Here is a 59,513-nt window from a genome sequence, read left to right as displayed (position 1 = left end):
CTGGTGCTGTGCTTGGCAATTACCAGGTAAGGAGAATTATATAATTTGGCACTTTAAAATGCTACACAAATCAATAAACCAAATATTATAATACAGAGAACACAAAGTTCTTGTGTTTCATTACAGTTGTGAAATTCTGCCACACAATAAAAGAACACAGTCACATCCAGACTTTCATAATTTTAAAACTGTGCAATTCAGAAACTTGAAGTTAAAAAAACCTTTACATAAACTCAAATAATTTACTGTTGTCCTGCCAAAACAATTATTTTCTATTAAAACAATACTGTTAAAACAAGAAAAAAAAATGTCTGCACACTTAGATCCTTTTATTCATTAAATTGCCAAGCTTTTGGTCAGAGACCTTCCTCAGGGCACCTTTTTTCTTGTTTTAACAGTCTTTTGGTTTTGTTTTGCACCTTTTCATCGTGAGTGCGGTGTGATTCGTTTAAATGCAGTGTATTAAAACAATACTAAAAACATAGTATACTATTTTATACAGATACTCATTCACAATTACTGTCAGATTCTTGAATAATCCAGTAAAACCTCACTGGGTGTTATTGTATATAGGCATGAAAGTCAGCTTGCTTTACAGTTTATTCCAAAGGATAATTTTTTTGAGTCTCAAGTCCATCAGATGCTCCAAATATACAGGAGATCCAAGACTTTCCAAAAGACACAATAAGCTAAGGATTAAACTGGTGTCTGGATAATGGAAAAAAAAAAAAAAGAACAATCCATTGACATTTATGGCCATTATAGCATTTTATTATAATGTCCACTATAGAAGGCATAGCACAAATCACATATTTTTAACAGATGTACAGAAATACATTGTCAGGAAGATACGTTTTTCAAGATGTGTACAACGAAAAACTTGATTAAGAAAGAAAGAGAAAGAAAAAGAGAGACAGACAGAAAAAGAAACTAAGTACACTTACAGACATCATGAGTGAAGTAGTCTTTTATTTCCCCCCCCTTTCACATTGTTCAAAAATCAATAAAAAACTAAATCTACATATTACAGAAATGAGCATCTGTATTAATAAACAATTCTTAGCAAATAGTTTTTAAACTCATTTCATAAAACATGCAGTTGCATTTAAATGATAAGCAAAAGGTTGGTATTCAACCTTAACATTAAAAGAGATACAAGAATGAATTCCCAGTCGAGTTTCACAGTACAAGAGAGATGCTGAAAGCAACACCGTATTTAACTGTTAATAGCCTGAAAAATAACTTTAGCTTTCAGAAGTCTCCATCTCACTTATCTCACTTTCCCACTTCTCAAGGAAGTCTTGCATGTTCAAATTAAAAGTATCGATCCCTTTACCAGAGAGGTGAACCCCATCTGGTCTGTAGAGGCCAGAGTCCAGTCTAGGCATTATGTTGTCATGAGTCAATGAAGAACCGCCAAGCTCCGCTATGATACCACGTATTGTTTTGTTGATCGCCTGTCGCATGTTGTTCACTTCTGTGCTGTCACTTGAGTGCCTCCAGGACTTGCGGGGCAGGATGTCTGACCAAACTAGGTGGCACTGAGGAAAAATGCTCTTCAGTGAAATCAGGTCTTTCTTCACTGATAACACAAAGTTCTCTGGGGTCATCTTGCCAATATCATTTCCGCCCAGATGGATAAGAATCACGTCAGGTTTGGGCCAGTTGTCCTTTAGTTGGAGCAGCTGGGGCAGAAGCTGTTGCCATGTCATGCCCTGCACACCCTTCCACCATATGCGTACACTATTGGGGTCCATACCAAGCTGCATACCTACTTCAGGAGATGTGGCCCTCTTCTCAGCCCAGAACACAAGGGAGTGGCCACATATCCACACATTCTTTACTTCTGCTCGCATAACTCTTCCTGTAAAAATGTAAAAAAGTATAGGTGGTGCATTAACATCAATGTATTTATACAAGTAGGGTGAGTTCTCTGTCTAAAACAGTGGTAAATAGTTAACATTTCTTTCATTTTCAAGTCAAGTGAACAATAAATTCTTTCATTGTTCACAGAAATGACAAAACGTATGTACTCCTCATAGTTTTTCAACTATACATCTCCTTTCAAAGGTTTCGACAATAAGATATTTGCAAAGGAGAACTAGTGCTCGTCACTTTAAAAAAGGACCGCACGTTTAATAAACATGACGACTGCGGGCAGTTTTATTCCAACATCGGTTGGATTTTTTTTTTTTTTAAGAATCAAATCCAGCTTGGACTGACCTACTGCCAAAACACAGATCGAGTTGGTCAAACTTGTGGCAGCTAACCAAATAGAGATTTTCCAACTGACGAACAGTGGGTTTTGTTTAAACATCTTGCCCACAATGTTGTATTATTAGCAGCATTTCAAATTCTCATCTCATTATCTCTAGCCGCTTTATCCTTCTACAGGGTTGCAGGCAAGCTGGAGCCTATCCCAGCTGACTATGGGCGAAAGGCGGGGTACACCCTGGACAAGTCGCCAGGTCATCACAGGGCTGACACATAGACACAGACAACCATTCACATTCACACCTACGGTCAATTTAGAGTCACCAGTTAACCTAACCTGCATGTCTTTGGACTGTGGGGGAAACCGGAGCACCCGGAGGAAACCCACGCGGACACGGGGAGAACATGCAAACTCCACACAGAAAGGCCCTCGCCGGCCCCGGGGCTCGAACCCAGGACCTTCTTGCTGTGAGGCGACAGCGCTAACCACTACACCACCGTGCCGCCCCCATTTCAAATTCTAACACTCAATATCTAATCGTACTTAACAATTTGGCCTGACAGTTGATAGCTGGTAGGTCAGACCAAGATGGATTTTTCAGGAAAAAGTATTAATCTGTAAATTAATATAACAAAAAAACCACGATCACTTGTGCTCTGAATATTGCAAAAGTTGCTGTCCAGTCAGAATCTCACACAGGCTTTAAAAAGCCTGCAGTATTTGCACCCATGACAAAACTTCAAACTTAAAAAAAAAAGTCTCTCGTATTTAACTGTGTTGTTTGGCTAGCTTCTTCATTTTTGCTCATTATTTTTGTTTCAACGCAAGGTCATGTCCTGCCTCACTGGTAAGACAGATGCTGAACTGAAAGCCATCTGAAGTCAGCTACTTTTGCAATACTGTACAGGTTGGCACAGTGACAAAGGCGGAGGGCAAGTGGGTTCGACCCCAAGAAACCATTGCAAGCTTGCCTGAGACAAACACACACTTGCCCATATCAGAGTAGAAAAGTTCAAAATGACGCAAATATTGCCATACAGGGTTTTGCTCTCACCCTATCTAAGCGCCCCCTCCTCTCTGAAGGCATGTCGGGTGCCTTCCGGTGGTCTATCAGACCAATGTCCCTGATCTTTTCTTGTTATGGTACACCAAGTGTGGCTATGAATGCTTTTCTAGATCAACTCAATGGATGTATGGCACTTGCTTTAAAGGAACAGTCCACCGTACTTCCATAATGAAATATGCTCTTATCTGAATTGAGACGAGCTGCTCCGTACCTCTCCGAGCTTTGCACGACCTCTCAGTCAGTCAGACGCGCTGTCACTCCTGTTAGCAATGTAGCTAGGCTCAGCGTGGCCAATGGTATTTTTTGGGGCTGTAGTTAGATGCGACCAAACTCTTCCGCGTTTTTCCTGTTTACATAGGTTTATATGACCAGTGATATGAAACAAGTTCAGTTACACAAATTGAAACGTAGCGATTTTCTATGCTATGGAAAGTCCGCACTATAATGACAGCCGTACTAACACCTTCTGCGCGCTTCAGCAGCGCATTGATATCTGAGCTCCGTATCAATGCGCTGCCGAAGCGCACAGAAGGTGTTAGTGCGCCTGTCATTATAGTGCGGACTTTCCATAGCATAGAAAATCGCTACGTTTCAATTTGTGCAACTGAACTTGTTTCACATCACTGGTCATATAAACCTATGTAAACAGGAAAAACGCGGAAGAGTTTGGTCGCATCTAACTACAGCCCCAAAAAATACCATTGGCCATGCTGAGCCTAGCTACATTGCTAACAGGAGTGACAGCGCGTCTGACTGACTGGGAGGTCGTGCAAAGCTCGGAGAGGTACGGATCAGCTCGTCTCAATTCAGATAAGAGCATATTTCATTATGGAAGTACGGTGGACTGTTCTTTTAAGAGCTGATACGATATTGCAAGTCAGATCTGAACCACCTTAAATCTCACCTACTAAATGGGGGGGGGGGGGGGGGGCACAGTACTTAAAATGGGATTCTCAACTCATATACCCAGGATGCACTTACTTCACCATTTTCCCCTACTCCCAACATACCTGAGGTCTCACACACTTCACCACACAAAATTCCACTTCCTAGTTCGAAGCAGTTACACTACAGGGGTGTTGGCGACGTGGCAAATCGATACCTTTCAGGAATACAACTTTAAAAATACGAAAGCACACCAGATTAAAAAGAAACAGAAAAAGGGATGCCAATTTTACCAGCGGTACCTTTAACGGGAACGTAATATAAATCAAACATGAGCTAGCTAGCCAACAGGCTATAAAGTGAGTGTGGCTTCTTCAGGGTCTACTTCTACTAGTGAAGCAACGTTTGGCCATATTGTGTCTCAAATGTAACTTACTCTATGTAGATTTCTTGTTTATAGAGCAGTTATTTGAAAGTAATATTGCACTCGATGTCATGCTGTTATACTGATTCTTTGCACAGCTGTGATTCAATCATCGGCACAGAGCCACAGGCCGAGTGCTGAAGATAATCAGATATTCATTATAACAGCACTCCCTCACATGTGATACTGCTTAGACCCTGGGCACACTACAGCTCACGATGGGTCTGCCAATACTTGGCAACGAAAAATCGGTAGCATCGCCATCAATTGTGGGACGCACGGCCAAACGTTCTCCGAGTCGTTTTTTTGGTGCGTCTCCGCCTCATGAGTAGCCAAAAACATTGCGAAAAATTTCAATGTATGCATTGAAATTTGGTGGCCATGTTTTCATCGCCAAACTAAAACTACGGTCACACTACAGCTCATGACGCTTTGCAGTGGGTTACGGATGAAAATGAGGCGTTTTGGTGACGATGCACCATGCAAAACGCAGGTGAACTAAAAAGTTGTGGTCCCACAGCAGGCGAACACTGACTGTCACACCTTCGTGCACTCGAGCGACCACGCTCGCTCACAGGACCCAGTCGTTACGGAAAACATTGGATGCTGATTTCAGCGCAATCAGTATGCACATATAAGAACGCTTAGCCCAGAGGCTTTGCGAATAGTGTCACATTTGTTTCTACCCATGACTAGTTAAATACTCTGCTTTATGACACTGCTTTCTGTTTTGCTTCTGGTTTCATTTGTGTTTTTGTAAATATCATGCCTGCTAATCAACACTCTTCCTCGGCTTACATCCATCTACCGTTGCATACCTGACAGAATACTTGCAAAGCCTCTGTGAAAACATGATGTGCACGTTGACTGCGCTCAAATCAGCATCAGGCGTTTCCCATAACAACTGGGTCCCAAGCGCACGCACAACGCGCTCTGAAGAATCCCCAAACGTAAATGCGCTTTTCAAGTCACAGTGAAGGTTAGGCCACGCTGAGCCACTGTGTTGGTGAGGCTCCCGCGAGCATCGGGGACACGGATTCGAGACAAATACATCAAGAGGCTCAACGAAGCTTCTGTGAGCTTCAGGAAATATTCCCAAACCCACCTGCGAGTATTCGCTGCTTAGGCTACATTCACACTGCAGGCAAAATAAAACTTGTTTTATAAAAAAAAAAAAGCAGCCACAGTGTGAACAGCACAAGTCACATGGAATCTGGCCTTTTCAATTCTGCTTTGGGCCACTTTCCTAAGTGGTCCTAAATCAGATACAGGTCTGATTTTTTTTTTTGGAATGCGAACGCAGTCTGAGCAGTCAAATCGGAATTCATGCGACGTCACAAGATCGGCATTCATCTCATTTCTGTGCTGACCGGAGTCACTCGGTGCTGCAGGAAAGAAACAAAGTAGTTGCTGTCACTTGAAGAATACAAAAATGGAAGACAGCTGTGATGGAGGTCGTCAGTGGGGGGGGCCCCGCAAGATGTTAGACCTCTTAAGTATTTGGCACGGTCAGATGTAGTCAAAAGAAGCCCTCGACATTCTGAAATTTTCTACGAATTCTGCTTCATTGAAGTTATTAACGTCACAATCCCACCACTCCTGGCTCCGTCTCCATACACACCTCGCAGCCATCTCTCCACAAAATGTCAGAAATAAGTGTCCCTCTCCCTCACTTCTCATCCTTGTTCTCAATCATTTGCTCACAAAATAATTTTTGACCTGCACATCAATTCACATGAAAGAGTAAATGCAGACTTCAGTGGCCTCCATGTTTACTTCCGCAGGATGGCGTGCTGCATATGACGTCTTTGGTAATGTTGTTCTGGTCAATGTTGTACAGGTCAGTTCAGTCCACACTGGAATCTGATATTGGCCACATTTTAAAAAAATAAACAGGGGAGGGGAGGAAAAAAAGTTCAGCTCGCGCAATAATTCCAAATTCAGCATTAAGGCTTGCCATGTGAACATAGCCCCGACTGATCAGCAGAGAGAAGGCTGGAGGGAGGGAGAGAGAGAGAGAGAGAGAGAGAGCAGAACAATAGACAGAGCAAGATAGATACATGGAGACAGAGTGAGCAGAACAATAGACAGAGAGAGAAGGCACAATAAGAGAGAGAGAGAGAGAGAGAGAGAGAGAGAGAGAGAGAGAGAGAGAGACGGTGTATTTCGATCCCTTCACAGTTTTAGCACACTTGTTCTAGATTTCATTTAAAATTGATTAAATTGACATTTTGTCCATTAATCTACACACAATAATCCACACTGACCAAGCAAATACAGGCTTTTAGAAATTCATGGCAAAATATTCAAAATCAAAAACTAAAATGTTTTCATTCAAATACTGATAAGTATTCAGATCATCGGTTAAGACACTCCAAGTGGAGCTACAGAATATCCTGTTTGCCATGATTATCTTGAGATTCTGATAGAACTTGTGTCGAACTTTAGTCCACCTGTGGTAAATTCAACTGACTGGATATGATTTAGAAACATACACATACCCATGTGTATAAGGATCCACTATTAGCAGGTCAGGCCAAAATTCAAGCTATCAGTCAAAAAAAAAAATGTCCGCTGACCTCCATGATCAAATCGTGTAGAGATGGATCTGGACGAGGGCATAAAACCATTTTTGAACCTTTGAACATTCCCATGAGCACAGTGAGCTCATTCATTTTAAGATGCAAGTAGCTTGGAACCTTGCCTCAATAATTAGCCTAGAAGGTCATTGACCATGGAGGTGAACCCAATGACCACACTAAAAGAGCTTCAGAATTCCTCTGCAGAGATGGAACTTGCCAGAACAAGCGGCACGGTGGTGTAGTGGTTAGCACTGTTGCCTCACAGCAAGAAGATTCTGGGTTCGAGCCCAGTGGCCAATGGGACCCTTTCTTTGTGGAGTTTGCATGTTCTCCCCGTGTCTGCATGGGTTTCCTCTGGGTGCTCCGGTTTCCCCCACAGTCCAAAGACATGCGGTTAGGTCAACATGGGGCGGCCTTGAGCTGAAGTGCCCTTGAGCAAGGTACCTAAAGGAGTCTGCATGCTCTTGCGACAAGGCTTTCGCAGACAGTTGTAATTTATCGTTGAGCGGGGAGTAATAGGCGTGCGCGATGTTATTCACCGCCACAACGCAAGGGGGCACGAAGTCGCAAAATCGCTAGGAGTAGTTGGTGGGTGTGGTTAGGGGAGTGTTTATCCTCCGGTTACTTATAATGACTAGAACTGGAGTCGTATAGATGTACGTACTTCCTCACTTCCTCGATCAACCGCTCTTCGTGCTGCTCCATCTTCGATCGTGTTTTTAAAAATGGTGGTCGTGAAAACAAACCAAACTGGGAAAGTAGGGAAGCGGAAGTGCGTGTACAGCAGATGTAGAGTGGACCAATCAGAGCCCTCTTGTCTGCGAGGCTTCTGCGGTGGTCACAATTTTTGGGAGGTGCGCGCAGAGCGTCTGCGAAGGTGGGGGGGCTACGCAGAAACTATCTGTGAGGACTGGGTTGTCAGCATAAATTGGCCTTAACTCCCAACTGATTTCTGGGCGCTGTAGCATAGCTGCCCACTGCTCTGGGTATGTGTGTGCATGCATGTGTTCATCACTTCAGATGGGTTAAATGCAGAGGACGAATTTCACTGTGCTTGAATGTGCATGTGACAAATAAAGGCTTCTTTTTCTTCTTCAAATCTCAAATACTCCAATCACTCGAGAGTAAAGTGGCTAGACAGAAGCCACTCCTGAGTAAAAGGCACATCTAAACTCAGTGCTGTCCATTAACTAGCTAAAAACCATCTAGGAACAGACTGTGGGGTGCTTCTCAGCAGCAGGGACTGGGAGATCTTTCAGGCTTGAGGAACAGATGAATGGACTGAAATATTGAGATATTATTGTCTGGAGTGGCTTCAGGACAAGTCTCCGAATGTCCTTTGAGGGCAGAGCCAAAGCCTAGTTTGGACCCACTAACATATCTGTGGAGAGACCCGATCTTGAAGACCAGACTGGTGGCAGTTCAAATGCTCCCAATCCAATATGAAAGGATCTGCTCGGAAGACATTGCCCAAATCCAGGTATGCAAAGCTTATAGAGACTTACTCGAGAAGAACTGAAGCTGTAATTGCTGCCAAAGGTGGTGCTAATTCATCAAGTGTCTGAATATTTATCTAAATGAGTTTTATAGATTTGATTTTTAATTCAAAAATATATTTTAAAAAATATGTTTTCACATTGTCATTATGAGTCGTTGTATATAGACTGATGGGCAAAAGTATATTAACCCAATTTTAATGAAATCTCTAGCACAAAAAAAAAAGTGTGCAAAAACTGAAAAGGTCTGAAGAGCCACAAAATTAGGCAGAATCCCAATTAACGAAAGCAGGCTCAACAGTGCATTGTTTGTAGACAAGTATCAATTCAACAATGCACATGCTGGCCACAAGCACCATTAGGTACAAGCTCTGTCAGCCAGTTCATTAAAAGTACTCAATTCCCTCAGAGTTAAACATCCGCTGAGAGATAAATGCAGAACAGTAACACGTACAAAGGATTAAAAAAAAAAAAGCCTAGAAGCTACTACATAAAACAGACCTACAGCCAATAGGCAGCCAGAGCCACCATGTAGTAACCAAGTTCATAAACAGTAGAACAGCAGATCTCAGTAGTGGAAAAAAAAAAGGCATCAACCAAGATGCCTCTGCTGCCAAGTCTATACCTTGTTACTACTTCAAAAACCCTTAAAGGAACAGTCCACCGTACTTCCATAATGAAATATGTTCTTCTCTGAATTGAGACGAGCTGCTCCGTACCTCTCCGAGCTTTGTGCGACCTCCCAGTCAGTCAGACGCGCTGTCACTCCTGTTAGCAATGTAGCTAGGCTCAGCATGGCCAATGGTATTTTTTGGGGCTGTAGTTAGATGCGACCAAACGCTTCCGCGTTTTTCCTGTTTACATAGGTTTATATGACCAGTGACATGAAACAAGTTCAGTTACACAAATTGAAACGTGGCGATTTTCTATGCTATGGAAAGTCCGCACTATAATGACAGGCGTACTAACACCTTCTGCGCGCTTCGACAGCGCATTGATACCTTCACTCGGAGTTGTACCATTTTTTTTTTTTTTTTAGACAGGGCGGACGGACCAGGGCACTCGCCCGCCTGGCCGTGCCCGACGAGGAGCGCTCTCGGCCGGCTTGGGAGGCAGACGGCAGCCCCTCCTGGAAGTGTGGTTTTACCATGGGCCTCATGCGGAAAAATGACAAAGTCCTAGTTTTACCATGGGGCTCGAGTTGTACCATTCTTTTTAGACAGGGCGGACGGACCAGGGCATTCGCCCGCCTGGCCGTGCCCGACGAGGAGCGCTCTCGGCCGGCTCGGGAGGCAGACGGCAGCCCCTCCTGGAAGTGCAGTTTTACCATGGGCCTGTGAAGGTATCAATGCGCTGTCGAAGCGCGCAGAAGGAGTTAGTACGCCTGTCATTATAGTGCGGACTTTCCATAGCATAGAAAATCGCCACGTTTCAATTTAGGTAACTGAACTTTGTTTCATGTCACTGGTCATATAAACCTATGTAAACAGGAAAAACGTGGAAGAGTTTGGTCGCATCTAACTACAGCCCCAAAAAATACCATTGGCCATGCTGAGCCTAGCTACATTGCTAACAGGAGTAACAGCACGTCTGACTGACTGGGAGGTCGCACAAAGCTCGGAGAGGTACGGATCAGCTCGTCTCAATTCAGAGAAGAACATTTCATTATGGAAATACGGTGGACTGTTCCTTTAAATTATACTCTCAAGAGGAAGGAAGCTGTTGAAGAAAAAAAAAACAAAAAACAATTTGACATTTGACCTTGATATGATCTTGACAGTTCGAGTCAATAGGGGTGTTCACACGGCACATATTTGCATCGATGCTGCACCGATGTATTTTGTTGCGATATATCTTACACCGGTGTAAATTTTGTGGCGCGTTCACATGTCACAAACCTGCTTGCTAGAGAGAAGCGTGTTAGCACCGGTGCAGCCCCACTTGCGTTCACACAGCAATTTTGCGACTGTGCTATACGATAGTAATAATGCGGAAATGAAATATGCGCATGCGTGAAAATGTACTTCCTTTTCCCGGTTGTCATGGCATCACCAAGCGCCAGGAAAACAACGTGGATGAAGACACCAGTGTTGCCAGATACTGCTGACGTTTTCCAGCCCAAAATATGTTCAAATCCGCCAAAATGGACTTAAAACCGCTCAATCTGGCAACACTGGAAGACACGCAGTTCTGTTGTTGATATTCGACATTTTGGAAGCGCAAAATACCAGGATGCAAATCATGCAATGCCCGTATGTAATCAACTCTCCTCACGCATAGCGAGTCTACCCCTGTAGCGTTCAGACGTCCCATTTTATATCGGTGCTGCCCCGCAAACTAGCATTTACTCCGGAGTAAATTTCTTAAACCAGCTCCCGAGCAGGGTTAGATTTGCACCGGTTTAAGCAGCTTTCAGGGGCTACACCGGTATAACTTTGTACCGTGTGAATGCTCTACACCGTGCTACACCGGAGTAAAAAAGTGTGAACACCCCTAATTCCAAAATCTGAGTTCATCTGCTAGTTACAATGAAAATAACCACATAAACCTTAAACATTTAACCACTTGTTCTTGAGACAGCTCAGTAACAAAAAAAAAAATAATAATAAATAAATAAATCTTAGATGGACGACGGATTGATTTTCCCCAAACTACTTGCACATTCTGTAGCTTCTTGCTTAGACCATCATTGGTTTGTCTCCCTTTAACCATTCTGCTGATTACTCATCAACTCCAGCCTGATGACAAGTAATACTGACTGCTTTAGTCGAATCCTCATGGTCATTCTTTCAAAATTCAATGCCTCAAACTAAAGAATCACAGATATCTATTCTCAGGTGTCGCAGAATTAGCCAAGTGGAGGCAAAATTCTGGCCGAGATTTAACAGTGGCGTTATTGCTGAATATGCCTCAGAACTAAAAATGTCAGAAATGCTACTCCGATACCTGGTTCTGATTTCTGGCTTTGTCCTCGTGTTCGCTGGGCTTCCATTTGCTGTTCCTTCTTCAGTCTCATTCTCTGATTAAACTGCTCCAGCTGCTCCAAACAGAAGTGTTAGAAAAAGGATCTCAAGAGTCCGACACTGAATGTAAGCACTACATTAAATAAGCATGAAACAGAACACATCTTTCCCGAACTAAGATGTTCCCAGAGCTGCTCAAATCAACAGCATTACAATGCAAATCATTTATAGTCAGAAATCATGTTTTGTTTTTTCTCTCCATGTGGGTGTGAGTAGTAGTCCAACATACCCTTTTTTTTTGTTTAGCTTTGATGTCATCTTCCATCATGGGGGTCATTAGGGAGTCAATTTTGCCTTCAAACTCTTTTTCTCTATGTATGCTAACGACAGTATGCACTTCTTTTGCTGCAGAAAGTTTTACACGAACAGACTGAGTTTTTATTGTTTTGAGACACCGGTTTTGTGCAGTGAGCTTTCCCTTAGCCTGCTGGGTGGCATAACCAGAGCTGTCAGGTTGCATGGCAAAGCCAAACTGACCTGAAGTGGGTGGATCAAAAGATCCTGGTGTGCTAAAAGTAGATAGAACTGGATAGAACTGACCAGGACTCTGTGGCATTATGGAAGAAGGCCTGGAAGATGCTGTATAATCCTCATAGCCAGATGGGACATGAGAGAGTGGGTTTGGATAACCAGGACCATAATGCAGAGGATTTAGAGCAATTGACCCACAGGGATTTTGTTCTCCACCTGTAGTATAACTAGACTCCCAGGAACCTTGCTCGTTTTTAAGGTGGTGTACAGCTGAGGAGTATTCACTGGACATCCGAGGATACTGCAAACCAACAGACTGAGTGAAAGAGAACGAGGTTTCTGCTCTTGTTTTGGAGGAGTCACGTGTGACTTCTGCCGATGGTGCAGTTTCGTATGGGTCCGATGTATGGACCGGTGTCTGTTTTGCTTCAGGACTGTTCCTAATAGTCCTTTTAAGGCCTAGAAGGTCCAGCTCCTTGACTGCGACTTCATCTTGGCGATACTTAATGGAATCCAAGTAGCTCATGTAAACCTCACGATTAGAGGTTTTAGCAGGGGATACAGAACCGACACCCTCAGAATCAGTGGAATGACTCCTAACATACCTACTTCCTGACTGTTCATCTTTTGGATCCAAAGAGTGAGAACTCTGGGGTTTGACTTTCTTGCCATACAGGCGTTCCTTTGTCCTATCAGATAGCTTGCTAACTTCTGTTGTGTCTAAATTAAGACCAATGGTTTGCAGTAGATCCTGAAGTTTTTTATACTGGTTTGCTTTTTGGTCCTCATCTTGATTAGCATTCTCCGATTTCTGATGCACTGGGCTAAGGCTGCCTACTACTCTGTAACTTTCAGATGGTTTTTGTTTTTTGTACCTCTCTCTGTCCTCTGCATACGGCTCATCACTGGAACGACCTTGCGACCGTTTAAATTCATCACACTCTTTCAAAAATTTCTCATGCTCTTCTAAAAGTTTGCTTCGACTACTCGAAGCCATTTCCTCTCCATAAAGGAACCGATTCTCAGGTTTCCCTTCAAAGCCATATTTCATTCCGACAATTTTGGAAAAGCCACTGCCATCTACCACAGCTCTTTCATGTGGTAATAAATCATCTTGGGTGTTCTCAATTCGTCCCAACATAGGATTCAAATTCTGTTTGCTCCCCATTAAGGGATAGTTGTCTTCACTGCAGTCTGTTTCTTTGAAGGGATCATACAATTCATCACCACAAGATGCTTTTCTATCTGCTTGCTCTTGTGGGATCCTCCGATTCTCCAGTGAACCAGAATCTTTTCTAGCATCTCTCATCAATGAGGACAATAAATTCGAATCGGCTTTATTTAAAGCACCAAGAAACCTTTCCATTTGTGTTGCAAGGTTACTCTTTTGCTTTGAAGCTGAAGACTGGTTTGGAGAGCCTTCACTTGTGGATGCCTGGTCACTATCCTGGTGAGAAAACTGGGATATTTGGGAAGGCGATGTAGAGTAACTTTTGTCTTTGGTCTCTCTGGTACTTTTTTGGTCATACAATAATCCAGGCTGAAATGACATTTGACCTGTTGGCTTGTTACTGACAGTACATGAACTGGTAGAGGCTTCATTTATCAGCTTCTTGAACAGATCAACGGTATTAGAGAGGACTGATGGTGGATTGCAGGGTTTTTTAAATGCAGTATCTGAAGGCCCAGAAGGACTGAGGAAAGCCGAGCGACCTTTAGGTTGTTTAGACACTGGAAAATGAACATATTGGCCAGCTGAAGTCAAATCCTTCTGCAAAACAAAGAAAATTAATTCATAATTTGACATTTTCCCATAGCATTCCCCAGTGAACATTTTAAAAAAATTACTTTGGTGATGCACTGCAGTGAAATTTTCCTTCATCAGTGGGGGGGGAGGGATTTGCATCCCTTTCAAGTGAAAGCGCATCTGCTTACATAGGGTACAGCAAAAGCACCTCTGCTACTTTCATGGATGCAAACGGCGCGCCTTTTGGCGGATGCCGCCTTTTTCACCGCTGTCTGGGGGACTTGTGTGAATCGTGCAGATCCGATGATTTTTTTTGGGGGGGGGGGGCGTTGGAATGTCTGATTACAATTTCATCAAAGTAAATTCTGTATTAAAATTACTAAATAAGCAAATGCCGTTACAGTCCATGAAACATAGGAAGTATGAGAAGAAAACAGTAAATCAGAAAGCTGCGCACGTACAGCCAATTGGCTGCGCGCCATTATCTGCTGCTGGCTGCACTTCACGCGCAAGGATTTCCATCAGTCCAACGCAAGTTATGTAACTGGCTTTACGTGCGCAGCTTTCTGATTTACTGTTTTCTTTGCATACTTATACTTCCCATGTTTCATGGACTGTAACGACATTTGCTTATTTAGTAATTTTAATACAGAATTTACTTTGATGAAATTATAATCAGACACTCCAACGCTCCCCCCCCCCCCCCCCCAAAAAAAAAAAAAAAAAAAAAAAAACACAAAACCTCATCGGATCTGCGCGATTCAAACAAGTCCCCCAGACAGCCGTGAAAAAGGCGGCATCCGCCAAAAGCCGCGCCGTTTGCATCCATGTACTTTACTGTGGTGGTATAACATGCATTTATCTGTCTTTGCTATATTGGGGAGGGGGGAATCTCAGCAAAAAATGTTAAAGTAGCTTTAAAAAAAAAAAAAAAAAAAAAATGCACTATACATAAGCATTATAGCATAACCTTCCAGAATAGTTAGACCGCGACAGTGTGGCAAACGAGGCCGGACCGGCGGACATTTACCGGTAATTTTCGCATTTGTCCGTCTGTATTTCAAAAGCCTCAAACCGGATGGCCCATGAAAAGCTAAAGATATGGCTCTAAACCTACTTCTAATTTTCTTCCAAAGGTTACACTGGGCAAATACATTATGTTGTAACACAACCTATGAAACGAGGACCTCTGCAGGCACGGCTTCAAAGAAAAAATAAAAAATCATAACTCCGCCACCCAAAGTCCCAACCCTGCCAAACTTTACAGGCACCTCCCTCTCCCCATGACCTTTCGAACAAGCCCAGGCCCGGCCCAATCCGACATCAGGAGCGAGCGCAGATCGCAAAAAATTTTAGCACGAGCCTTCGCTCCAGCCGCTCATGCACGCCGGGATCGAAAAATTCATAACTTGGCCACCGAAGATCCTAGTCCCACCAAAACTTACAGGCACCGCCCTCTCCCTAAATGGCACACTAAATAAGATAAATAATACACACTCAGTATTCACTGAGCTCGGTTGAGCTAGTGTTTTAGGGTTGACAGTATCTGATGGATCCAGTCAGTTGATTAAGGGTTCAGTTTACATGAAACTTTGTCGTACAGTATTATGGTGCCAAACTGGCAATCAATGGCTACGTTATGTGCATTTTTTCCCCATTCATAATTAGAATGACCGTCGTAGTCATACGCCTTGTAGGATGCAGATTTATATTTTAATAGAGTTTTTATTCTCTTCCATTTTCTCAGTTCTAGACCAGCAGATTTTAGTCTGAATGCCAAATGATGACCTTGTCTAGTTGAGTCATTTTGTTACAAAGTTACTTGGAATCTTGTACTCAAAATTTTAACTCGATTATGTAAGAATAGTTGTATTGTTAATTACTCCAGTCCTTATACACTTATTATAAACATAGTATAAAAAAAAAGTTATTGTTGACAATGTTTCATGAGTGTTATTATCGTACCTATAGACCCCCTTCACATGACGTCACCGCGCCGCGAGATTTTGTTAGGCGCCATATTGGAAGACCAAGTACATGCACTCAATATAAAACAAAGTACGAGCGAGAGTAAAGTGACACGATGGATGATAATTCTGGTTATGTGAGTACATTACCAGTTGCAGAAAGGGCACAGTATGTGGAGAAACTGGCTGTGATTGATGGGTTTGACCCGTATGATAAGACTCAGAAAAAATTATGTGAATCCAAGCACACAGTTTAACGCAAAAGTTTGTTTATATCCCGACCTTGTCAGCTGTCAGATTTATGTTAATGGACCCGGTAAGCTGGTAAATAATATTTTTTTTTTTTCTTTACCAAAATCTAACAGAAAACGAGAGCGTCCAAAAGGGAAAACCGAGCCGAGCCGCCTCACGGCTGTAATGCAAATTGCTTTCCTCCTCAGTATACAAGTGCGCTTCCATGGCAGGGAAAAAGAAACTACATTTTGCCGCCTATGTAGTCCCCTATTTAAACAAATAGGAGTCATTCAGGATTCAGCCATGTTTTTGCTCCGTGCTTTTACTCGACCAAAGTTATACAGTATTATGAGCTTTAAATTGCATAAATAAAACCATTTGGTGAAACTTTGAAGAAGAGATTGTACTGCTTTAAAGTTTTTACCTAACGTTTTCATGTCAACTCCAATTAATACACTAGTAGAATCGATGACTAGTTTAGTAGGCCAAAACTTTTTTCAATTTTTGACTGTACCAGCCTGAAAAAACTTGCGACAGTCAAATGGAAAAAAAAGCAAGCTGGTCATGTTGTACTAGACTAATCTATGACTGATGAGTATAGTAAGTGATACTAGTACTGATACAATAAAACAGACCACTGTAATCTGGTAGGCAGCACGATTTATATTATTTCTCCGTGTCAGATACATAAGGAGGACCGGACACCAATTCTGCCATCTGTTTGCTACCCAGACACTGTAAACTATTTGTTGTTTACACCCAGTGCCTACACTGCTGATGACTTGAAAGCCTACAAAGGGCTACAGGCTTACAATTATGTTGTTAGTGGCTTGGTTCGTGATATTACAGCTGTTATTAAGAATAACCTACACATAGTTATGGCCAAGGTAATCTTGTTGATATTTATCTTTTAATAATATATCTTTTCAGTTGAAAAATTAATACTTTTTGTTACTATTAAGGTATCCATAATTTAGGTTAATTTATCCAAATTATACATATGTATTTATGATATATGCCTACACAACTATGTTTTATTTATATAATAGGAGGGAGAGCAAGCCCCAAACCATCCTAAATTATTATTATTATTAAATTGTACAAGTCTGGGAGGCTTGCTCCTCATACAGTTATCAACTTGGGGCCAATTTAGCATGTTTTAAATCTGAATTTCTTGCATTTGCTTACCTCAAAGTGTCCACAGATCATGCACAGACTTATCCATTATATCCACAGTTTTTTGCCAAGTCTCTCACAGGTTTCTTTCAAGTCTACTGTTGGGCCAATAAATCATAAATAAAACAGCTCAGATTTGTTTGTTTAAGTCGTTTGCCACTCCACTTTATTCTCGTGGGTTCACATACCGCTGCCGTTATCACGAGTTTGTTGGTCTTCCAAAATGGCGCAGGGTCTGTTTACTTCCGGTTTCGGGTGACGTCAGTGAAAGGGGTCTATATATGAGTACCAGTAAGTTTTAACCAACTGGAACATCCTTGCCCCCCATGCTTTTTTTCTAGACATGGAACTGACCTGTGTGCACTACTGTTTTCTACGGCAGAGCAATAGGGCCAGGGTTTTAAATTTTATTTGGAAACTTCTGAGAAAAAAAAAAAACTCAGAATTTGAGATTAAAGTCAAAATTTGAGGAAAAAAGTCAAAAGTTTTGAGAAAAAAGTTGAAATTTGAGATCACAAAAACGTGCCTGGAAATAGCTAAGAAGCCATCTCCGAGCATCTAAAGCCCTTTAGCTTCCGGAACCCAAAGGCAGACCCCGGAACCCCAGCCGCATTGTTTCAGGTCTGTGAGCAGTCATTCGGACAGGCTGAAATTTAGATGGACAAACAACATTTCAGACTTGTCTGTCTTGTGACAGTCTGCTTAAAATTCCTTTTTTCCACCCCCCACACTGCTGTGATAATCACTTTGGTCAACTAGCAAGTAACAACTGAGAACGTTGCCGCCACCACCACGTCACATTGCTCGCCGACAGCTCAAGGCTAAAAATATATACAATAATTATAAAAATGTATAATACCTTGAATGCTTCTCAACCGTACTCTACACAGATCAACATGAGTAGAATGAGACAGACCTGTGGCTGGTCAGTAACAGATTCTGAGCGGTTCTTCAGAATGGACTTCTTCGGCTGAAGATCAGGTTTGAGGTCGAGCTGCCAGGGGTTCTTGTTTGTCACCGTTATGTCCAGGTCATCTGAGCATGAAGCAAAATCATATTTCTTTTTGATTTCAGACTCATTGCCAAAGGTTTTAGTCTTGTGTTCCATGGCCATAATTGCTCTTTTACGTGCAATACATTCACTTAGTTCTTCTAACTGTCTCTTTTTCCTTGCCAATTCCTGATCTTCAATCTCAAGTGTAGAACTTTGTTTCATCCATACAGGGACTGAGGCAGCAGATGCGTATATGCTGGAAGTGTTGGTTTTGGGGCATCCCGCTGGTTCTTCTGGACCCTCACTTTTGTCAGTTTTCTTTAGAGAAAGTAAATAAAAAAAGAAAGCACCAATAAGATATTGAAAGGTACCATTTTAAAAAGGCTTTAAAACGCAGGGGGGGGAAAAAAAAAAAAAAAAAAAAAAAACCACAAAAAAACCCAGACCTGATGTTGGGGACTGGTGAGAGATTCAGAGTGCTTCTTTAAAATGGATCTAGCTGGCTTCATGTCAGGGGTCCACGAGGTCTCTGAACAGGTTTTGTGCTGATAATCATATGTAGCAATCCCATCTTGTTTATCCATTTCACGTGCATCTTTAAACTGACTTGGTGTTTTGCTGTTTTGTTCCATTGCAATTATTGCTTTTGTGCGTGCTATTAACTCGTTGAGCTCCAATAACTCCTTCCTCTTTCGTGCCAACTCATTATTTACAGCCTCAGCAGACGCCAAGTTCATAAAATTGAAGGAGTTTGCTGCATATTTTAGTGCATCATTTTGGCCATTAGGGCTTCTGCTTCGTCTATTGCTGCTGCTCTGTCCTCTGCAACGCTCATCCATGTATTCTGGGCTGTGACTTCTCCTTCTGCCACTCCGACTACTCCTTTCCCTGCTTCTACTGCGGCTACGGCTATAACTACGCCTGTATCTGTGTGAACGATCTCTACTGCGACTACGGCTCCGTCTGTGACTTCGGTAACCCCGGTCACGACTGGAGCTCCTGCGCCTGCGATAGTAACTGCTACTCCTATCCCGGCTGCGGCTGCGGCTCCGGCTCCATCTACGTCGGCTGCTTTCTTGGCTTCTGCTACGCTCTCTACTACTCTTTCTAAGGTTTTCCTGTTTGCCTTTATCTTGCTTTGGAGCTTTTGAGGCCGTCTCCTTTTCCCTGCCTGGCTTCCTAAAGAAAAACAATGGAAGGCAGTCAGTTAGTTTCTCAGAGAAGCCGTTTTTAATACAAATTTAAGCCCATATTTAGCATGAAAAAGAAATAAAGTGAATGTACAGTTGAGGTCAAAGGTTTTACATACACCTAGCATAAAGATATTCAAATTCAATTTTTCCCCAGCTACACAAATTTTATGTTGTTACCCTACATGTCCTGTGTTAAGTCAGTTAGGTTATCTACTTTATTTCCATTAAACTTAATTTCAGAATAACAGTATAATAAAAGATTTATTTCAGCTATTATTGACTACATCCGATTCTCAGTGGGTCAAATGTTTATCTATTAGTGCATCTCAAAATACTGGAATATCGTGAAAAATTTATTTTTCCATAATTGAATTCAAAAAGGTAAACTTTCATCTATATTCATTCTACTCAAAGTGAAATATTTCAAGGCTTTTTTAATTTCGATAATTATGGCTTATAGTTCATGAAAATCAGAAATCCAGTATCTCAAAATATTCAGGGATGCAAACGGCGCGCCTTTTGGCGGATGCCGCCTTTTTCACGTCTGAATCGCGCAGATCCGATTTTTTTTGGGGGGGGGGGGGGGGGGGGGGGTTTGGAGTGTCTGATTATAATTTCAAAGTAAATTCTGTATTAAAATTACTAAATAAGCAAATGCTGGTACAGTCCATGAAACATAGGAAGTATGAGAAGAAAACAGTAAATCAGAAAGCTGAGCAAAAGTGCGCAGCTTTCTGATTTAATGTTTTCTTCTCATACTTCCTATGTTTTATGGACTGTAACGGCATTTGCTTATATACAGAATTTACTTTGATGAAATTATAAAATCAGACACTCCAACACGCCCCCCCCCCCCAAAAAAAAATTGGATCTGCGCGATTCAGCCGTGAAAAAAGTGGCATCCGCCAAAAGGCGCGCCGTTTGCATCCCTGAATATTAGATTTTATTTAGAGTTTGAGGAAAACGGTATAAAAATACCTTATATCTCTCAGACTAGTTCACTACACACATCCACAATCATGGGGAAGACTGGTGACTTGACAGCTGTCCAGAGGCTGGCTGGAAAAGGTGCACAAGCAACAGGGATGACCGCAGCCTTGTCAAGAAAAGGTCAATTCAAGAACTTGGGAGAGCTTCACAAGGAGTGGACTGAGGCCGGTGTCAGTGCATCAAGAGCCACCACGCACAGACGTCTCCAGGAAAGGGGCTACAACTGTGGCATTCCTAATATCAAGCCACTCCTGAACCAGAGACAACGTCAGAAGCGTCTTACCTGGGATCAGGAGAGAAAGAACTGGACAGCTGCTCAGTGGTCCAAAGTCCGCTTTTCAGATTAAATTAAATTTTTCATTTCATTTAGAAATCAATCAAGGTCTTAGAGTCTGGAGGAAGAGTGGAGAGGCACAGAATCCAAGGTGTTTGAAGTCCAGTGCGAAGTTTCCACAGTCTGTGATAATTTGGGGTGCCATGTCATCTGCTGGTGTTGGTCCACTGTGTTTTATCAAGTCCACTGAGCAATGGTCCAGTTCTTTCCTTATCCCAAGACAGATGCTTCTGACGTTGTCTCTGATTCAGGAATGACTTGATATTAGGAATGCGACAGTTGTAGCCCCTTTCCTGAAGACATCTGGGCGTGGTGGCTCTTGATACACTGACACCAGCCTCAGTCCACTCCTTGTGAAGCTCTCCCAAGTTCCTGAATTGACTTTTCTTGACAATCCTCTCAAGACTGCAGCCATCCCTGTTGCTTGTGCACCTTTTCCAGCCAGCCTTTTCAGCAGTGACCTTCTGTGGCTTACCTTCCTTGTGGAGGGGGTCAATGATCGTCTTCTGGACAACTGTCAAGTCAGCAGTCTTCCCCATGATCGTGGTTGTGTGTACTGAACTAGACCGAGACATGCATAGTATTGATACTGTTTTACTCGAAATATTCTCATATTTTTAGATACCGGATTTCTGATTTTCATGAGCTATAAGCTATAATCAAAATTAAAACAAACAGCCATTAAATATTTAACTTTACATGTAATGACAGAATATCTGAAAAGTTTACCTTTTTGAATTAAATTATGAAAAAAAATGAACTTTTTCACAATATTTTGAGATGCATGAGTACATTTTGTTAGTACTTCAAGGAAGGCTTGTAGTACTCGAGTCCAGGACTCTAACCTGAGTTTGACTCATACCCTAATTTTAAAGGACTCGTGACCTGACTTGAGCGCTGATGACTCGGACTCATGCATTACGACTCGTAAACTAGAGACAAGGACTCTGATTTTTTTTCTTTTTTGTAACCTGCCATAATAATTTGGCATATTTATATCTACATTAATTTTTGTACTAATTTCATACAAGTGTGTCACATCTGCACGCCTTGGCACATGCATCAGACAGACTCTCCGGCGTGCTCCGGACAGTGTGCACGCACGCCAAGCGGACTCTCGCGCGTGCACTGTAAATGACTCGCACCTGCACAGAATTAAGGCGCAATCAGCGCGCCTATATAAAAAAAAAATAAAAATAAATAAATAAAAATCCCACACTTACTTTGCAAAGTATCGAGTTGCGTTGTGGACACATTACCGAGCCTTATTTCCTTGTTTGGTTTCCTGACCCCGATTTCCTTTTTCTCGTCCTTTGATTCTGCCGAGTCTACGATAGCCTGTTTGTGTCTCGCTTGACCTACTGCCCGTTTTACGATTTTGCATGCCGTTCTGGATTGTTTACCTGTCTTTACTTGTATTAATAAACACACCTTCTGCACTTACATCCGTCTCTCAACCATCTCTGACAGAATACTTCGCACTCCCTGACAAAGAGAAGCACATTCACCTGTTCATACGTCATGTTCAGGAACAAACTAATGTTAATGGCGCTAAAACAGCCACCGTCAAATGGTGCAGTTGGAGTCTTGTTCTCGGACTCGACTTGAAATTTTTTTAAATGACTTGGACTTGACTTGAACACTGGGGACTTGAGACTGGACTCAAGGTTTAGTGACTCGACTACAACACTGCTTCATGGCACGGTCATTTAATTGCTTGAACTTGAATCAAATGCTTGGTCTATCCTTCAACAAGCTTCTTTCAATGCTTTGCCAGAATTTTTGCTCAATCCTCTAGTTTAACTTGGTCAGGTTTGTGGGCCTCCTTGCTCAGACAACTTTTCAGTTCAGTCCACAAATTCAGACCAACTCCTCCATAGACATCAAGACCAGACGTTTGAGATGGCTTGGTCACGTGTTCAGAATGCCTCAGGGACGGGTTGCTAAAACAGCCCTGAGATGGACACCACCAGGGAAAAGAAACCGAGGCAGGCCCAAAACCACCTAGAGGAGGACAGTGTTGGCCAAGCTGAACATGACATGGGGACAAGCGCAGGCAGCAGCACAGGACCGGGCAGGGTGGAGAGTGCACGTTGTGGCCTTATGTCCCAGTAGGGATGAAGAGGATTAAGTAAGGGCATATTCATACCTACGTTGTTTGGTCCGGACCAAATGACCAAACGAACCAAATTTCCCTTGGTCCGGACCTTGTGGGTTGGTCTGAATACAAACCACCGAACTCTGGTCCGGACCAAACAAGCGGACCGAGACCGAGCTGCAAGGTCGGACTCGGTCCGGACCAAAGGAACTCTGGTGCGGACCTTTTGGAGGTGTGAAAGCAGACCAGACCTAATCCGACAGTTTTGCTTTTTTGTACCTCGGGAGCTTCCGTCGTTTGTCGAGCATTATGGGAAACAGAGTCTTGACACGCCACCGCAAAGTGCAAACACTGTTTCGGTTGTCAAGGAAACCTTACAACAGTCGTTCAGTCATTCAGACCAGTGGTAGGCTAGACTACAGAGTACAAAAAATGAGTAGGGGGCAAATGTGGGCCGAGGAAGAAACGCGTACCCTTGTGGATATATGGGCAGATGTCCACATACCTGAGCTTTTGGAGAGAACACACAAAAATGCCGACGTGTTTGCTGTATTCAGTGAGAAAATGAAGGAGAAGGGGTTCACGCGCTCCCCAGAACAATGTCAGCTAAAAGTGAAGAAACTCCGTCAGACCTACATTAAAATCAGGGACATTCTTTCAAAAAGTGGCGGTACTAGCGACACAAAAAAGAAATTCATCTATTACGATGGATAAGGCGAATATCCCGACACATACCTCCTCCGTCTTGCGTAAAGAGCCAGAACTGTCACAACATGATGTGCGCTCATCAGCACTATGCTCCGTAGCCACCTTGCCCTTTGAAGTCGTCGTTGATAAATTACTTGTACAGCAGCATAGTAATCGCACAATTGTGAAAACAGTAAAAACTGGAAAAAACATAGGTTTGATGACATTAAAAAGAATAACAGCACGGAAAGCCTCCATGACTACTTTTGAACTTAACGCTTTGTGCGCGTGTCGTCTCTGACCAATAGCTGAACGACCTCAGGGCGCGTGGCTTTGTTGACAGATTTTGGTCCGCTTACTAAAATGTACAGTGTGAAAGCGAACCGCACCAAAATGAAAAAAAATAATAATAATTTGGTTCGGACCAAAGCAAGTGAACTATCGAACTATCCTGGTCTGAATACACCCCAAGTTGCTCAGACAACTTTTCAGTTCAATCCACAAATTGCTTTTAAGGAGGAATCAAACTTCTCAAGGCACATAATTCCCCCCCCCCCCAGTTTTTAGTCGAGTTGCTTGAATTTTCCCATGGTATCAAGAGCTTGCTCGCTTGCTTAATTAATCGCTTGATTGATTGTTTTTGACTTTTCAATCCCAGTTGACACCCAATTAAGACTATTGGCCAACCAGAAGTTATTACATCAATGTCTGGAACATTCCAGACTGTTTAACATGACTGTCAACTTAGTGTCTAAATTTGTTGTCCATATTTTTTTTCCCCCTGCTTAAAGCTGAAAGAATAAATCAGTCTCTAATCAGTAGTTCAAAATTGCCTCTGATGGGAAGAAAGTAGAGAATAACGTTCCAAAGAAAATGTGTGGAGTAGAGAAAAATTAAACTGAATATCTTTAGCCCAAATTTATGTAAACGTTTGTCCTCAACTGTATAGTGTTATTTTATTATACGCCAGGATGGACATCCCCAATGTACACTCAACAGCCACTTTAACACGATCACCTTGACCCCAGTTCATTCATGAAATTATTCAATCAGCCAAATCATGTGGCATCTATGCAATACATAAAATCATACAAACAGAGGTCAAAAGTTTGTTAAAATGTTCATATCATACATGGGTCATTCCAAGTCAACTCGCCCAAAATTCGGAACTTTTCCCAGCTCATGTTATGGATTTCCTTGAGGAAAAATCATATAAAAAATGTCTATTAAATTCTATAGCTCTACTCCACAATTTTTTTTAAGCCATCATGTTTCTGATTCTTCATGTGTGTATTTTAAGAATTACCAAATCACTTATATTTCCACTGGATTGGGTTGAAATTTGTACTGAATATCCAAGACACCCTAAGGATAACGTACATGTATTCAAGTACATTGGTTTTACTGAATATTTACTGTAATCAAATGAATGAAATTTTTTTATTTTTTTTTTTTTACCCCGAATGAAGAATCCTTAATTTTCAATAATTAACAGCGCCACTAATTTTCACCATCTTGCAACCAAATCTGATTCTGCGTAGCATTACTATAGTTCTATTACATCTAGAAGTTATTTGGTCATGCATTTAAAATAAAACAAAATAAAAAATAGGCCCACTGATCTTGCCAAATTTCAATTTCAGAGCTGAAAACCAACTTTTTAATGGTGTTTTAACTGTAGAACCCCCTCAAAGGATTATTTGAATTTGCTTGAAACCTTTTTTAATAGGAAAGTAATGTTCATTGGGGGCGCCGTCGCTCAGTCGACTAAGGCGCCATACCATAAATCTGGGGACCCGGGCTCGATTCCGACCCGAGGTCATTTCCCGATCCCTCCCCGTCTCTCTCTCCAGCTCATTTCCTGTCTCTACACTGTCCTATCCAATAAAGGTGAAAAAAGCCAAAAAAAAAAATATGTTCATTGCCAATATATATATATATATTAAAAAAAAAAAAAAGTTATATTTCTATTTAGTCATTTAATTTTTTTTTTTTTTTGAAAACAAGCATTTCTTACAATTTTCAGAATGGACACAGCCAAAGAAACATGAAATAGTAAACACCCAAAAAGGAAATTTTGTTGAAACTGAGAAAACAATGTTATCAGTCTATGCATATAAAACGTCAAGCGAGCAACATTCACAATGCACAGCAAAATGACTGCAAGGTATAGCATGTACAAAATTCAATCACACATCAATGGTGTTCAAGGAAATTCATTTTTTGTCATGGTACAGGTAGTATTGTCGTTCATTTATTGTAGTTTGGGATCAATGATGCACAGCACTTCCTGAAGAGACACCCAACATGTGTCCTCTCTGGCAGGCCAATGGAAAGGTTCTACTAGCCCATGTTGATGCAGGAAGCTGACCAGGATGTCTCCATGACCAATCCAAGGCACCACTTTCCATCATACACACAAGCAAGGTATTTTCCTGGACTACAGGCGGCATGGTGTTGCAGTGGTCAGCACCGTCACCTTACAGCAAGAAGGTTCTGGGTTTGAGCCCAGTGGCCGACAGGGGCCTTTCTGTGTGGAGTTTCTATGTTCTCGCCATGTCTGTGTGGGTTTCCTCCACAGTCCAAAGACATGCAGTTAGGTTAACTGGCTACTCTAAATGGCCAATAGGTGTGAATATGTGCGAGTGCGCAGAAAAGAACTGGCCACCCTACTGCTGCAATTCTGATCAAGTCAACCAAACATGGTTCGCCTCAAGCCTGGATCGGGTTCGGCAGTGATGACAACGATGACACTGGAGTGTATCAGAAATCCTCTACTCAACTGACACTGCTGTTGAGGTTTTCAATTCCTGAGTGATAAAAAGCAGCGTTGTCTCCAGATATCCTCAGTGTTTTCTTAGCAGGTGGAATGCAACAGTAGTGACTATGGGTGCCACAGACTGCTTCTGCATTGAGATATCTGGATTTCAGTTGATCATGCTGAAGTACATCCTCACTTGGAATAAAGAGCTTCACCTTTTGTATGTTTCCATATCCCCAATCATACAACCGTCTTGGAGCAAGTATGTGGCCAGTTGTAACACCCTGAAGCCTCGCTTTTGCTGCTTCTTGTTTTATGGTGTCCCCAATACCATCACAGGCATTCTTGCCATGGCTGGTAGCAAAGAAGTGCCACTCAGCTGAGCGCCAAAAGTTTTCTTGGTGACGTACAATATGACTGAAGTTCTTGTAATTTTTGTCCTCCGATGCAGCACCATCTGAAAAGTGGTACACACTGGAAAGATCCAGACATATTTCTTGAAGATATGAAAGACCTTCCTGTTCAAACTGCTCAATGATGAAACTGATTGCAGCCTTTTATACTCACTGGGCACTTCGCTAGGTACACCTGTTTAACTGCCCATTCAAACAAACATCTACTCAGGCCAATTTCAAAAAATCATTACATGATAAAAGAGAAATGTAACATCATTATTTATATATTGGCAATGAACACTTTCCCATTAAAAAAAAAAGTTTCAAGCAAATTCAAATAACTTCTTGGGAAAGTATACAGTCAAAATACCTTAAAAAGTGGATTTCATCGCTGAAGTTATATTTGGCAAGCTCTGTGGGAATCAAATTTTTTTTTTTTTAAATGCAGGACCAAATAACTTCTAAATGTGATGGAACTAGAATAAACAATCCACAGAATCAAATTTTGGTTGAAAGAAAGTGAAAACATTAATTTTCAAAAATTAAAGACTCATTCAAGTTAAAAACATTATGTGCATGAATACATGTACAGTGGTGCTTGAAAGTTTGTGAACCCTTTAGAGAGTTTTCTATATTTCGGCATAAATGACCTAAAACATCATCAGATTTTCACCCAAGTCATAAAAGTAGATAAATAAAACCCAGTTAAACAAATGAGACAAAATTATTATACTCGGTCATTTATTTATTGAGGAAAATGATCCAATATTACATATCTGTGAGTGGCAAAAGTATGTGAACCTTTGCTTTCAGTATCTGGGGTGACCCCCTTGTGCAGCAATAACTGCAACTAAACGTTTCCGGTAACTGTTGATCAGTCCTGCACACCGGCTTGGAGGAATTTTAGCCCATTCCTCCATACAGAACAGCTTCAACTCTGGGATGTTGGTGGGTTTCCTCACATGAACTGCTCGCTTCAGGTCCTTCCACAACATTTCGATTGGATAAAGGTCAGGACTTTGACTTGGCCATTCCAAAACATTAACTTTATTCTTCTTTAACCATTCTTTGGTAGAATGACTTGTGTGCTTTGGGTTGTTGTCTTGCTGCATGATCCACCTTCTCTTGAGATTCAGTTCATGGACAGACGTCCTGACATTTTCCTTTAGAATTCGCTGGTATAATTCAGAATTCATTGTTCCATCAATGATGGCAAGCCGTCCTGGCCCAGAAGCAGCAAAACCGGCCCAAACCGTGATACTACCACCACCATGTTTCACAGATGGGATAAGGTTCTTATGCTGGAATGCAGTGTTTCCCTTTCTCCAAACATAACTTTCCTCATTTAAACCAAAAAGTTCTATTTTGGTCTCATCCATCCACAAAACATCTTTCCAATAGTCTTCTGGCTTGTCCACGTGATCTTTAGCAAACTGCAGACGAACAGCAATGTTCTTTTTGGAGAGCAGTGGCTTTCTCCTTGCAACCCTGCCATGCACACCTTTGTTGTTCAGCGTTCTCCTGATGGTGGACTCATGAACATTCACATTAGCCAATGTGAGAGAGGCCTTCAGTTGCTTAGAAGTTACCCTGGGGTCCTTTGTGACCTCGCTGACTATTACACGCCTTGCTCTTGGAGTGATCTTTTTTGGTCGACCACTCCTGGGGAGGGTAACAACGGTCTTGAATTTCCTCCATTTGTACACAATCTGTCTGACTGTGGATTGGTGGAGTCCAAACTCTTTAGAGATGGTTTTGTAACCTTTTCCCCCCTGATGAGCATCAACAACGCTTTTCCTGAGGTCCTCAGAAATCTTTGTTTGTGCCATGATACACTTCCACAAACATGTGTTGTGAAGATCAGACTTTGATAGATCCCTGTTCTTTAAATAAAACAGGGAGCCCACTCACACCTGATTGTCATCCCATTGATTGAAAACACCTGACTCTAATTTCACCTTCAAATTAACTGCTAATCCTAGAGGTTCACATACTTTTGCCACTCACAGATATGTAATATTGGATCATTTTCCTCACTAAATAAATGACCAAGTATAATATTTTTGTCTTATTTGTTTAACTGGGTTCTCTTTATCTACTTTTAGGACTTGTGTGAAAATCTGATGTTGTTTTAGGTCATATTTATGCAGAAATATAGAAAATTCTAAAGGGTTCACAAACTTTCAAGCACCACTGTACATTATCCTTTGTGGAGCTTGGATTTTCAGTACAAATTTCAACCCAGTCCAGTGAAAAATAAGCAATTGGTGAGATTTATAATGCACATACAAAAGAAGCTCAAAATGATGCAAAAGGGCCAAACTTAAAAAAAAAATCAGAACTAAAAGTATTTGAAGTAGAACTATCGGATTTTGCAAGGACCCATGAATTTAATGGATATTTGTACATCAAGTTTTTCAAGAAAACCTAGGAGATGAACTGGGAGGCTCTTGAGTTGGCATTGAATGGCTCGCATCAGAATGGGGGAAAAAAACGATCTCTGTGACTTTGTCCATGGCATGGTTGTTGGTGCCAGACAAGCTGGTTTGAGTATTTCCATAACCTTTGGCTGACAAGAGTGGAACCTAATGTGGTTTCCTGCCCATTCACCTCCATGTTTAGTGTGTTGTGTGTACCAAGATGCATTTCTGCTCACCACATTGTAAAGAGTGGTTATTTGAGTTACCTTAGCCTTCCTTGGCTCAAACCAGTCGGGCCATTCTCCTCTCACCTCTCAACAAGCTCACTGGACGTCTGAAGACATTGCAGCTTGGATATTGACTGCATGTCATTCTTAGACATTTTGCCTATTCAAAATTTTTCGTTTTCATAGCAAACTTAAAGTACCATGTAGTTTACTGCTAATCAAGTACTCACACTGCAGCCAATAAATCATAATTTTTGTCCTCCGTTTTGACCTGGTTCTTCATGAGCTTTTTCGGGTCTTTCAGCAATTTGATGGTCATTTTCTTCTGCAAATAACCGAGCAAAATATTTCATTATTGATTTCAAAAGGGACAGAAACGCAAAACACTCCTTTAAAAAAAAAAGATGTTACCTTCTCTTTCTTTTCTTCTATTTTTGGTACAGATGTGAAGACACTCTCCGTCAGCCTTCTAATTCTAATAGCTCGTTTACATTTTGCAGCTCCTTCAGTCCCCTGTAAGAAAATACCACCATGCACTATGTTAAATAAAGATCTTCCTATGGATTAGGTTAAGAATTGGATGTTAAAAATACCTCGTTATATTCGGGTAGCATAGGAAGGGCAAAATATAATAATTGCCATAAAACAGATAACAGGAGTATCCAAAAAGAGCTCTTACCACTGCTAGTGTAAACTCAACTTTCTCTGACAAACTGAGCTTGGCATCATCCATGACCTCAGACAGGTCAAAAAACAGCTGTGGGTCCTGTGGAGCCCTGATGAACCCAGAATTAGTATTCAAGGTTGTGACAATCCCCTGGTGGAAGAAGACATGCCATGATGCAAATTAACCAAATTTCTCCTCATTTAGTCATCTCCGATTTCCACTCGGTTAACTAAGTCTGCCCCTGCTGTATAACAGCTACTCAAATGGGAGGGTTCAGGCTAAAATATGCTTCCTCCAAGACACGCCAAGCCAGTCACCGCATCCCGTCAACCTGCTGTTAAGGTAAGATCACCAGGCAGAGGACTCATTTTGTTGAACAGACAGAAATTCAACTGGCTAGCATCGCATCAACCAACTGAAGGCCAATTTATGCTGACAACCCAGTCCCCGCAGACGGTGTCACAGACAGTGTTTGCGTAGCCCCCCCACCTTCGCAGACGCTCTGCGCGCACCTCCCAAAAATTGTGACCACCGCAGAAGCCTCGCAGACAGCGCCGCAGACAAGAGGGCTCTGATTGGTCCACTCTACCCGCACTTCCGCTTCCCTACTTTCCCGGTTTGTTTTGTTTTCACGACCGGCATTTTTAAAAACACGAGCGAAGATGGAGCAGCATGAAGAGTGGTTGACTGAGGAAGTACGTACATCTATACGACTCCAGTTCTAGTCATTATAAAAAAAAAAAAGTTCTAGTCATTATAAGTAACCGGAGGATAAACACTCCACTAACCACACCCACCAACTACTCCTAGCGACTTCGCGCTCCCTTGCGTTGTGCCGGTGAATAACATCGCGCACGCCTATTCCCCCGCTCAACAATAAATTACAACTGTCTGCGAAAAGCTCTCTGTGAAAGCCTTGTCGCAAGAGCATGCAGAGGCCTTCAGAGAGACGATAAGGCTATCCATTCCAACTACCGAGCAGAATCAGACATTTCTTTGGAACCTGCATTACTGGCCCATTATTATTATAATAATATAATACAGTCATTACTTTGACAGCTAACTGCAATTATTCTATCCATATTCACTGGATATGAGCAATCGTGTGCACCGATTGGCTACTCTACTACGAGGCTATTAGCTCATATACCATGAGTAGAGAAAAGCAAAATGGCAGCATGTGTTGCTGAACCAACCGAGGACAAAATAAAAACTACTCGGAACCCCCCCAAGCAACAAAATATGGAATAAAAACATTTGATGGTAAGAATGTATCTTTTTTTTTTAATAATTAGAGCATTTTTCACAAATTGCTACTGTCATTTCGCCAGTTTGTTTACATTCTAAGTGGAAATGATTTTCATCAGACATTCTGTGAAAGTTTTTATTGATCAAATTTGCAAAAAACGATGCTCTGTTTCTCAAAATCCAGTGAATGTGGAGAGAATAAAACAGTTATTCCACCTCATCTCGTCATACATGGCTTCTAGCCAACTCGGCTATCAGCTCATGGACAACTCCGTTTTGTGGAATAACCGTTAACTGTTTACTCAAGGCAAAAAACATTAGGAAACTTCGTTAACTTTACTTGACATTAGCTTTTTCCTACGCCATAGCAGTGCAAAAGTACTGGACATTTTTAATTTTAGTTTGAGAAAATGGAACAGAAAGCCTATTTATGTTGCAGCCATATATTTAAAATGCATAAACATTTATTAAAATTGCATTAACCTATTTAGAATATGCTCATTTCGTTCAGCATTTTCATGAAAGGCTGCCATTTTGTTAGCTTTTTAGGGCAAAGATGCTACACCTACAGCTTGACTGAAATGTGAGATCATAGCTAGGAGATACAGTGCCCTCCACAATTATTGGCACCCCTTGTAAAGATGAGTAAAAAGTGTTAGAAAAAACATTGCCTTGTGAAGTAGCTTCATCTCACACTGAAAAAATAAGAAACAAAAATCCAACCTTCAACTGAAATTTATTCAGAGAAAGAAAAATTCCTCAAGAAAAAAAAAGGCCACTATTACTGGCACCCCTGCATTTAATACTTTGCACAGCCTCCCACTGTCAGTAAAAACAGCACTGAGTCTCCTGTAACATTTTATAAAGTTGGAGATCCAGAGCAGGACGTCTGAGACCGTTCCTCTTTACATATGCTGTGTTCACACTTATACCGGTACGAAAGTGGTATAACTGTATCGATACAAAGTATACCGGTACAGTTTAGTGCATGTGTCCACACTAGCGAGAAATGTTTGCGGTTTTCTTTCACGGTAGTTGAAATGCGCGTGCACGAAATGTTTCCGTGGTTACCGAGTAACTTCCTTCCGAGAATATGGCGGATGAAACAACGTGTGCGCTTTTTGTTGTCAATGTACAGTCTGTATTTCTGGTGGTCATTTATCCAGTCGAATCGTATAAAACGCACGAGGCAGTTGAGAAAGAAACAAAGAAAACAAATCTTCGTTCTTCACTATTTTATTCAGCGAAGACAACGACTGAGGTGTGTGACTTTGCACATTATATTTGTATCGATACAGAGCCGCTTCATCTGTCCACACTACAGCACCGATACTGTACCGGTACGAAACCCATACATTTGTGGGTTTTGTACCGATACAGTTATACCGCTACAGTACCGGTATGGTTGCTAGTGTGGACAGGTGTTGCGGTACGAAAGTAGTTTCGTATTGGTACAAAATCCCTAGTGTGAACAGGGTAATCTCTCCAGATCACGAGGCCTTCTCTTGTGCTTTTCCTCTTCAGCTCATCCACAGGTTTTCAGGTCAGGACCGAGATGGCCACATGGCAGAAGCTTGATTCTGTAGCCAGAGAACCATTTTTGTGTTGATTTGGACACATGCTTCGGCTCATTGCTCTGCTGGAAGATTCAATGACAACACAGTTTGTTTCCTGGCAGAGGCAGCCAGATTTTCATTTAAAATGTCCTGGTATTTCATGGAGTCCATGATGCCATGTATCCCCAACAAGGTTCTTAGGGCCTTTGGAGGAAAACAGCCCCAAAACATGACAGAACTTCTACCATATTTAACATTTGGAATTGGGTTCTTTTCATTATAGCCATCCTTTTTATGCCAAATCCACCTTGAGTGTTTAGAAGAGAAGAAACCTTTATTCGTCACATGCACACTTCAAGCACAGTGAAATTCATCCTCTGCATTTAACCCATCTGAAGCAGTGAACACACACGCGCGCGCACACAGAGCAGTGGGCAGCCCAGAGCGCCCGGGGAGCAGTCAGGGGTCAGGTCGGCCACCCCACGTCAACCTAACTGCATGTCTTTGGATTGTGGGGGAAACTGGAGCACCCGGAGGAAACCCACGCAGACACGGGGAGAACATGCAAACTCCACACAGAAAGCCCCTCGCCGGCCACGGGGCTTGAACCCGGAACCTTCTTGCCGTGAGGCGACCGTGCTAACCACTACACCACCGTGCCGCTATTTATTGTCAAATAGCTCCATTTTTGTTACTTCAGAACATAGAACACTCAAAGTTGTTGTACCATTTTTTTTTTTTTGATTGGAGTGGTGGGCAAAGCTGTTGGCACTTGGACTGTGGACATTCAGAACTTTAACCACAAAATGGTTATCTCGGAGCAGCTTTCAGCTTTGCAAGGAATACATTTTTCGGAGATCAATTTGAATAAAATGGACGGAATGGACAGATATGGACGAGCAAGGACGTGCAAAGACTGCTTCTGGAAAGACCAAACAATTCATCTCTTATCGACATTCGGCGCCCTGAGACAGAACCGGCCTTGGTTTAGGCAGTTGGTGTGAAAACATTTCCCCCTGAAGGTCAATGCTGGGAGACACTCTCATTCCTCTCCAACTCTCCGCAGTCGCCATTTTTACCCCCAGTGTGACAAGCAGGTGCGTGACCAGCGCGTTCATGGCTGCAGGAGCGGACGGCTGCTTGCTTGCGCTGGATTTCCTCCCCCCCCAAGTCCCGTGTTTAAAGTGTACCTGTGTTGTAGTTGTGCTTATGCAAAGTTTTTTTTTTTAAATGTTCCCACACTGTACTCCTGACAGGAGCATAGTGGGGGGTGTTTTTTTCCCCCGTTATCTCTCATGTTGTGTTTCCTTTTTATCTTTATCCCTGTCTTCCTGTCCTGTCTACCCTATGTCAATTGTATGTTGTATATGTACGGACAGGCTGACGGCCAATTTCGCTGGTACATGTGACTAGTGACAAAGGGCATCATCATCATTTCACAAACTTCAGGTGCTTACGTTTGTGGTGAACTGACAGAAAAGGCTCCCCCCCCCCCTTCTGGGTTTTGTTTTCCTTGAAGCGGTTCTTCACCCATTTCTGAATATGAGTAACTTTCCACAAATAAATAGACATCTTTTGCACTTAAGTTCACTTAAGAAACTTTATGTTCGCCCCATCAAATATTTTTATTCCATATTTTGTGCCTTTTTTTTTTGGGGGGGGGGTTTGTTTTCAAGTAGCTTTTATTTTGTCCTCAGTTGGTTCAACAACTTGCCCTGCCATTTTCTTCTTCTTTAGGGTTCTTTTGGCAGTTGGCAAACCAACTTAAAAGGTACATTACCACCACCGGCTGGGCTGGAGTGTGGAACAGGAGTGAGGTTATTTATTTATTTATTTTTAGGGGGACTGGTTGTCAGGGGCAGCTTATATTGTTTTAGCCATTTGTTTCTTTTAAATAATTGATAAAAAGTGATGGATCTGAGTTTATGCGTGCCACCATTTTGTTTTTCTCTACTCGCAGTATATAAGCCGATATCCTAGTAGTAGCCAATCAGAGCATGTGACTGCTCATATCCAGTGAATATGGATAGAATAACTCCTGATATCTTCATTCTGATGACGTCACTCCCAGCGGTTTCCCACTGACTAGATGTGCGTTGTCAAAATGACGAACTGGCTCAAAATTGAAATTCTTTTGAGTAACTGTTGTCATTTTTTTTTTGTGTGTGTCTGTCTAATATATTGAACATTACACGGTAGCAAAGATGTGAAGTTTATCGTGTTGAAAATACTTTCACTTCACCCACAATATACTGTATACCAGGGGTTTTCAAAGTGTGGGACAGTCAGCCCCCCCTCAGAGAGCAAATAAACAGTGCCCCCCCCCCTACAATTTTTGTTGCTATACTTAAATGTTCCATTTGTATTTAAAAAAAAAAAAAAAAAAAAGGTTGTTGTACACATTTTTTTCCTTTTACACATTTTAAACATGAGCTTTTTTAAAACCTCTTAGACATTTTAAACATCTGTGCTTTTTAAAGCCTCTTTTTTACGTTTTAAACATGTGCTTTTTTTAAAACCTCTTTTTACACATTTTAAACATCTGTGCTTTTAAAACCTCTTACACATTTTAAACATCTGTGTTTTTTAAAAAACCTCTTTTTTACACATTTTAAACATGTGCTTTTTTTAAAACCTCTTTTTTTTTTTTACACATTTTAAACATATGCTTTTTTAAAACCTTTTTTTTTACACATTTTAAACGTGCTTTTTTAAAACCTCTTACACATTTTAAACATCTGTGCTTTTTAAAGCTTCTTTTTTACACATTTTAAACATCTGTGCTTTTTAAAACCTTTTTTTTTTACACATTTTAAACATCTGCTTTTAAAACCTCTTTTTTTTACACATTTTAAACATGTGCTTTTTTAAAACCTCTTACACATTTTAAACATCTGTGCTTTTTAAAGCCTCTTTTTTACACATTTTAAAAATCTGTGCTTTTTAAAGCCTCTTTTTTACGTTTTAAACGTGCTTTTTTTAAAACCTCTTTTTACACATTTTAAACATCTGTGCTTTTAAAACCTCTTTTTACACATTTTAAACATCTGTGCTTTTTTAAAACCTCTTACATTTTAAACATCTGTGCTTTTTAAAGCCTCTTTTTTACACATTTTAAACATCTGTGCTTTTTAAAACCTCTTTTTACACATTTTAAACATGTGCTTTTTTAAAACCTCTAACACATTTTAAACATCTGCTTTTTAAAGCCTCTTTTACACATTTTAAACATCCGTGCTTTTTTAAATACCTCTTTTTTTACACATTTTAAACGTGCTTTTTAAAACCTTTTTTTTTACACATTTTAAACATCTGTGCTTTTAAAACCTCCTTCACATATTTTAAACATCTGTGCTTTTTTAAAACCTTTTTTTTTTTTTACACATTTTAAACATCTGTGCTTTTTTTAAAAAAATCTTGTTTTACACATTTTAAACATCTCATAGCATCGTTAGCTAGCACCTCTTGGCAGACAACACACTGGCAGTGGAGCATCTTCAGATCCAGTCCATGAAAATCCAATCTTTAAATAATCGTGGTCATACTTGCTTCTTTTTTTGCTTGGCCCAGACTCTGTCTCCTCACTCACTGTAGCTTTAGGTACTAAAAATCGATCCATTTTGTCTCTGGCAAAGGCTAGCTGAAGTTCGCTAAATGTCCGCAATAGTAACTTATTCTGGTTTATTTTTCCTCACGTCGCGCCCCCCCCGGAAGAACTCTGGCGCCCCCTAGGGGAGGCATGGCCCACACTTTGAAAAGCCCTGCTGTATACATTCACCATTCGAAAATAAACTTCATATCTTCGCACAACCACGTATAGCCACTATAAAGGATGTCTGGTCCATTAAACCAAATCAAACATGTCCCGTCCCCCCCGTTAGACAGAATTTAGAAGGTAATGCAATCAGAGAAACCTATTGGCAAGAAAACAAAGGTCCTGTTTGAAACATCTCAAAGAGGCCATAATACCCAACGCCCCCAAACAAAGATAACTCACTATCTTGCGTTGCTCTTTGGATTCTTGTTGAAAGGTTTCTGGCTGAATCTCAATGTTGACTGCACGCTCCTTCTTGGTCTGCCGTTTGGTGGCAATGTTGAACTGGACCTTGTCACCGACCATCATGGTAGCCTGTGTGATCACATCACCTGAACCAAATGGTAAGCTTTTCCGTACATCATCCACAGTGGCGTCCACAAGGCCCTGTGGCAGCTTTTTCCCCACCTGCCCAAAACAAAAACATACTTTACCATTTTTAAACCAGAGCAGTAGGCAGTTAGTGTTACTGAAGGCTAATGTGCTTTCAAGCTGTAAATGACATCAAATCTTACACAGTTACCACTTTATCATACCCTATCTACATGCACATAAACTGGACATTGCAGTCCCAAGTCCATGGTGTATGAGGCAGACCAGTGTCTCTAGCACTGTTCTAAACAGTACCTCTATTTGGTGTTCATTTCAGCATTAACTTTTATGACTTTAAATGTGGTATGTTACTTTTCACTGGGCCTGGTCATTCTAGTATTTCTTAAGTCGCTGTTAACCAGCTTTTCACACACAAACATTTTACAACGTTTACCAAGAAACATATTAAAGGAAAAACATTACAAGTGATCAGAGATTGTCTATACAAGATCGTGTCTAATCACTGTTAAAGTTTTTTTTTTTTTTTTTTTAAAAGGGATGGAACAATCAAAATTGGACTACTTATTAGCTTTAAAAAAAAAGTTAGCTGTTTGGATGAACCTCAGTGCATTTTACATCATGTGGATGGAAGAGTCAAGAATTGGGTCACGACAAGGTTAGTCATTCAATTTGGTGTCAAGATATTAGTCCCAGCATAGATTGGTGTGTAAATACTGACGCCTGTAGAAAAACATCTAAATGGTAAAAGGCATCTGCATGGCAGGCTGACCAGGCTAATCTCGTAATCATGTTCATTCACATGTTCACCCTGATATCACATGGCATGGGGGTTACAGTAACTTCCACTGTATCCATCACTATATCTCTGGATCTCGACTCCTTTAAGCATCTTATGCCCCTTTTCCACCAAAGCAGTTCCAGGGCTGGTTCAGGGCCAGTGCTTAGTTTGGAACCGGGTTTTCTGTTTCCACTGACAAAGAACTGGCTCTGGGGCCAGAAAAACCGGTTCCAGGCTAGCACCAACTCTCTGCTGGGCCAGAGGAAAGAACCGCTTACGTCAGCGGGGGGGCGGAGTTGTTAAGACCAACAACAATAACAAGACCGTGAAAGATCGCCATTTTTAAGCGGCGAGAAGCAGCAGCTGTACAAACGCGAAGTCATCCATTATTATTATTACTGTTGTTGCTGCTGCTGCTTCTTCCGTGTTGTTTTTGCTTCGATATTCGCGCCAAAGTTTATGCAAACGTAGCGACGTAACTGATGTATACAGCGACGTAATGACGTGTCTTCCGTTAGCACCGTGAGCGATGGAGAAGCAAACTGGTTCTCAGCTGGCTCGCAAGTTGAACGAGTTGTGAACCAGCACCGGACCCGAACCAGCCCTGGAACTGATTTGGTGGAAAAGGGGTATTAGAGAGGAGGTGGAAATGACAATTTACATCATCAGTTTATTTCAAATCAGCATTCTGAAACCTTCAGTAGACAACTAATCCAAAACGTGATAGAATCCATGCCCAGAGGAGGGAAAAAAAAAAAAAAAAAAAAACAACTACCTGATAAGCTGGTCAAATCAAACACTACTGGACTATAAAGCTGCTCTTTTTTTTAATCAGACTGACTGCAAAGCATATCTCTAGATTTTCTCCAACAGTAGCTTTCATCATTCTAAAGCTCAGTGATGTAGTTTTAATGAATTATATTTTTCAAATGTGTTGCTCAAAAAAAAAAAAAATTTCTCCAAACAAACAGGAAATTAATCCAAAATGACCAGCACATGTAAAATGTGTCACCTCTTTAGCACATTTGGGGATGATTCGGGAAACTGTTCCTTCATATTTCTCACTGCTTATGTCTTCACCAATAGCTGATCCCTGAGAAGTCTACAGAGAAAAGGATCACATAATTCAGTGAAACACTTTTCCACTTTAAAACAATTAAAGAAAAGTTCCTCAACGATATGGTCATGCATCATAAAAACTAACATTCGGTGTGCTAACCACCAAACCATTATCGAAGAGTTAATCATGTCAACATTGTGAAAAACACTTATTACAGATTGATCTGCAGGCGGGTCGGTCACCTTTTCTGCTTCTGAATCGAACTCCACCGACCCCTCAGGAAGCTTCTTCAATCTGATAGCGACCAATTTGTCTTTTATCTAGATTAGAGATCCATGTTAAATTCAGAATATCAAAGAAACATAACTGAAGAGAGAAAACTCAAAGCCCGTATATAGAAGAGTTCCTCTGACTTACAGTTTGAGCTGTGAACTCCACCTCATCCATGACTTTTAGCTGATCGTCTGACAGATACTCACTGACAGAGGCAGAGATGTTTTCATGTTTCTTTGACATGATCGTAAAGACATTATCCTTGATCTTCATTATAACACCCTGTTAGATAAGGAAATTGAAATACAAGACTAGTTCAAAAAAAGATATATATTATTTTAACTCCGTGAACAAAGGATTGATCAGTTTGAGATATATATATATATATATATATATATATATATATATATATATATATATATATATATATATATATATAAATAAATATATAATGAGCAGGGTTCTCGCCAGCGCTTTATATGGTTGCGGCCCGCTACGCTAAAATTTCAGACCGCAACGGTAATTTCCCCCCGCTACGCTAAATTTTTAATATAGCGTAACGGTTGTTTTCAGTTGTTCATCACCATCGCCAAAAGTTTTTTTTTCCTGCGCACTTGAGCAGTTTTCAAGGTGTCAAAATCAGCCTACGTTTGTTAGGAAACCCATGCCTGGAAATCAGTTCCGAGAGAGAGAGAGAGAGATCCTGGCGATAACTTTCTCTTGAGCTGGACTTCGGTGAATGACAATGGATGACGGACCCCCTCGCAAAAAAAGAGACATTCGCTCTTTCTTCACAGTTAGAAATGTAAGTGCACCACTTCTACAGGTTTTCCATCACGCTTGAAAACTTAACCCAAAGCCCTTTGATGAATGAAAACGTCTACTTTGTAAGCAGGTTTAGCAATATGACAGGGCGCACGTATCGGATGATTAGCGCTAATTTACTGGATCCCACTGTGGCTAACATTAACACACTGGTAATCTGCCTGCATGCCATCCATCGTTATATTTCTATAAGGAGACAGGCACAAGAGAGGTTGGAGGAGATGAAGGAAAGGACATAGGAGGCAGAGGAAAGGAGGTAGCAGATAAACGGGCAGAGGATGGAGGCAGGCCTAGTGGGGGAGAGCCCGCTGTTGGAGATAGAGGAGGAGATGGAGGAAGACGAGCAGAGGCTGGAAATTCACAGGTGAGAATGAGGTTAATGATATGATTTTAGTCATGGGATTCAGCTCCAATGTGCCAAACGTGATCGCCCTTGTGGCTTTAAATCAGAGAATTAACAGTGGTTACAATCAAAGTTACTCCCGTGGTGTTAACAGAAGACGGCGAACCAAAACAGGAGAAAATCGGGCATCGACCCGTTGTGGAAACAAGAATTATAAAATTTTATAATTTTAATTAGAATAGTAAATTTTCTATTAAACAAGAAATTTAATAGTTTTAGATTATATATTAATTATTTATTAAGGGGGCTGGGTGTATGTTATGCCTGAATGAAAATGCAATTTGTTTTTTTTTTATTTTTATGTGCTCAGGCATTTCTTAATTTCTTAATACAATAAAACATTCATTATCTCTTTGGTTGTGTCTGAGTTTACATATCTTTTGACAACACCCTTTGTAGTTCAGTGAAATACAACAGTAGGTAACACATTGCCAAGATCCAAAGATGTAACAATTTTCCATCAAGGATATACAACATAAAAAATGCAATTTATCCCCTCCAGGAACGTCAAATATGGCCAATTTTGGGCATGATTTTTCAAAATCTCCGCACCATCCCCCCGCTCGGTCGCTACGCTCCCTCGCCATAACCCATTACGCTAAAAAAAAATCCTGGTGAGAACCCTGATGAGTGATTCCACGCTTATGGGTACTGAAATGGGGACATGAACTTATTCACCTAAAACCATTTCTTTTTTTACCATCAGGTCACAAAACATGTAATCTTTAATGAATGATATGTTAAAAGATAACTTTAATTTTCTGAGATGTAATAAAAACATATTTATATGCCAAAGTCAAGCCTATGAGTTCCAAAATGATGTCTGTTACATTACTTCTGTTACGATTGTCCATCTCGCGTCTGTTACAAATTAATTACAATCTAGCTATATACCATGTTAATCTTATTGAAAGAATGTGTATGTTTATTCTACTACACATGTTTATTAATTATATTTGCTAAAACATCACCTTCCTATGTTTCAAAAAGTAATTCTACATTGTTAAAATTGAGAATATATATGTCCACAACACTTCTGTTACGTTCTGACTTTGGCATATAAATGTGTTTTTATTACATCTCAGAAAATTAAAGTTATCTTTTAACATATCATTCATTAAAGATTACATGTTTTGTGACCTGATGGTAAAAAAAGAAATGGTTTTAGGTGAATAAGTTCACGTCCCCATTTCAGTACCCATAAGCATGGAATCACTCTTTTTTTTTTTTTTTTTTACTGGTTAGAGCCTTTATTTTCATTTATTTAAAAAAAATATCACATCTATTACCTTTTCCCTGACTTCCTTTGTGAGCTGAAATGTTTCTGGCATTTGTGGTGTAATATTTGTTGCTCTGCGAACGTTTGTAATAATATCTGTGAGCAGCTGAAATTTCACTCGGTCATACAGTAGAAGGGTGGCTTTCGAGTCCATCCTTCCAAAGGGCAGTTTTACAGTTTCAGTCGTGAGAATGGTTCTGATGCAGCCCGGATGAGGATCCAACACATAAGTCTGGAAAACAGCAGAGCCTTTTAGCACTTTAAACACTGACGAGTAAATACTGTAAGGAAATTTAACTGTGCAATAACATGAACAGAACTTAAAAACAAAAAAAAAAAAGTTTAATTAGTGAGGGATAATCGCAGAAAAGTTTATAAATTACCATCATTATAAATTGGCAAACATGATATATGAAATATAAATTCATATCACATAGGAATAATTTTTACCTATTCCATATAAACCTATTAAAGATAATGCCCTTAGTGGGCAATAAATTGCCCTGGTATACAAGACAACACCTATATTGTGCCAGAGTAAAATAAATAAAAAAGTCTTGCTGCCCATACTGTCTCTTAATTCAGCAGGATTAAGTCAGGCAGTACTTCAATACCTACCTGTAAATAAAAACACCTCAAGTTGAGCTTTGAAGGCAGCATACACTGCTAGATTACTGCCAATAAACAAATATATCAAACGATATCGTACAATTATTTTTTTAACAACCAATTAGCACATCAGAAGGAAACTGGGAGAGTTGTTAATCAGAAAACAGCACACAACAAAATGCAGCTAAAGGGCAAAGAAATATTTATTGCACTTAAGGAAGTAAGGGGAGCCTGAAAATCTGCGATTTCATGTTTATTATTAAAATTACAACCCAGATATGTATCCCCTTAAAGGCAGAGCTTTTCTACTCACGTCAGGCAGTACTGTTACGACCACACCTTCATAGACCGTGGGTTCAATCTCCTCTGTTCCTCCTGGTGCGATCTTCACATCAGTAGCGCATTCTTTTCCCTACAAACACAATAACAAAGCTTAAAAAACAGCTTAAAAAAAAAAAAAAAAAAACACACCTCACATCACACAATGGCCTGACATTTTAAATCACTCACCAGTTCTTTGACTGCTGTGAAATGCACTTTAACCCCAGGTACCAAATGGTTTCGGTTTCCAAAAAAAGCATCAAATGAGAAAGAATATTTTTTCAGATCCTCACGTTCAACGATCCCGTAGTTGTTCTAAATTTAAAAAGGGCAAAAGAAAGAAAATTGTCAATAACAATCACAAAGACGCATCTTAATATTCAAAGATATGTTTTAATATTACACCACAAATTCCAAAATCATTAACCCATAGAATAAGCATTATTTCTATAAACTAAAACAGTGAGACATAGCTCTTCACGTATTTAAGTCCACAATTAACAAAGCAATGCAAAACAGCCATTATTGTCGTATTGCCCTTGGTCTCCAGGAAGTCGAAAGTCATTTCTCCTATCTGCTATGGGCATTGCGAAACTCCTGCACAAGCCAGATTTGTATGAAGTAGTTTTGGTAATAAAAAGACCAGCATCATACTGCCATCTTACCCTTAGTTCTTCTCATCTGTGCACATTTATTCCATGTAAATAATAGGCAGCTATGTGCTTAGTAGAGGAGAACTCTCTCCAAAGCTGGATATACTTGTGCATGTCAAACAATTTGAATATCGGGAAGTTCAATATTCTCCATTAGTTATTTAAGAAAGGAAAAATTTACTATATTCTAGACTCATTACATGCAAACTAAAGTATTTCAAGCATTTTTCTATTTTTATTTATCGTTATGGCCTACAGCACCCAAATAAATAAATAAATAAATAAATAAATAAATGGAAAAAAGCCAGCAACATCTCAAAATAGTATTTCATTTCGAGTTTGAGAATCAGTATAAATACCATGTATCTTTTGATATAGTTCAGTACACACAACCGCAATCATGGGGAATACTGCTGACTTGACAGTTGTCCAGAAGACGACCATCAACACCCTCCACAAGGAGGATAAGCTACAGGAGGTCACTGCTGAAAAGGCTGGCTGGAAAAGGTGCACAAGCAACAGGGATGACCACAGCCTTGACAGGATTGTCAAGAAAAGTCGATTCAAGAACTTGGGAGAGCTTCACAAGGAGCGGACTGAGGCCGGTGTCAGTGCATCAAGAGCCACCATGCACAGACGTCTTCAGGAAAGCTACAACTGTCGCTTTCCTAATATCAAGCCACTCCTGAACCGGAGACATCGTCAAAAGCGTCTTACCTGGGCTCAAGAGAGAAAGAACTGGACAGTTGCTCAGTGGTCCAAAGTCCTCTTTTCAGATGAAATTAAATTTTGCATTTCATTTGGAAATCAAGGTCCTAGAGTCTGGAGGAAGAGTGGAGAGGCACAGAATCCAAGGTGTTTGAAGTCCAGTGTGAAGTTTCCGCAGTCTGTGATGATTTGGGGTGCCACGTCATCTGCTGGTGTTGGTCCACTGTGTTTTGTCGTCAAGTCCAGAGTCAACGCAGCCATCTACCAGGAGATTTTAGAGTACTTCATGCTTCCATCTCCTGACAAGCTTTATGGAGATGCCAATTTCCTTTTCCAGCAGGACTTAGCACCTGCCCACAGGGCCAAAACTAGTACCAAATGGTTTGCTAACCATCTCACTGTGCTTGATTGGCCAGCCAACTCACCTGACCTGAACCCCAGAGAGAATCTATGAGGTATTGTAAAAAGGAAGATGAGAAACACCCGACTCTCAAATGCAGACGAGCTGAAAGCCACCATCAAAGCAACCTGGGCTTCAGTAACATCTTAGCAGTGCCACAGGCTGATCGCCTCCATGCCATTCTGCATTGATGCAGTAATTCGTGGTAAAGGAGCCCCAATCAAGTATTGAATGTATAACTGAACAGACTTTTAAGAAGTTGGACGTTTCTGCATTGTAAATGCTTTTTGTGATCATCTTAGGAAATATTCTAATAATTTAAGATACTGGATTTCTTATTTTCATGAGATACAAGCCATAATCAAAACAAACAAAAAAAAAAAAGGGCTTGAAATATTTCACTTAATGTGTAATGAACATAGAATATTAAAATTTAAATTTCTGAATTAAATTATGAAAAAAAAACAACACTTTTTCATGACATTCTAATTGTTTGAGATGTACTAGTACTTCCTCTCATTGTCTTCTAATTTAGTATGTCTTCTTGCATAAGGTTTTCCACTGTTGGCAATACTATACTACATTAGCTATTCGCTCAGTGCTTTGCTTGCTAATTGTGGGATAGTCTCATCTCATGATCTGTAGCCGCTTTATCCTGTTCTACAGGGTCGCAGGCAAGCTGGAGCCTATCCCAGCTGACTACGGGCGAAAGGCGGGGTACACCCTGGACAAGTCGCCAGGTCATCACAGGGCTGACACAGACAACCATTCACACTCTCATTCACACCTACGGTCAATTTAAAGCAGGGTGTCTACAGGTTTGTCCAAGTTAAATTTAAGACTTTTTAAGACCATGTTCCAAAAAAAATTAAGACCAGATCTAAAGTCACGCAAAAACATACTCTTTTGAAAAAAAAAACAACTATATAATTTAATGTAACTTATTGTTCTTGTAAACATTCACCAGAAAACACTATTCTAGTAGAAGTACTTCGTTTCTTTTCCTTGACAGGCATTCACACACTCAAAACACAATATAAGGATAAACTTGTAACTATGTGACAATCAGAATGCAGTCACAACATTTGAATCCAAGGCCATCCTTTAAAAAAAAAAAAAAAATCTGTTTCCTGTCCACCGGGTGAGCAAAAAAAAAATTTTCAGTCGGGAGGGAGGGATTTTTTTTTAATGGATGGATAAGAAAATCGCAATGCTGTGTTTGCTTTTTCTTTCAGTACTTTATTACAAAAACAGACACATTTAATAAAATGACAGTTTAATCAACTGAAACTTGTACAAAAACTTTAAGTTAGCATTTTAAATGCTGACTGCAACATTTGCAAAACTTTTACAAAGGTACTTAAAATGTCCGTGTGGCAGCGGGGGCGTAGTCAAGCGCCGGTCTGTGACAGGAGGGCGGAGTCAGGGAAGGTAAGTGGCAGAATCACGACACCCGAGTAGTCTGGTTAACACCAGACCATATCACAAGTGAAATATGGTCTGGAATCCGCCTATTGAATTTCTCGTAGGGGAGGTGTGGTTTACGATTGTCAACGGCCGTTTATTGGACGTTGTGAATGTCTATCATTTGGCGTATACGTAGCCCATGGCCAATCATGGCAGTTGTACCCGGTGACGTAGTTAGAGCAACGAAGAGGCGAAGAGAAGGAAAGAGAAAGAGAAGGCGAAACAAAAATAGGAAAACAATGGCACCGAACGATTACTGCCGTTTGTGCAAGACAAATATGAGAGAAGCTGATCGAAAGTTTGGTTCGTATCGCTCGCCGCCATGTTAAATGTGATCCGTAAACAGTCCCAAATAAACTACAAGCTTCCGTTTGTCGAGTAGTACGCGTCACCGTCTTTCCACCCCTCCCCACTCTCTGATTGGCTCCCTAACTCAGGCGAGCCTTTAGACCATAGTTTCCATGCTGTCTTTTCAGATCGGAACGATTGTGCAAAGCAGCATGGGATTTCCCAGGCTAACACCTGAGAGCAATTAACCTGTGTTTGTGTGTGTCTTCCCAGTGACCGCGCCCTATATAAGGAGGGAGAGCGAGAGCGGAGCTCTTCCTGACCTAGACGCTGAGAGTGTGTGTCTGCAAAGTACACATCGAGTGTTATGCTGAAAAGCGTAGAAATAAAACAAAGAATTTTGTGAATAGCTCCTTTCGTTTCCGTGTAAATCAGCGTTGTTCGAGGAGAGGGAGCTCTGGGAATGCGTAAATGTCAAGTTCGATTTTAGATTTACAAACCCGAAAAAAATGTCGAAAAACTGGCGTTAAAAAAAAAAAAAAATTTCAACCGCACAAATGGCACTCACCCGGCCGGTGGACCGGAAACAGAACGTTTTTTAATAATGGCCTAAAGGCCTGGCAGAGCATTAAAAAGGAGGAAACACAGCGTCTGGTGATGTCCATGAGTTCAAGACTCAGGCAGTCATTGCCAACAAAGGGTTTTCAACCAAGTATTAGAAATGAACATTTTATTTACAATTATTTAATTTGTCCAATTACTTTTGAGCCCCTGAAATGAAGGGATTGTGTTTAAAAAATGCTTTAGTTCGTCACATTTTTATGCAATCATTTTGTTCAACCCACTGAATTAAAGCTGAAAGTCTGAACTTCAACTGCATCTGAATTGTTTTGTTCACAATTCACTGTGGTAATGTACAGAACCAAAATTAGAAAAATGTCTCTGTCCAAATATTTATGGACCTAATTGTATAGCGAATTCTGAAACATAAAATATGACAACCTCATACTGTTGCACACCTTAAAGTGCATATCCTGGACCAAATTCGTTTTTTTTTATATGAAAGTATGTCCCTTTACACACTCATCCAGAAGGGTAATTTTGCACAAGGCCATCTGTCTACAGCAGAAAAAAATAAAACACGTCTGGAAAAATCCCAAGGGAGTCTGGAGCCAGATTCGTGACGTCACCTGCGGAAGCGCCAGCAGGCTGCGAGAGCTTACACGGTTTCAGTGCACAGCCTGCAGGCTTTCGTCTAAACGGGGGAACAGGGGCGCTGCGCCCTCTTACTCTCGGCGTGCGCCCCCTTACCGACTCCGTGAAAACATCCCAGCAACACTACGTGACAATGTGTCTGATCATCAAATACGTTATAATTGCTCCAAAAATATTCCAATCATAGTAGATACACCGCCAGACGGTGCAAAAACAATCTGAATTGGTGTTTTCCAGACTGAGGCGCCATGTTGTTTAGTTGTTTACTTGTCGCGGCTGCTCTCGCGAGATTTGACATGGGTTACATACAAGGTCAGCTGACTTGTAGAGCGAGATTTCTCGAGACTGAATGACCTTTCACCCACCGGCGCGGGAGCTTTTGACAGAAGTAGTTCGCGAGTTGTTTTTGACGACACTTGGGCATTTAAAGATGTCATCCCGCGGCACGAAACGGAAGAAAGCCAAAGACTGTCCGGGGCAGAAGAAGATTACTTCTTTCTTTTTCAATGTTGACAGACAATTTGTTACAATTTCCCTCTCAGATAGCCTCAGAATGTCCCATTGGAGCATTTTTCAAAGGCTTTGCACGGGGGGGGGGAACCGGCACCATCTCCCCCCCCGCTTTGCTCGCTCGCCATGGTGAGCGCCCTCATACTAAATTTTTCTAGAAAAAACCCTGGCCTGTGTAGACCAAGTTTAGTAGCTAGCGATTTTGCATTGAAATACAGAATTGTCATCTAAGCGCAATGTGGGAAACGATGAGTACTAATCCCATCAAGATTGGTGTTGCTACACCCTCCTACGATGCATCTGTTAACCATTTTAATAATTACGTGATAACATTGAAGAAATTTGCAGAAAACCACCAGGTCGTTTTCTCATAAACAAACCAGCGCCGACGTAGGATTCAGAGGGAGGCGTCCCGTACATGACGTCAAGAAAATCAATGTTTCCCGGGAAATCCAAATGCCAAGTTTTTTTCAGAGGCGGATGAATTCGCCTCAAATGGCTTGATTTCAACTGAATTTTTCTGGTATTACGCAAAGTTTCATATAAAATAGGAGAATTACATTGATCTTGCTCCTGAATTTACCCGTGATATGCACTTTAAGACTTATCTGCAAGAATAACGGGACAAAATAACACCTGAAAACACTTCATCACTTGGTGTCTTCAGTTGCTAAACATCTTTCAAGTGCTGTGAGAAGGAATAGCAACATTATAAAGTGATAAATGCTTTACCACCCCAACTCTTTTTGAAATATACTGAATGCAAGAATCTAAATTGTAATGTTTATTTTGAAGAAGCTACAAAATTCCTAAAACATTAACGTGCCATGTTGTTTTGAGTGTAATACAAGTCAAAGCTTGTTTACAAATCATTGAGTTTTAATTTCAACATACCATCCCAACTTTGTGATCTGAGGTTGTACAACATTAAAAACAATAGTTTTGTCCACGAATATAATTTATTGGAGTATTTTTAAGAGCTGCTGCCTTTTCCCAATTTTTTTCCTTTTAAAATCAATTCAATTGTACTGATGTTAATTAAATTCCCTTTTAAAAATATTTACATGGTTGCTTCGCAAATAAGCTCGTGTATGGGTACCTACAGCAATAAACGTGAGGACTCCCAGAGATCGTCCAGGTGGAGGTCTGAAAAAGAGAGTTCGATATAATTTAAAAAACAGTGACCACACAAATTTTGCTTTGAGATAAGTTCATTAAATCTGAGTGAAAATGTTCTTACATGACTGATCCAAACAGGCTCTTAACGACAGATATTTCTTTCTTGGTAGTGCTGGAAGTTTTACTATTTTCATTTTTGCCAGGACCACTGGATTGTTGATTTGCTTTATTAGCTCCTGGGAGTGGGCGGGGAACCAGCAGGGCACCACAGACCTAAAAAAAAAAAAGCAAAAATAAAAGAATTTATCAAAGTAAAGAGGAGTTCAATATCTCATAACTGGTCAAGATTAATAGTCCTAACACAATTATCAAAATTCAGGAAAGTAAGAAAGTGAGATGCAGTTAGACTTATGCGATATACTGCCACAACAGCCAGTGACCTTTTTGCCAACTATATTTTATCATCAGTCCTGCCAACCTTTATGCATTGTGTAGTAGCTGCACAAATACATGAAAGTACACATTTATAAGTTAACGCTCAAAAATACGCCTTTGTCTTGCCAGCAACACGAGAACTGAGCCAACTGACATGAGAATCTGGAATGATTTGAGCAGGCGTATTGAACTTATTAATACCCATATTAACATGGACTTCCTGGAAACCACACCCCCTCCCCCAATCTCATGTGCTCTTATCACATGCAGAGATGCTCACGCAGACCATCAAAGTACACGGAGAATATTTTACTTTTTTTTTTAAATGTGAAATAAAATCTGTGTTCACCTTGAGATAAAATTAGGCAAGTAACAATGGTTACAATGTTTGGTGTTCGGGGGGGATAAAGGATTTTGTCCCGAAAAGATTAAACAGACCTACAACAAAAAGTGTTCAATCATTAAAAGTAATTAAATACACTGAGGGTTTTTTTTGACAGGCTCTCTCCTGCACTGTTCCCTGAACAGCATCAATAGGAAAAATGTTGGTCATGTGGACGTTACATAGCTAATTTCTATAAAGATTATATTGAAAAGTGATGTGTTTTTACCGCATATTACTGCAGAATCACCTCAAAAATCCACCATCCAAAGGCGTTTTCACAATCGCCACAGTTCTTGACTACACACATGGGCGTAAAAATGCGTATGGACGCGTCCATACCAATATTCAGCTGAGTTTAAAACGTCCATACCATTTTTGAATGGAGAAGCCGCGATGCGGGAAACGCTGAATAAAAACACCAAACACGGTATCGCTTCCAGCTGATTTTCAGTTGTGAACAGACCTCTCAAAAGACAGCTGACTATTGGTGGGGACAGCAGGTAAAAAAGCTTTATGAAGCTTTGATTGGCCCACCTCCCGTTGCCTTGACGTTGCTATGGTTTTTTGTTGTCAATGGCTGTAAGCAGTAGCAAGCGGTAAAATCAGCATCCAGCTCGCTGCTACAGCAAAACAGCACACAGGCAGTGATATCGGGCAATAAAAGAAAACGTAAGGAGGACATAAGACATTATTTTACCCAGTCAACGGTAAGCTATTCAAAACAAAATAGCCTTGTTAGAGAACCTCTTCAGACAGTGACGTTTTCTTCTGCCAAGCGCTCGACTCCAATTGTTTAGCTTCTGCCTCAGAAGGCAAAAACACCTTTTGTCATATGATCCTGTAACAGCAAGGAGTTTCTGTTTGCAATCTCTCTATGTCTGTCTCTCTGTCTCACACACACTAATAAATGCTTGTAGGTAATCTCATATCATCTCTAGCCGCTTTATCCTTCTAGAGGGTCGCAGGCAAGCTGGAGCGAAAGGCGGGGTACACCCTGGACAAGTCGCCAGGTCATCACAGGGCTGACACATATGGCCCTTTTCCACTACCCTTTTTCAGCTCACTTCAGCTCGCTTCAGCTCACTTCAGCCCGACACGGCTCGCGTTTCGACTACCAAAAACCGGCACGACTCAGCTCGTTTCAGCCCTGCTTAGCCCCTAAAACTCGCACCGTTTTGGAGTGGGGCTGAAGCGAGCCAAACCGTGCTGACTGAGGTTGGGGGCGTGAGCAGACACTCCCCTGTGCACTGATTGGTGAGGAGGCGTGTCCTCACATGCCCACACACGCCCCGCGAGCGCGCTGGGATCTGTAAACACCGCAAACCCGGAAGGAGAATAATTACGAATTACGAGAATTTCTGAAGCCTTATGCGCCTCGCCTCATCTATACGCTCTTGCCAGTATCTGTCCGCGTTGTCGGTGACAACAAGCCACAGCACCAAGACCAGCCACACTAACGACTCCATGTCCTCCATGTTTATTGTTTACTATTCGGGTCGTGAGACTACCGCTTAAAAGCTCACTGAATCAGTGACATACAGAGCATCGTGGACGAGTTCGCGGAGCGCAAGGCTCGTCGTATGCCCTTCAAATAATGCGCGCAGTAGGCTATTGATGTTTTTATTATAAGCCATGTACAGTATGTCACCTAATGTTTTTTTGTTTCTGAGTTACATGTTCGTTTGAAGGACTTAATGTACAAAATAACATAGTTGCACCCCGTAGTGTTGAAATTGGTAAACACAGTGCATTCAGTGAGGTTTGCACCGCCCTCCTTTTATTTCTGACTCTTCCTGTCACCACTCTGAGCGCTCATTCGTATGCCCTTCAAATAATGTGCGCAGTATAGGCTATTGATGTTTTATTATGAGCCATGCACAGTATCCTAATGTTTTTTGTTTCTGAGTTACATGTTCGTTTGAAGGACTTGATGTACTAAATAACATAGTTGCACCCGGTAGTGTTGAAATTGGTAAACACCGCAGTTGCGGACATTTTGTAGCCTAAAATGATGTTATGATAAGCTTTAATAAAGTGCCCGGTCATTTGCCCCGCCCCCGGCCCGGCTCTGACTTGTTCCGCCACTGTCACTGATGTCACTGTTTGCGCTGCTTAACGGCATCACGTGACGTCCACCCACTTTCGCTAACTCCACCCAATGTGTCCACCCACTTCCAGCCAGCACGGTTCAGCGCGGTTGTAGTCGAAATGCAACTCCAACAGCCCCGCTCAGCTCGACTCGGCACGGCACGGCTCAGCCGCGTTTGTAGTGGAAAAGCGGCAATAGACAACCATTCACACTCACATTCACACCTACGGTCAATTTAGAGTCACCAGTTAACCTAACCTGCATGTCTTTGGACTGTGGGGGAAACCGGAGCACCCGGAGGAAACCCACGCGGACACGGGGAGAACATGCAAACTCCACACAGAAAGGCCCTCGCCGGCCACGGGGCTCGAACCCAGGACCTTCTTGCTGTGAGGCGACAGCGCTAACCACTACACCACCGTGCTGCCCGCTTGTAGGTAATGCTAAATGTTTACTTATATTTACTGTAACAGCAAGGAGTTTCTGTTTGCAATCTCTCTCTCACACACACACTAATAAATGCTTGTAGGTAATGCTAAATGTTTACTTATATTTACTTTTTTCCTTGCTCATTGTTTGCATGTATATGCATATGTATATATGCATGTGTATATGCGTATGTATGTAACCTCTGCAATAAAATGTGAAAGTGTAAAAACGTGAAACAATTGTCACTTAACCCTTTCAACTTAATGAATAAACCTTTTTGCAAAATGCACTACAACTACCAAAACTCTTCACACTTCTACCACCCATACCTACATTACTTCCAGATTCTGAAATTGCAGTAACTCAAAAGGAAGCACATGATGTTTCAAAATGTGTGAAAATAGTAAAAGTTGTGTGATAATGAAGCAGCAGCACATAATTTTGATTGATTGTGTCGTTGTAATTTGGGTAGGTCATCCACTACAGCGAAATTCACAGCAACTTCAACGTCCACTTTCTCTGTGTGATGATGTATTGCCCGTATACATGCAGATGTTAGCCTCAGTCTAAGACTAAGTGTACCTGGTGCTAAAAATCAAAACAATACAAAGGAATGGACAACCAATCATGTGTACAGTGTAGGCCACATTTCGTGCGACAACCATGGTGCACTTGGCCAAATTATGTCCCGACCAATATCAACACCGTTTTTACGCCCTTGACTACACAGCTGGTAATATTATTTAGCTCTCCCTGACTCTCCTGAAGACTGAAATGGTGGAAATGCTTGCTTTTCTGTCTGTTTTAGACCAATTATCCAAGATGATTAAAATCACCAGTTTTTTTTTTTTTTTAAACGGAAATTCATGATCTGGGGAATCAATAAATATCGCACAAAGCAATAATGGGGCGGGGGAAAAAAAATGGTGAAATCAACAACAGTTTGGTTATACTAGTCCGTATAGCTGTATACCTACATGGGCATCCACTGGTCGTATATAATCCACATCATTTACATTATATGCCTTTAATGGGCCACTTCCAGGGTTCATCACTGGACAACCTGGTCCATTCTCAAACTGCGACCGCTGGATTTCTGCCACTGAGGCACACCCTCGTGGTCCATCCCGAAACTCAGGTGGTCCATCCCGAAATTCAGGTGGGACAAAGCCTGGTGGTCCATCCCGAAATTCAGGTGGGACAAAGCCTGGTGGTCCATCCCGAAATTCAGGTGGGACAAAGCCTGGTGGCCGATCCCGAAATTCAGGTGGGACATCCCGGAACTCAGGTGGGACGAAGCCTGGTGGTCTATCCCGGAGCTCAGGTGGGACGAAGCCTGGTGGTCCGCCTTCGAACTCCCTTGGGTGAAAACCAGGTCGACCTTCATATGGTTCTGGGTGAAAGCCTCGTGGTCCGTCCTCCAAATCTGGATGGAGGAAGCGTGGGTGCATCTCAAAGTCTTGCGGGTGAAACCCTGGTCGATGCATAAACCGGTCTCGCATGATAAACTCTGGGGGCTCATCTATAAAGGGCCCATCCCCCATCATGGGTGGTCCAAAGTCAGGCGGGCCCATAGGAAAGTGATCTCCAGGCATCCTTGGTCCACGGAAAGCCATTGGATGTGGCGGACCACCACCACCACCACCAAATGCACCGGAAAGCAGAGGCCTTGGTCCCGGACCCATCCCCATCGCAGCTGCTTTTGCTGCCGCTTTTGCTTTGGCTTTAGCGCGTTTTCGACCTTTAGACATTTTGTCTCCGATAAACCGTCCTCTCCGAGCACCAATTACAAGTTGAAACTAGCTCGACACTATACTGCGCTTACAAACAAACAGGCTAATCTCCGAGCTAATCCTCGCTAAAGCGAGACAAAGCTAAACCCGTTTATCTCCAACAAAACGGTGCCGTCTCAGCAGCAAACTCAAAAACTGTAACTGAAATTTCTGTTATGAAATTAAAGTTTCTTAAGCGTAACATTACAATAATAATAATATATCCCCGAGCTAGCAAAACATTCGTCCTGCTGCGCCATCAATCTGAAGCTAGCTCCAATGACGGTACTGACTTCCGGTTGCAGCTGAATATTTAAAATAAAAGTACGCAACACACACACGTTTGTGTTTTCAACGATGTGGGGTGGAAAATTAAAAATAAAATAATTTAAAATAATAATAATAATAATAATAATAATAATCACTTAATTATGACAGAACAAATGATGATTTGATGATTTCATGAAACACTCAAGCAATATGGAATCAATTTTGTGCCAAAATGTTCATACAATACTTTTGAAATATCAAACAAAAACGACAAATCAAAATACAAAAAAAAAGTCAATTTTTTTAGACTGGCAAACAAATTATTCGTGTAATCGTGCAAAACATCCCTGACTTCTTGCTTGCCGTTTTGGCACAAACTTCACGCGTGGGCGGGCTGTCCAGGAACGCATTCCCATTGGCTAACTTGTGTTTGACTGACAGCTACGCTCAGCCATTCCCTACTCGGATTCTGGCGGACTGTTTGACGAGTGACCGATCCATTGACGGTAAACAAGGATCGAGTGGACTTCAGTGGCGACTATGATATTGAATTAATTCAACAAAGTGTAAGTGCGGGACAAATGTGAGTATGTGTTGCAGTAGTGCACATTATACAGGCGTGTTTAACGTTAGCAAGACAGCTATTATATTGGGTAGTGGAGCTAAGGCTAACATAATGTGCACTACTGCAACACATACAGCACATTTGTCCCGCACTTACACTTTGTTGAATTAATTCAATATCATAGTCGCCACTGAAGTCCACTCGATCCTTGTTTACCGTCAATGGATCGGTCACTCGTCAAACAGTCCACCAGAATCCGAGTAGGGAATGGCTGAGCGTAGCTGTCAGTCAAACACAAGTTAGCCAATGGGAATGCGTTCCTGGAAAGCCCGCCCACACGTGAAGTTTGTGCCAAAACTGCAAGCAAAAAGTCAGGGAGCGCAAACGAGAAAGCTGGAATCGCAACCAAAATAAATTACGCCAAACAAAACTGAGAAAGACGCGGAACAAAAATAAAAGGTTTCTGAAGAGTAATAGACTGATATTTTGCACGATTACACGAATAATTTGTTTGCCAGTCTAAAAAAAATTGACTTTTTTTTGTATGTTGATTTGTCGTTTTTATTTGATATTTCAAAAGTATTGTATGAACATTTTGGCACAAGCAATTGTGTTGAGAAGTGGATTATTTATCACTTGCTCATTAGAGACACCTGCTGGTCAAACGAATAATCATACATACAATACATAGACTGGTGCATACCAGTTCATCAAACCTGTGTTATCTCATCTCATCTCATTATCTCTAGCCGCTTTATTCTGTTCTACAGGGTCGCAAGCAAGCTGGAGCCTATCCCAGCTGACTACGGGCGAAAGGTGGGGTACACCCTGGACAAGTCGCCAGGTCATCACAGGGCTGACACATAGACACAGACAACCATTCACACTCACATTCACACCTACGCTCAATTTAGAGTCACCAGTTAACCTAACCTGCATGTCTTTGGACTGTGGGGGAAACCAGAGCACCCAGAGGAAACCCACGCGGACATGGGGAGAACATGCAAACTCCACACAGAAAGGCCCTCGCCGGCCACGGGGCTCGAACCCGGACCTTCTTGCTGTGAGGCGACAGTGCTAACCACTACACCACCGTGCTGCCCAACCTGTGTTATATAAGGATAAATTTATCAATATATCCTCCTGAGAACCAACCCAAAGACTCGTGTCCTCTGTAGTTGACATTTGTTTTACGTTCACACCTTCTTACTCCATCCATTATCTGTAGCTGCTTATCCTGTTCTACAGGGTCGCAGGCAAGCAGGAGCCTATCCCAGCTGACTATGGGTGAGAGGCGGGGTACACCACGGGCGATTGCTCTAAGACAACGAGGGAGGCTCAGTCTCCTCTAAAAATGACGAACATCGTGTAGGATGAATTGCGCTAGGCTTATGTTATAGCCGACCTTATAACATTGCTATTTCAGATCCAGAATCATAGAAATATATGTGCTCAACCCACTACAGTGCAAAATAATTCCGTTATAACTTTTCCCAGTTCGCCTAATGTGTGCGTGAGTTTTTCCCCCTCGTGACAGCGCGATGCAGCCCAGCCTCAGTGGATTGGGAGCTATGTGCTTGTCAATCTCAAAATGCAAGGCGATTATTGGACAAATACTGCGAAAATGCCCGCCCACGGAGTCTCATGGACTCCCAGCCTCAGTGGACTTCAATGGCATTTGGGAGCTATGCGCTTTTCAATCTCAAAATGCAAGACGATTATTGGACAAATACTGCGAAAATGCCCGCCCACGGACTCCCAGCCTCACATGGGAGGGACATGGCAGTTTCCGCGAGGAGACTGGTGATTGGTGAAAGCGGCCGGATATTTTCTTTGATTGACAGCTCGTTTCAACTATAGACAGGCAGCGGTTAACAGTGTTGCCAGATTGGGCAGTTTTAAGTGCATTTTTGGCGGGTTTTGAACATATTTTGGGCTGGATAATGTCAGCAGTATCTGGCAACATCAGTTCAGTCCCACGCGGATTCGCAAGTGCTGTGGTGTATTGTAAGAGATCAGCTTACATTTCGATTTCATTCATTACATACGGTTTCTACCAGCTTTTTTAGTTTGTATATATTTTCATTGTAAATAAAGTGTAAATATAGTGTTGTCAAGTTTGCTGTCTTAGTTCCAGAAATTTCGTTTATTTGAGTGACTGAACTTGAACTTGAGGGGGCTAGTCAGCTAGCAAGAAAGCTGCGCACGGATGCCAAGCATTGCTGATTTAATTTTGGCGAAGCCATTTGCCAGTCTTCCTTTCGAGGAAAAAATTAAAATTAAAGAGCAGGGTAGACCAACGCCTCAAATTGACTTGGTGAAAAAGGTAGGGAATAATACTCGTTCCTTTCAGCTCTCCTGGTACGAGAAAGTGAATTGGCTCACAGCAAGTGACCCACATCAACAACAGTAAATAGGCTACTTTAGTAATATGTCATGGATGGACCAAAAATATAGAATCTATTTAAAATGTTTATGCTGAGTATATTATATTGGAATATATGTTTTTCTGGATATGAATTAAACACAGCTACAATTTGGAAAACATTTTTAAACAAAAACACAGCCGAGGTCAATTTTTAAACAACATGCCACAATTTTAAAATAAAAAATGTTAAAATATACCCCCCACCCCAACACCACCATCATGTATATTGGACAGTAGGCTAATGGGCCAAAAGAACCTGTTATTTCACAGTTTGTGACACTGCCAACAATCAGCCAGATCAGAGGCAAGCGTATGGGCAAAACTGATGTGTTTTTTCTTTTAAAATCTGGAAATATTGTAACCGACCAGCCTCCCCTGTTTGAAAGACTACCAGCTGCCACTGGGGTACACCCTGGACAAGTCACCAGGTCATCACAGGGCTGACACATAGAGACAAACAACCATTCACATTCACAGCCAATTTAGAGCCACCAATTAACCTAACCTGCATGTCTTTGGACTGTGGAGGAAACCCATGCGGACACAGGGAGAGCATGCAAACTCCACACGGAAAGGCCCTTGTCGGCCACTGGGCTCGAACCCAGGACCTTCTTGCTGTGAGGCGACAGTGCTCACCACTACACCACCGTGCCGCCCTCACCCTCTTACTCTTTCAAGCTATTCACTTGAATCCTGGTGTGTTGTAAAGAGTACATTCTGGGCTTTCCAATGATATATCATGTGACTAGGAGGGTTGCTGGGAAATTCCTAGTAAGGAAATCACAACAAAAGAGAAATTGAGAGACACATTTTTTTTTCTTGGTTCCTAGAAGGTTACACTAAATATTCTGAATAGAACTTAGAAGTTCAACTAGTACAGTATATACATAGATAGAATCAGTATATTTCAGTGTTATGTCTTATTGAGCAATGTAATAGATCATCCATCCTTTATCTGTAGCAGCTTATCCTGTTCTGCAGGATCACAGGCAAGCAGGAGCCTATCCCAGCTGACTATGGGCGAGAGGTGGGGTACACCCTGGACAAGTCGCCAGGTTATCGCAGGGCCGACACATAGACAAACAACCATTCACACTTACATTCATACCTACGGTCAATTTAGAGCCACCAATTAACATAACCTGCATGTCTTTGGACTGTGGGGGAAACCGGAGCACCCGGAGGAAACCCACGCCGATATGGGGTGAACATGCAAACTCCACACAGAAAGGCCCTTGCTGGCCACTGGGCTTGAACCCAGGACCTTCTTGCTGTGAGGCGACAGTGCTAACCACTACACCACTGTGCTGCCTGTAATAGATCATAATAATGGTATTACTACAACTACAGTTGGGCTTTACGAGTAGTAGGAAGCAATGTGCTTGTGAAACTAGACGGAAGTGCTTGTGGGACTGATGTATTTTTGGGACTTATGTGCTTGTGGGACTGGACTGAAAAATCTTATTGATTTTTAATAAGGAATAGAATTTGTTCCATAGTATTGGGGCTAAGACTATTTCTTTCTTTCTTTCTTTCTTTCTTTCAAAAAATCAATTTCACCCACCTTTGGGGAAAAAAAAAACACATTTGCAGGGAACAGAAGAGGCTAGGGTACACAAAAATTTCAAACCAAGGAGATATAAATGTGGGTATACATCCTTCTGTTTTGTCCAGTACTGCAAAGGGTCCTTTGATCTAAAAAATGTATAATATGTACAACAGCCAATATCTTACATATCTTCTGCATGGTTCCAATAGAATGACACCACCCTTAGGTTTATGATTTCCTACCTTGGCTGAGTTCTGCACTATCCTCACTGGTCTCATGGATGGCATGGTAATGCCTCACCCTAAAGGAAGTTTTGTTGCAAGTTAGGTCCTTGACACACAACAGACACTTCATCTTGGGAATAAAAACCTACTGTAAATACTGAACAGATGAAATGGGACTGAAGGTTCCATATAATCCAGTGACATCCAGAGTTGGATGGTGTGGTGGAAAAAGTAATAAATTAACACGTTGAGACTGTTAGAAGAAAGCAAGCAGAAATCCAACTTTATTATACTCTTGCAAGAGCAGGCCCTCAGTAGTGAAAACAGTGAATCACAAAACGTTTCACCCAGAGAAGCGCTTTCTGTTATGACACACATTCTTTAATACAGTCCCGATAACATGACTTGCATATCAGATATCTTCTTAATGTCAGGTTGTTTGGCCTTGACATTCTC

General features: G+C 41.4%; 1 protein-coding gene across 1 annotated transcript; it reads right to left on the bottom strand.

Moving 5' to 3' along the window:
• Window positions 1-749: 749 nt before the first annotated feature.
• On the bottom strand, window positions 750-54,291 carry si:dkeyp-121d4.3 (uncharacterized). Its single transcript, XM_060925544.1, has 18 exons — window positions 53,227-54,291; window positions 49,033-49,184; window positions 48,896-48,938; window positions 42,741-42,866; window positions 42,544-42,642; window positions 41,632-41,853; window positions 39,259-39,396; window positions 39,084-39,161; window positions 38,794-38,883; window positions 36,854-37,078; window positions 30,065-30,202; window positions 29,797-29,898; window positions 29,616-29,710; window positions 18,727-19,459; window positions 18,203-18,598; window positions 11,921-13,933; window positions 11,615-11,705; window positions 750-1,864 (listed from the first exon to the last, which is right to left on the bottom strand). Exons 1-18 carry the CDS (start codon window positions 53,998-54,000, stop codon window positions 1,245-1,247), a joined length of 6,135 nt encoding a protein of 2,044 aa, XP_060781527.1. The 5' UTR covers window positions 54,001-54,291; the 3' UTR covers window positions 750-1,244.
• Between the last annotated feature and the right edge of the window lie 5,222 nt (window positions 54,292-59,513).

This window comes from Neoarius graeffei, chromosome 7 (genome assembly GCF_027579695.1).
Source record: "Neoarius graeffei isolate fNeoGra1 chromosome 7, fNeoGra1.pri, whole genome shotgun sequence".
NCBI lineage: Eukaryota > Metazoa > Chordata > Actinopteri > Siluriformes > Ariidae > Neoarius > Neoarius graeffei.
The sequence above is the reverse complement of the archived record's forward strand: the minus strand, read 5'-3'. Positions and strand labels throughout refer to the sequence as shown.

What these genes read in the sequence shown, in the direction of transcription:
- si:dkeyp-121d4.3 (XM_060925544.1), bottom strand. Translation starts at nt 54,000, where the DNA reads ATGTCTAAAGGTCGAAAACGCGCTAAAGCCAAAGCAAAAGCGGCAGCA. An exon ending in GAGTCCTCACGTTTATTGCT is followed by an intron (nt 42,867 to 48,895) that starts GTAGGTACCCAT and finishes TTTTAAATTTAG; the next exon opens with AACAACTACGGGATCGTTGA. An exon ending in AAGCCAGAAATCAGAACCAG is followed by an intron (nt 1,865 to 11,614) that starts GTATCGGAGTAG and finishes ACATTTTTACAG; the next exon opens with GAAGAGTTATGCGAGCAGAA.